Below are 72,089 nucleotides of genomic sequence, written 5' to 3' on the forward strand. Positions count from 1 at the left end.
GCCAACCTAAGATCCTCTCATGGCACACCAGTACCTGCAGCTCATGGGTTAAAAAATCATTGTACTAGAATGTTCTAGTTAAAGCCTGAGAATTCACTCATCTTCCCCCTTTCCTCATCACATAAATCCTATCAATTAGTCATCAAGCAATCAGCAATTCTTGCCTTCCTTATTTTTTTTTATGAATTTCCCGAACCACTGGTAATGACTCTGTAATCAAAAAAATCCTAAATAATAAAAATATATATTTTTAATGTCAAGTTGGACTGGTGCTCATATCATCTCCACACTCCTGGGAAGCTTACCACAGTCATTTAGTAAAATTGCATTTTGACAGCCTGACAGCTTTTGGCTTCTGCAAAAAGAGATTGGGGGCAGAGCCATGAATATTTAATCTGTTTTTCATTGAATTACCCAAAAAAGCAGGAATGGAAACTCCACCCACTGGCCAGTATTAGTTGCACAACTCAACCTTCTCACATTTTATGGTTGGGGTCACAAGGAAAATTCAAAGCAAAGCTGTGGGTCATTTATCTTTCTGTGTCATGTCAGAGTCCCCTTAGGGCTCGTGTGGTGACAACTTACCTTTCCATTTAGAGCTGCTGTGCTTCATGCCTTCTAGAAGCAAAGCAAGCTGAGCTGAGTTCTTGGAAAATGCTGGGTAGCTAGGGCATATCAAAGGGAATTTGGAATTGTTTATGTGGTTTGAAAATTCTTGGGGGCAAAACTGCCTTCCTGTTGCTTTTGGAAACTACAGTCCAGACTTGGAAAGGAGGTAAACAGCACGAACTCCTCACCATTTGGTTTGCTTCCCACTTATATTTAGCTAATTATTTTGTGCTGACAAGAGAGCATGCTTCTCCACAGTTCCTTTTTCTTCTTCTCCTCCTCCTCCTCATCCTTGTCATTCTCCTCCTTCCTTCCTTTCTTACTTTTTTTTCTTTTCTTTTCTTTTCTTTTGAGTCTTACAGCACCCTTGGGACACTTGGAAGACTGAAGACAAATCAGCTCACTCTCAGTTTAGACACAAATGGAGCTGGTGTTTTCTGCCATGTAAACCAGTGCAAGAACTTTCTCATCAGCTTCCTTCCACTGTCATGGGTAGATTCATTTGGTACGTGGATGGGATGAGCCATTGTCCAAGGCAAAACATTCCTGAAAATTGCTAGTGGCACTCAGTGGTCAGTAGTCAGGCCCAGTGCCCCACCCCCAAACCCCTACACGTATCAGTTACACCCTGTGGACACATGTCTCCTTTCCCTTGCCCTCAGCAGGCGCTTCGGCTATAACCCCTCCCAGAGCCCTCCCCCTGCTGTTTCTCTTTCATCTGCTTTCTTTGTTCCGAGAACGTGCTCCTGGACTGCAGTCTCTTCTCCTGTCCCTTTGTCCCTGTGGATTGATACCTCTTTCTAGTCCTTTTTTGTTTATGTTTTTGCCACTCAACTTTTTCCTCCTTCAGGAAAGAATTGGATTGATTAAGGTCTGCCCCCCAAAATATAAAATGTTGGAATGAATTTCTCCAAGAATCTTTTTGCTGAACTAATGCCCAGAACAGAATCTAAGCTCTGTATATAAAAGTTCAGACAGATAATGATTACAGAGCAGATAATGATGTTAGGAATTGGGTTAAATATGCTCTGTGATCTCCAAAAGGCATTTTTCTAAGTTGTGCTTTCAGATATTTGATGCTTGTATCTGACTCGTATGTATTCAGTTTCCAAGGGTGGGGACATGGTTACTGTGCAATAATCTAGCCCCTGACTGCCGCGCTCTGCCACCACCACCAAACCCCTACTCTAGCTACATTTCTCTCCATTTTTCTGTGAGGGGGAAGGATGCCTGCCAGTCTGAACTCCTGGCTCAGGCAGTTGAGTAGGAGAAGAGGTGGGTGGTTTCAGTAATTTATTTTTTGCATGCCTGATTTAAACCATTCCCTTCTCACCAAATGGGAGCTTTCAACTATCAGAGAAGACGTGCAGCCCCTTTTGTCTCTGTACCTCCAAGCTGCAAAGATGCTTTTCATCAGATTAAAAGATTAAGGCTCCTTCCAGAATTCTAAACCAGCTGGTTCTGAGAATTTTAAATGTGCCTGAAAAAAAGCATCTGTTCTTTCCATGTTACTTCTATCTTCCCTTTATACTAAACACCTATTCATTTATGTCTGCTGATAAGTAGAGAATCTGTAGTTTATAAGCTCAGAGAAGAACCTTATTCTGGGAATTAATTATTTTCCTAATTTCGTTGGCTCCATAAAGACTATAAAATAAGGTTTTTGATCCCTGTTCCCTTTCAGGCAGCCAGCCTGACATGCCCGATGTTGACTGCAGCCATCTTTCTCAGGACGGAACATGGCATTCACACAGGACCTTGGCTTATATACTTCTTAAGGCTTCGAGAGGATTTTCTGAATTGGTGTTTTGAAACTCCTAATGCCCCAATTACAGAGGTTCGCAATTTTCCCTGAGTTTCACAGCTCAGCTTGGTATAATCTGGATTGGGACAGTTCCAGGACAAGAGGTCAAAAAAAGTGCAGATTCATACATAATGTATGCAGGGCTTTAATAAGCGTCCTTTATACTGTAGCTTGCCTTCCTGGCTTCCCATAAAACTTCGCAAGCCATGGGCTCTATGACTATTATTTTTTTTTAAAGTGCAACAGAAGGAAATGTTCAGCCTCTCGCTAAGTTACACCAACATGAAAATGTCTTACAGATGCTTCACACACAAAATCTTTACTCTGTGGCAGTGATCCCCAATGAAACTTGACAAATTCAAGAAATATCCATTTATATTAAGATCAAGAAATTGCAACACTCACTTCTTATTTATATTATAAAATGAAGGTAAATTAATGCCCAGTGGAAAGGGAGTTAGAGCAACTACCTACTAATCCTAGAGATGTAATAGGCAAGAAGATAAAATTTAAAGAAAATAGACTATGAAAAGAAATTTTTAGTGATTTTGTTCAATTTTTAATTCATAGGAATAAAGCAATTCCAATAAGAATGGATATTTCCTATGAAAATATCTGCTTGGTGGTATGGCCCATGTTATTAATTATTTATCCCCAAACCATCCCCATTCATTCTTTCAGGAATGCTTGCAAATAAATCCTCTAGCATCATGTAAAGTTGAACTGGAACTTGATAGGAAGAACTACACTTCACCTGGAGCTCGTGAATATTATCTGGATACAACACTGGATGAGATTTTGACTTGTCTCCCTTTAGGTAGCAAACATATGCATTCTTTGTGGATATAGTTGTCCAGTTACTAACTAAACTTCCAGGAAAAGGGAAGTCAAAAGAGTCCACACCCTTAATGGTAAGATCTGACTGTTAGAAAATATTTTCTTGGTAAGAAGTGGGGCAGTACCCTGTTTCCCCGAAAATAAGGCAGTGTCTTATTTTAAGGTGTGCTCCCAAAGATGCGCTAGGTCTTATTTTCAGGGGATAAAATCTTTCCTGTAAGTAGGTCTTATTTTCGGAGGATGTCTTATTTTCCGGGAAACAGGGTAGTCATGCGTTTTTTAGCTACAAGTTACAATTCCTCAACTCAAATTATCTTCATTTTTGAAAATGGAGTAACTGAAAAGTCCACCAGAGTAGTTTAGAATAGCTGAATCCGGCAGTTCAAAGAACCTGGGAAGACTAGTTAATGTGTGTCCACATTTGTGGACTGGTCACTGTGGCTGGTGAGCATGGAGCATTCTGGTCACTAGTTCTAGGTCAAATACTCATTCCCAGAGCCTGGGAATGTGGGGGAAAGGAATCAGCTCCTCTGACTACAGAGGCTGAACAAAATTACTATGACATGAGAGTAGGGTAATTACTCAAATAAAGGACTGTGCTGGGTAGCTGAAAATGTCTCACTAACCCCAGATGTCCAGTCCACCCACAGGAGGAGGAAAAGGAAACAAAATAGTCCTAATTCAAATTCCAATTTACAAACAGGGAGAAGTAATATGTAGGAGTCCACATCACATCCCATTGTGAGCTAGTGAGGAGCCCCCCTGCAGTGCAGACTCCTGTCACCTGTGGCTGTGTCCCAGAAGGCTGCTGCCTGGCTCCACTTTGGGGAACCACACTAACCATTATAAAAGTTGACTTGGGGTACATTTGGAGCTTTAGAGGATTTTTAGTGTTGAGAAGGTACAGTCTCAGGGTCTTTCTGGTGGTAAAAACTCAATCAATAACTGGCCAGTCTGCAGTAAACAGAGCCAGAGATCTTCCTGCCTCCTGGGCTCTGAAAAAACACCCCATCCTCAGGAATAAATCTTGTTGTCCACCAACAGTCTAGGTCTTAAAGACTTCTCCATTTTGGCACTGCTCAGAGCGACAGAAAAAAGTAGGCTAGACGAGAGAAGGCACAGACTATCTGCGTGGAATACACGGCTGGGTTGTGTGGACTTCTCTGGATCCACCTGCGTCCCAGTCTCATCTCCTGCTATTTTCCCCACCTCCCTGCCTTGCTTCTATTTGTTTGCAGAAGAGAATTCAAATTTTCAGTCTTGCAAATGGCATGATTATATGACTCTCAGCTACTTTGGATTTCTGAGCATTGGCAGAAAGATCGTCTTTTAGCAACAAAATGTCCGAGGGAGGACATTTGTGGGTACAGGCCGCATCTTCATCACTGGGCCTGTCACTGCAGCAGGTGGAAGGAGCGCTGTGGCCACACTGGGCTGTGTTCCAGGAGAAATCACTCTCACCAGCAGCACAGGGACAGTGCTTCTTGGGTGCACCTCCCCTCCGACCTGTCATCCATCTACAAAGCCCAGCTATAAAATGACCACACTTTGCCTCGCGGGCATTCTACACCTCTGGCTTTCTTTTCCAAGATTCCCTTTCTTTGTCCACCTGCTGGGACATCTATGAAACCTGCTGAATACGGTTTTAGTGTGTAGTCCCTTCAAAGCTCATGTTGAAATTTGGTTGAAATTTGATCCCTGGTGTTGGGAGATAGTGCTCAGATCAATGGGGGCAGATCCCTCGTGATGGCTTGGTGGACCCCACACTGAAGGGTGAGTTCTCACTTAATTAGTAAACATAGAGCTCCTGTGCACGGGGGCCTGGCACTGCCCCCTGCCAGGTGACATGCCTGCTGCCTCTTCACCTTCTACCTTGAGGGGAAGCTCCCGGAACCCTTCACTGAAGCAGATAGCAGCGCCATGCTCCTCTCATCCAGCCTGCTGGACCATGAGCCAGGTAAACCTCTTATCTTTATAAACTACCAGTCTCGGGTATTCCTTTAGAGAAACACAAAATAGACTATCAGACCTGCTCAGCTCTCTGATCCCTGTGCAAACTGGGTCTGAGAGAGACATCACTTCCACAGGCACTCCTTGGCCAGAGAGGCAGAAGCCAGTGGGTGCTCCCTCCCTTCCTTCCACGGACAGACAGTCCTCTCAAGGCACAGTCTGCATCTCAGGGGGGCTCCTAGTCGGGTGGGAGCTTCTGCTCCTTCCTGTTTTACTTTTCATAGGGTCTCACTTTTCTTCTTTGAGATAGCTTTTCAAAATAAATTACCTGCATACAAACCTTGTGTTAAGACTCTGTTTTTGGCAGGATGGGGACTGAATAGGAGCATTATGGACTGAGACACATGAGGGTTGTGCCTGAGGACTCAGGGTGAGCGTGGGGACTAACCTGTACTGAAGCCTCACTCCTATCAGGCAGTTTGAAGTGTGCTATATGGTTTTTGTTTTGAAGTTGGTAAATGCCTTTATTTTATTTTTTTGTTCATTCAACACTTCATTTTTTAATTATTATTTCAGATTAATATGAGGGTACAAACGATGAGTTTACAATGTTCGCATTTGTGAGGTGAGGCCCCTGCTGCAGTTGTGCCCTTGGGAGGTGTGCTGTGTACCCCCACTTTGTGCCCATTCAGTAAGAGCACACCAATCCCCTCCCTTCCCTCCTCCTCCTTCCTCCAAACTTGAATTAAATTGAGTTTTTGTCTTTCGTGAGAGTGCATTATTTTGTCTACCAACTTCATATTAGTATGGAATACATTGGATACTTGCTTTTCCATTCTTGTGATACTTTACTAAAGACAGTGGTTTCCAACTCTATCCAGGTTGATACAAAAGATGTAAAGTCTCCATCTTTTCTGGCTGACTAATATTCCATGGTATACACACACCACAGTTTATTGAACATTTGCACTAGACTGTCACAGCTCAATTTACCAAGATGTGTTATATGTTTTGATTCACTCAGTCACCACAAGTCAATGAAATAGGTGCTTTTGTACCAACATGGTATGGAAAATGTAAGTAACTTGCACAGGCCCATGCAGCCATTAAGCAGAAGGGGTTGGATTTCATTGAACCCTACCGTGAGTGTCACCATCTGCACCTTTCATCACCACACTATCCGGAGCCTCAGATTCGACCTGTGGTCTAACTCCTCTTTAACATTTGTTTAGAAATATTTAAAAAGAAAAGTAAATACGTTTTCATTTTCTTCCTTATTAAAAAAAAGAAATATTTGAAAACATCTTTCAGACTGTTCATGACTTCTCTTCTTTAGGTTAAACTACAAATATGTATCAAGTACTAGATGCTAATTGCTGTGACAGGCACTGCTGACATAGTAATACAAAAAACAGACACTTCAGCCTCAAGAGACTCGCAGACAGGGCAGGAAAGGCGGGACACTACAGCTGTGTGACTGGCACGGTGGAGGTGAGGTCTACACGGTGCCAGGGAGACGCCTGGGAGCCACCACCACCCTAGACCAGTGGAGACAGGAATGCGACTGAGCCCTGAGGATAAATGCCAGAGGGGAGTCAGAGTGTCCTTGTGTGCACGGCAGGGACTCCCCAGTGTTGCTGGTATCTTTGCTAAAAGAGAGAGAGCAGAGAGACAGAGAGACAGGCAGAGAAAGAACTGCAGAACAAGGACCGGAGAGAAAAGGAGTTGGCTTTGAAATGAAACAAAGCTGCCAGGAGACCTGATGGACAGCTCCCAAACTCTCCTCATCCTGTGAGCGAGGTTTGTTTCCACTGTGCACATCCGCACAACTGTGAGTGTAGAATCCTAGATTTTTTTTGACAACAATTATAAATACCAGGTAGGTGCAGTGGCTCATGCCTATAATCCCAGCACTCTAGGAGGCCAAGGCAGGTAGATTGCTTGAGCTCAGGAATTCGAGACCAGCCTGAGCAAGAGCGAGACCCTGTCTCTAAAAACAGCCAGGCATTGTGGCAGGGCCTGTAGTCCCAGCTACTCAAGAGACGGAGGCAAAAGGATCACTTGAGTCCAAGAGTTTGAAGTTGTTGTGAACTATGACACCATGACACTCTATCCACGGTGACAGACTGAGACTCTGTCTCAAAAAAAAAAATTGTAAATCCTGTAATTCCAGCCATAGTGACACTAATTCTATCAACAAATAGATGCACTATTCTACTGGGCCTCATATTTTTGAAAATGTTAGCATCCCTTTTAATTAACATTGTACCGTTCCTCAGGTTTTGTGGAGTATTTTTGTTTTACTTTTTTTTTTGTTTGTTTCTTGTTTTTTTTTTTTTTTTGTCAGCATTCTCGTATTTATGACTCCCACTGAGCTGGGAATCAAGCAAAATTTTGTATTTCTTTTCATATTTTTCCCTTTCTTTTTTACTTAAATATAGAAGTACATTATGCCATATACATGCAATGTCCGTTTAGGAAATGTATTTTCTGAGGTGCATAAATTCATGAACTTGAGTTCCTTGCTTTAACTTGTCGAGATCTGTTTGATTTGGATGCCATTCCTGAACATTTTAGCTTTCCCTACAATTTTATGCCATTGATACAATGCTATAGTTTTCACAATTATGAGTATAAGCAATATTTCAAAAATGTAGAGGCACATACTGTCCTAAATTCAAAAAGCATTAGAAAGATCTCAGGAGAGGTAGGTCAATGAGCTTGCTATTAATTCCCAGAAAAATTCTAAAATAAATTATGCAATAGATGTTTTGATAACATGAGCAAAAGAAAGTGCTGATTGCCTGAAACAGCCTCAGTCTACTAGAAAAAAATATGCCAAACTAATCTAATTTCTCTTCTTCCTGGTGCTGCCAGACTCAGAGCAGGAAGGACTGCTGTAGACATATGCTATGTGAATTTCAGCAGGGAATTTAACAAATTCATCCCTTGCAGATGAGATGGAGAAGAATGGGCAAAATTACAGCAGAGTGAGGCATCCCAGCTCACAGTAGGTGATGTAGTTGAAAGAGTATGAACCAGAGCTTCTTGTCAAAATGGTGCTATAAGTTCCCTTTCCTGCTCAAACACAGTAAAGAAAGATAAAATGTGGAAACAAAGAAACATACCCTTGCTGAAAAACAAAATAACTTCTCTGCCCAGCAAAGAAAGAAGAGAAGCATGCGAGGCCAAATACAATACAAAGGCTGCAATTCCAAATACAAGCAGAGACAGCTGGGAGTTAGAGTCCCACAAGGTAAAGGGACACCAAATAGTCCATGCAGCCCTTACAAAGAACAAGCACCCATCCCCCTGCCTGAGATGGGGGGATATCCCAGCAGTGTTCTTCATAAGGGCTGGACTCACAGGTTCTCTTAAAAGAAAAAAAGAGAGAAGTCCGGCTCTAAACAAGCCCATAGCAATGACTCAGAGGAGGTGAGCAGACGCGCTGCGGCCCCTTCCTCCCGCCTGCATCCTGTCTTCATGGGATGGGCCCTCAATCCGCAGCCTTTGGACTTTCTCATCTCTGCCAAGGGTCACTGTAAAAACAAATGAAAAATATTAGTCTTGAATTCAAAGCAGAAGTCAGCTTCTTACGCCCCTGCACACACGTCACGCCTGTTCTCCCCAGCATGGAGTGGGCAAGGTACTTCAGGAAAACCTGCACGCCAACCGCAGGAAGAAATGGGGCTGCCCAGTGGGAATTTTTCTCCCACTGGCCTGTTCCAATGCCTATTGCCTTTTACAGCATTGCTTTTCTGGAGAACTCTTATCAGCCCATACTTTTCAAGGTGATTTCTCTTCTAAAAAGTGGTGTCTGAACATTGACATACGTGAGAAAAACTGGGTTAGTTTTAAGATATTCGTTCTTCTTCAACAATCCTTGGCCCAGATCAGTTGACACTGAAGGGTGACTATCCCATCTACACTGCAACCTGAAGGTCAGCAGAAACCTACCTGGACTCTGTGCTAAACAAAATTGAGTGGTAAGCTGGGAATTCTGTGACAACGTGGGTGCACACACAGCCCCAGTAAAACGTTCCAATGAATACCAACCAGTGCTATGATCATTTAATAAAAAACCTGAATGCTTCTTTATATGTTTCCCATGAGTGTGCAATTTCCACTTTGCTGCCATGAAAGGTAGCCATCTGCTGAGTGCCAGGGTGTGGCAAAGAGTAAACAGTGGCAACTTTACTTTGCAGTGGGAACTGGCCAGCAAAAGCTGACAGCACACGAAACACACCCAGCTCCTGCTTCCCTAAGCTGGAAAAGATGATCTCTGGCCTCTCTTTGTGAATCCTAGTTTCAGAGGGGCAAGAAAGAGATTCATGACCACCAGGAAGAGGAAAAGTAAGTGACCGAATGTGAGTGTGTGTGTGTGTGTGTGTGTAGGTGTGTATGTGTGTCTATGTGTGTGTGTATGTGTGTGAGACTGTATGTATGTGTGCATACACAAAATACTCCCTTTTCTCTCTTTTTCCTTCCTATTGCAACCCCTTTTTTTCTCTTTGTTCTTCAGTGAATCATCTTAAATATAGTAAAGCTTCTATGCAGCTTAATGGAGTAAACACTTCTGGGAGAAATAGTCCTTCTCCATTTCTCCAACATTTTTCTTAGGACACTTTTCCCAACTTATTGGTCCTTGTCTGAACACCTTACCCCCATGAATCAATGAGTCTTTTTTCTGTAATTTTGAATTTAGAAAGGTAGAAAATTCTACAAACCCTCCCCATAGGTAGAATTGTAAGATATCCAACTGGAAAATGTCATCCTGCTACTCCCCATGTGTACAAAACTAAGTTTTAGTGACATACAATGAAGTCACGGTGAGGAGAGAAGCCCAGGAAGGGGTTAGAGGGAAGGAGAGAGAGAGACAAAGATCTGACATCATACATGTCTCTGTTTCTAGTATTTCCTTGTTTTTATTGTGTGTGTGTTTGTTTCTGTTTGTTTGTTCGTTTCTAAGACAGAGTCTTGCTCTGTCGCCCTGCATAGAGCGCCGTAGTGTCACAGCTTACAGCAACCTCAAACTCTTGGGCTTAAGTGATTCTTTTGCCTTAGCCTCCCAATAGTATTTCCTTGTTAAGTGACATCCCTGCCCTTAACCATAATTTGGTTGTTAAACAATTTCTTTGATTTAATGAACAAAATTAATTCCCTTTAAAAAATTGGTTCAAGTTTTAGTACCGTCATTGTAGCCAAAAGGGCCAAATAACACAGTGTTAAAAGTCTTCCAGTACATGTCTTGTGTTTGTGATTAGAATATGCTAAGATGCAGCATTTGGACCCATCACAATGGGCTGATTGATACCCCACACAGATGACAGCACTCTCAACTGTGAAAAGATGCCATCCTTCAAAAGCTTCAAGTAAGACACCTTTCCTGGAGGAGATTATATCAGACCTCCTTTTATCTGCTCTTTCTTGCTCCAAATGGTCACACATCACCCAATCTAAGAAAATGTCTGTCTTGGCCTTATTCACTCAAAGCTGAAGAAGTACACAGCTGAATTAGCTAGAATTCGGATCCACAAATATCAGTCTGAGAGAACAAGAAGGCTTAGTAATGTCATCTGGAACAGTGATTCTCAGGCAGGGGCCTGGGAAGAGAGGTCACCATGAAAACGATATAAGAATCTCCAAACAGGGTAAGATGAGTATTCCTAATGTCCAAACGACTCTTTTCTCAAAATGAAGACTTAGTTCTGTCTACAGTTTACAATTTACTACTATGAGTCTATTTAGTCCTGGTGTCAAAAAATTCCTAACTAGATGTGGTTCTCGACGAGAGTCACTCAGACAGTATGAGGGCGCTCACCAGGATCAGCTCAACAGTGATTTTAGAACTGGGCAACACAATCAATTATGAACTATGTTTAAAACAAATTGTTACTAATAACAAGGAACTTAAATTTATAAATTGTTTATTTTATAAAATGTAGTGGACTCAAGGAAATCGCTTATATCACTTCCACTCATCTTCAGTCTTCTATGCTTTTCTGTGGAGAAGAAAAACATAAAGGTGTTACACCTACTGGGATGTAGAGAGACCTATAAACCTGCAAGTAAAAGAAAAATATATTTGGCTCCTAGATCCACTAATTAAAAATTAGATGACCTGGGAAAATTTCTTAATCTCCTTTTATTCTATTTTGCTCTTGAGGATGATAGCAGCATTCCCTCTGTCATAGGGCTGCTCTGAGAATTAAATGATAGCTTATTAAATATTTTAGCTGAGCCCTGGTAGATGTTCAGAATGTGAAAATTGAATCTAAATCTGATTTCTGCAAGGCCATCTATGAGAGGCAAAAACAGATTGTGGAGAATGTGTCACTCTGAGATTTCTGGGTTCTGGGTTCAAGTTCCTAATTCTATCATTTACTAATTCCAAATATTAGGCTCTTACTCCATAAACTGGAGACAAAGACATCTACCTTGCAAGTTCCTCTTGAAGATTAAATTTATTAGGAGCAAATGCAAGATGAATGCCTGTTCTATAGAATGTATTTAGTGATAACATTATCTCTATTATTATTATTAATTAGTGGGGAATCAGAAGGAAAACTACAGCTGAAAACTGTCTAAATGAAAATAATGGGAAAAAAATCCCACAATACAAAAAAAGATTTTCTAATTTTCTGCACCCTAAAAACCACCCAGAAAAGAATTCCTTCCAAACGTGAGTGAACATGAGGTGTTTTCTTTCCCTCCTCCCCGGAGATGGTAGGTAGCAGAAATGAAACCAGCGAACAGGCCCAACTCAAACAAAGATAGCTACAGGAATAATATTGGGAGAGACACAAGATTTGTTTTGGCAAATAGAAGCGATTTCTGATTGTTTTGGTTTTCTTCTCTCGGAGCCAGTCAGCATCTGGCTTAGAGAGCTACGGGGATGGTCACCAGATGTCCCACGGTTTTAAGGGCAGCACCAATTTGAAATATTGAGCCATGTTGCCCCCTTAAGAGCACTTGTGTGTAGGAGGCTATGGATCCTTATTTGAAGCTCCCAGAGTATGGTCATGATCACTACAGAAGTCTGTGTTTGTTAGGGTAAAAGCAGAGACCACAGAGACCCAAGTGCAGGCCATGAACTACAGAAAAATAAACATGGATTTTTTTTCACCTCTATATTATCACTCCCCTCACACTTAATGCCAAGTGCTGGTTTGGCACTTTCCTCTAAAGAAAGTAAATCACCTTTCCAGGGTGATTGTGACCAATGCAATCTGCCTTTGAATAGATTCAGACCATTCAGACCATTTTCAGGAGAGTTCAGCTCCAATCAGTCTGAGAACTCGGTGCTGAGAGCAGAGCAATGATGGCACCAGCAGTGCAGCTGGCTGGCCTCAGCACAGTGACAGCTTGGACACTGCATGTGCCCCAGCATGGCTGCGCATCACATGGGCATTGGCTCACCTAATGCTTGCAGCGACCCTCTAAGAGGACACCATCCTTCTCCCCTTTTCCTAACCTGGAAACACATTCAGAGGACTTAAGTAACTTGCTGACAGCCACATGGCTGGTGAGTGACAGAGCTAGAATTCAAGCCTGGTTGACCCCAAGACTTCTCAGTAGGTAGACTCATACATTTAAATGAAGGGAGTGCTTTTGAAACAGGAAGGTTGAGGGTCAGGCCTGAAATTTCTGGGGTGATCAAGTAGCTTAGCTGTGAGAGTACCCGGCAGGCTGCTGCTCACAAAAGACCAGTTCTCTCTAGGAGTTGATCTTCAAACTAGAAAAATCGGGGAATTTGTGATCCATTATGTGAAAGTCAATGTGTCTGGATGGGATTACTAGAGCTGTGCAAACCCAGGGGTGTTTGGGGCTTGGCTACACATTATGTTCTATTTTTCAAAGGTTCTGGAAGAGGCAAAACTCAAAACATAGTAATTATCCACTTTGGTTGCAAATCCACATGTATTTCTAGAGGAACTAACTAGCATGGACCTGTTTCTTATATTAGTGGGTGACCCTCACATAAATATCCATGGTCAGTGCAGGCCCATGGGACATGGTGAGAGTCAGAGGACCTAAACTCAGCCTTGTGAGACCAGAAGCAAAACATGTTTCGGAATCTCCAGCTACTACAATAGCCAGGGTTTTGCAGCTAATTAGAGCAAGACTTTGGGTAGGAAAAGGAATAAAATAAAATTTGAGTGCCCACTATGCAAACTACTCCTCTTGGTGCTAAGAACACTGTCCTCAGGGAATCTTCATGAGGAAGGTCATAAAGACCAGTGAACAGACAACTTCATTACAGTGAAAAGGACAGGGTTCCGTAGAAGCACAGAGACGGGGCATTTAAAGCCAGCCTTGAGTGATGGTCTGGTTATGTACTGCTATTTAACAAACTACTCCCACAATTTAGTGGTTTAAAGGCCAGGCACGGTGGCTCATGCCTGTAATCCTAGCACTCTAGGAGGCCGAGGTGGGAGGATAGCTTGAGCTCAGAAGTTCAAGACCAGTTTTAACAAGAGCTAGACCCCAACTCTACTAAAAATAGAAAAACTAGCCAGGAGTTGTGGTGGGCACCTGTAGTCCCAGCTACTTGAGAGGCTGAGACAAGAGGATTGCTTGAGCCTAGGATTTTGAGGTTGCTGTGATCTATGATGCCACAGCACTCTACCCAGAGCAACCAAGTGAGATGTTGTCTCAAAAAAATAAAAATAAAGATAAACCAAGTGGCTTAAAATAATAACCATTTATTTATATTTGTTAATTTGTGGGTCAGAAATTTTGGCAGGGATCAGCTAGGCTATTCTTTCTCACATGGTATTAACAAAGGTCGCTGAGTAATAACTCAGCTGGGAGATTGATTAGTCTGTAAGATCCAAAGTAGCTTCATCCTCTGTCTGTTTCTTTGCTGGAGTAAATGAACTATGTTGGTGAAAGCAGTGGTAAGTCTTTCAGGTCCAAGAGGAGGGCACCTGAGCCCGATGCCATGATAGGGTGAGACTTTTAAAAGAAGAGGAGATGAATGTATCTTACAAATATGAGACATTTCTAAAGTGTATAGTAACAGAGAAGACGGTGGCAGTTTTCAAACAAAACTACAAATTCATTAATACTTCTCCTATTTACAGGAGGTCCTCTTGGACTCTCCTTCATCTGTGGCCCTTCCATGATATGATCAGTCTTAAACCAGAGTCAAGAGGACTTGCTCATCTGGAAACAATGTCCTCTGCTAGACTATGCTTTGGATCCCTAGGATGCTAAGATTCCCTGCCCAGATGGGCCTGAGACCCCAGAGACCATGCACAACTGAGAGGTGACCAAAAGGCAACTGTTTTCGGGGGCCAGTGGATAGAAGATGGACGTGAGATCTGGGGTGTCTGCATGCAGGGGTGCAAGGTGCTCACAGTATGGACTACAGAGAAAGTGCACAGGGTGAGAATGTCAGGCCTCCCAGTACCACAGTGCTCTGACTTGGAACTCTAAGGAGTTCAAGAATGCTGTTTGAGCCAGGTCTTCCAGGCCCTTATGCAGTTGTATCTGTCAAGGCCTTCAGCTAGAGTATATTTTAAGAACAGTTTGATAGCTTGATTTATAACCTTACAAATATCATTTGGGCTCCATTTGGACTATTATCCTGGGAACTTCAAGAGGTCCGAAGACTATATACCACACTAAGGAGCTTGTATTATCTGCTGATGGCAGTGTGGAACTATTAAAAGACTTTATTCAACAAGTGAAAATGATTTACTGATGTCCTCCCCTCCCCTCCCCTCTGCCCTCTCCTCTCCTCTCTTCTCTCTCCCTGCATTTGCTTTTTTCACTCTTATCTTTCCTTCTGCTCTTTGCCTTTCTGGACCATTTTCACATCTCAGCTCAAATCTCCTTTTCCCAGAGAGTTCATTCCTGTCCCCTCAGTCTAAAGCAGATTCTTTTAAACAAGAGTCAGAGTGGATCTCACTTCATTGCATCACCTTCCATTACTTTCCTCATACCTAATACACTAACTGGAAATAATCCAGCTCATAGTATATGCATGTATGTGTTATAATCTTTCATCCCCATGAGAAAATAAGCTCCTTAAGGGCAGGGCTTTGCCCATAGCCCCGGCATCTAAACACCACCAGCACACAACAGACAACCACTAAGTATTTAGCAAATGAATCTGTGGATGAATGAATGAACAAATGAATGATCTTGACAGACTTGTAAGCTGTGATGTCAGGATGTGAGCACAGCACTGCCTGACTACAAAGTCCTTCCTTTTGCCCAGTCCTCTCATGCAGCCTCATGGAATCTCTTAATTGTGAGACCATCTCTATCTTGCTCACCACTGTATCCAGCTCCAGGTCAGTGCCTGGCACATGAAATGTGCTTACTGCATATTTATTGGGTGAATTAAATGTGAATTAACATGACTGTCTTAAAAAAGCCGTCTCATTACTTTATAGTCACGTGGTAGACAGGGATGCCTTGAACAGGGCACCAGGGGGCTATGACTACTGACGAAATACACAGAATTATAAGGAGACTAACTGTCCCAAAACTATCAAGCCACAATATAGGGAAATTCTTAACCAGGCAAATAATGACTTTAGCTCTAACTAATAATGTGGAAAAAGGATGGCAAGGAGGAGCTGTGGGATCAAGAAAGTGTTAGGGGTAGCACAGGCTGGCTGGTGGGGGGGTTGTTGAGTATGGTGGGTGAGTAAATGAAGTGGTCTTCAAGTTTCATATTGGGTGTGCAAGCTGGATGCAATTAAGTTGATGAACAGGATGAAAAAAGTAGGGTAGCAATTAGAACGTAATTAGGGAATTCAAGGGACTATCATTTTTGGATGGAAAGTCTAGAGCGGGGATCCTCAAACTGTGGCCCGTGGGCCACATGAGGCGGTGTGATTGTATTTGTTCCCATTTTGTTTTTTTACTTCAAAATAAGATATGTGCAGTGTGCATAGGCATTGTTCATAGTTCTGTTGTTTTTTTCCAAACTATAGTCCAGCCCGCCAATGGTCTGAGGGACAGTGAACTGGCCCCCTGTTTAAAAAGTTGAGGACACCTGGTCTAGAGCATATTTGTAAATGTATTAAGAGTCAGATGGAGTTAGAGAAGAAAGAGAGAGGAAACATGAATTGAATGAGAGGGCAAAGTCCACAGATGCTTTGAAGATGTTTAATAAGGGCTGGGCGTGTATAAGTGCACACATGGTATTTAACGCTGAACAGGACAAAGAGTTTTTAAAATAAGGTTGTCCATTGCTTGTCTTTTCCAGGCTACCAGGAGCACTCAAGCTGGCAGATGATATTATAGGATCCAAAGTTCAAAGACCAAGTCTACTCAAGGAGCTACTGTTCCCAATGTGTTTCTCACAAAGAGAAATTACTTGATCAGAAATAATTCAGTGTTCAAGAGAAAGTATAGCCTGGCTCTTTAAAATACACATATTTTTTCATTTTAATATACTTGGCCAATGTTAAAATTCCTGATCTATCTTAATCATACTAGGAAGTTAATCACCACACAACTTCTTCTATCCTTGAATTCCTTGCCTCTCTCAGACATCATTCTCCCAAGCCTGTATGTCTGGATTGTGAGCCAAACACACCAACGCATGCCTCCCATCAAGAAACCAGTTCCCATTTATTGCTGTCCATGATTGTGAGGTTCTGTGCCAGCAGGATGAAGGGGGAAGGGTTGGGGAAAGAGGCCTAAATGAGGCTCATTAGGAGACGTGTGGTCTTAGACAAGTCACTTAACCTGTCTGCATTTGGACTTCTTCCTCATAAAATGCTGCTCCTTGGTCGGTATGATTTATAAGTTGCCCCCAGATTGAGAAGATTATATATAGAAGCATACAAAGCACATTTGTCTAAGAATTTTCAATGTTGTGGGGGTATAAGGATAATATTGGGGTTTTGGGAAAAGAAACATGTAAGAAAGTAGGGCATGTGCATTTGGCCTAATATCTTTATTAAAACCTTTGAGAGCATCTTATAACACAGATGTTCCCAGTAAATAAAATGATCCACGAATGTTATGTATATACACAAACAGGCTGTCTCTTAATGGTAATCTCTTCATGAATCCTCTACTCTCGCCTTGTGACCAGCTGACTTACCCACTAGGATCTGGTGTCAATACCAGTTTCATAACACCTTTCTCCTGCCAAAGCCGGGATTACTGGCCCTTCTACATCATTCTCCATGTCATTATTTCTTCTATTTCTCCATCATGGTCCCTTTAATATTGCTGATAGCCTATTTATTGTCTGGGGTTCCCACTAACTCTAAGTTTCCGAAAGGCAGAAATTGTGGCATGTCCTTAGTATGTGGCTTGGTGCATAGCACAAGAAGGTGATTTTACACATATGCTCATCCTTCCGAATTGGTGGGGGATTAGTTTCAGGACCCCCTTCAGATACCAAAACCCATGGATGCTCAGGTCCCTGATATAAAATGGGACAGTATTAATATATAAAACCCACGCATCCTCCCATATACTTTAAATCTTCTCTAGATTACTTATAATACCGAATGCAATACAAATGCTATGTAAGGAGTTGTTCTACTGTATTGTTTAGGGAATAATGAAAAGAACCAGGTCTGTGTATGTTCCGTATAGGTGCAATTTTTAAAAATATTTTGGATCCATGGTTGGTTAAATTCTCAATGCAGAGTTCATGGACATGGAAGACTGGCTGTGTGTGTGTGTGTGAGAATATACACAGGTACAATCATGTGCTGCATAACATTTTGGTCAACAACTGACCACATACATGATGGTGGTTCTATAACACGATAATGGAACTGAAAAATTCCTAGTGCAGTGGTTCTCAACCTTCCTAATGCTGTGGCCCTCTAATACAGTTCCTGTGGGTCGTGACCCACAGGTTGAGAACCACTGTCCTAGTGGCTCATGGTGTTGCAGCTGTTGTAACATCATAGCACAATGTATAACTCACACGTTTGTGGTGACGCTGGTGTAACACGCCCACTGCAGTGATGCACTCCTCTGTCATGTAAAAGTCTAGCACATACAATCATGTAGAGCACATAATATTTGGTGAGGATAATAAGCGACTATGTTACTGGTTCTTGTATTTACTATAGAATACTTTTAATTATTTTAGAGTATATTCCTTCCACTTATATTAAAAAAAAAAAAGACAAGTTAACTGTAAAATGGCCTCAGGCAGGTCCTTTAGGAGGTGTTCAGGGGAGGCACTGTCCCCACTGGAGGTGGCAGTTCCATGTGTGTTACTGTCCCTGAAGACCTTCCAGTGAGACAGAGATATTGATGATCTTGACGCTGTGCAGGCCTAGCATAATGGGTATGCATGTTAGCTTTTAATTTAAAAAGCTCAAAAAGTAAAGACACCCCAAATTTAAATAGGAAAACATCTTATAGAATAAGGTTATAAAGAAAGAAATTCTTTTCGTATAGCTGTACAATGTGTGTTTTAAGCTAAGTGTTTTTACAAGAGTCAAAAGGTGTTTTAAAAATTAAGAGTTTAAAATAGCCAGGTGTTGTGGGGGGCACCTGTAGTCCCAGCTACTTTGGAAGCTGAGGTAAAAGAATCGCCTAAGCCCAGGAGGCAGAGGTTGCTAGTGATGCCATGGCACTTTACCGAGGATGATAAAGTAAGACTCTGTCTCTAAATTAAAAAAAAAAAAAGAAAGAAAGAAAATTAAAAGTTTATAAAGAAGTTAAAGTAAACCAATGTTAATTTGTTATCGACAACAGAAAACATACTTTCACGAGTTGAGTGTAGCCTAAGTGGACAGTATTTATAAAGCCCACAGCAGTGTTCTGCCGACTTCACATCACTCTGCTCTCACTCCTGGCTCACTCAGAGCAACTCCCTATGAGCTCCATTCATGGTAAGTGCCGATACAGGTGCACTAGTTCTTATTTTTATACCCTATTTTTACTGTGCCTTTTCTATGGTCAGATGACTGGATGCCCAAGTCCTCACTATTGTGTCGAAGTTGCCTACAGTGCTCAGTGTTCACACGCGGCACAGGCACAGGCCTGGGGGCAGCAGACCGCGCCGTGCAGCCCCTGCGTGCAGCGGTTCTGCCGTCCAGGTTTGTGTGAGCTCATCCTAGGGTATGCACACAGCAGCACAATTGCCTGACAGTAATGCCTCCTCAGAACGTGTCCCCACTGTTGAGCAGCATGTGACTATATATATACACACATATATAAATGAATCCATCTGAAATAAAAGCAGCGCAGTTTAGCACTGTACTGGATGGAATTCAAGTGCTCCAGGGCCAGAGCAGGGTGGGCAGAGACAGAGGCAGCCCCTCCAAGGCTGATCAGTGGCCCTTACTGGGCACGTGGCTGAGGCAGCTTGGAGCTGTACCACATGCCTTTCTGCTGAACTTTCACAAGAGATTAGCTCTTGCTTCTTGGAGAACTGAATAAGTGGAAAGAAAAGATGTTTGTCAGTAACACCAAAGAAAAGTCTGTTTGTTCTCAAGACACTGAGCGCGTTGTTCAACCCAGTGAGTTCATCCATGCATTTTCTTGGGTCCTGAAAGGGTCATAATGGCAGCAGGGTGACAAGCCACTTGGTTCAAGTCATGCCCATTCAGGCAGCCCCAGGGCAGCATTAACTTAAGCAGCTGCTTTCTTTCCTTTCCTGGGCTTAAAAAATAAATAAATAAAAAGACTCAAAAGAGAGTATGTGTGCATCTTGCTTGTTCGCTCCCTTGCCTTCATATTCTCATATCTCTGTCTCGTTCCCTCTCATCTCTCTTTCATCCCATCTCTCTCATCTTATCTATCTTTATCTCTCTCTCTCTCATCTCTGCTTTAGGGCAGAGATGACCTCTACCTTCCTCTTGCTCAATTCTAGCTTTTCTTCCTGATTTTGGCACGGGGGCCCAGGCATAGCGCCAACGGCAGTGACTAGGGGTTCAGCTTGAAAAGAGAAAGGCCTCTAGTCCCACCCTTGGAGCTCAGCAATCATGACACCACAGGAAAATGGGAGAGCAAGAGAGTTCCAAGAGTGCCAAATCTAACTGAGACACTCAGGAATCAGGAATTCTAATCCTCCATTCAATCCGACTGCCGCTAAGTGTCGGAATTTTGTAAGCACTTTAAGATGAGGGCCCAGTTATGGTGCGTTCTTATTCTGATAAGGCCCAACACAGTATGTGAGCAATTAGACAAGGAAAAAATTCTCCTTAATCAGTCTTGTGTACAAAGATTAAATGTTCAAGGATAAGTGTTGTCATATTATTTCTAAAATCTAAAACTGGAAACAATACTAAATACCTGTAATAGAGAATAGATTAGATACAGGGATGGATCTCGACTACAGCGAATCTATACAATCATTGAAAATCATGTAGTGGTCAATATTTAATAATATGGAAAGATTCTTAATATATTATGTAAAAACATAATATGTAGTGATTGAGTCCAAATTAGAGAAAATATGTAAGTACTTACAAAAAAAAATGTGGTTGAGGGTTTTTTCTCCATGATTTAACTGCTTTGTTTAAATTTCAACAATAAACATGTCTAACTTTTACAAACAGAAAAATAATAATACTTAACATTGATCAATCATTTCTGATTGCGGGGGCTCATACAAAAAGGAGAGAAGCATGGAGGATCGCTGTTGTCTAACTGCCTGGAAACCAAGTAAATCAAATAATCAGCAAGGAATTCCTAAGGGAAGCTGAGAGAATGGCAAAAAATGACTTGTACAGATTTGCATGACAAGAATACTGGGTTCATGCTCCCTCTGAGTCAGAACCTGTTTCTAAGAGATCATCTGGCATCAGTGTGTAATGCTCCCGTGTTAACAGAAGTCAATCGACTGTGCATTAAGTCCTATCTCCAGAAAAACTAAAAAGGCTCTATCATTTGTCAAGAAACTTCAGACATAGGAAGTGTACGGAAGGCATGGGCAACTGGTTTTATAATTAGATCATTAGATCCAGCATCAGAATCTTGGGCCTTGAAACCCCTTTTCCAGTCACTCTGTGCCTTCACAAGCTTACTATTCTCTGAGCTCCAACTGCCTCATCTGCCAAATGAAGACGATAATAACAACCTCAGCATGTGGTTATGAAAATGTATCCATTTAATTAAAAAGTGTTTCTGGAGCATCTACTTTATACTGTGCTAGACACTTAGGATACAATAGTATCAATCCCTGTCCTAACACAATCTACAGCTGAGTGGGCAGAGAAAGACCGGCAGAAAGTTAGAGAAGAGTGTGGAATCGCTGTGAGGGTGCAGGAGGCAGCTGTGGAAGCAGCACGCCAGAGTGGGACCTCACCCGGGGAAGTGCTGATACCTGTGATAAAACACAAAGGAGAAGCTGGCATCTCCCAGGCAAAGATGGGGAGAAGATAGCTCCAGGAGGACTGAACATGGGCTCTGGGGCCCAGAAGTAATAATGGAGAAATATGGTTCAATTTAATGGAAAGAAAGATGTGGCACAGGGATCATCCTTTTAGACATTTGGTGGCCAAGAAGCTTAGTATGAAGCAACAGTGACTTGTGATCACGGTGCTGTAGAAGTGTGATGCGCAGGAGTTCCAGATAGCACTATGCTGGGGTGATGGGACTACATGTGGATATTGGGTTCAGCTCTGCGTATCACACTTTTAGAGGGGCATAGAGAGCCTGAAACTGTTGACAGCACAAGACCGAAACCATCAGGAGTAATGATGGAAGCAATGAGGCTGTTTATGTGGAAGAGATGGGCATAGCAGACATGCTGACTACCTCCAAACACAAAAGCAGCAGCTACATGGAAGGAACCAGACTTACTCCCTGCAGCTTCAAAATGTAGAACCACAGAACGAACACGAATAGGGCAATTTCCAGCTCATTTAAAAGGATCTTTTTTTGTGGTTTTTGGCCAAGGCTGGGTTTGAACCCGCCACCTCTGGCATATGTGGCCGGTCCCCTACCCCTTTGAGCCACAGGCGCTGCCCTAAAAGGATCATTTTCTAGTAATGAAAGCTGCTCAGAGATGAGTAAATTCCTTTAGAAGGGATACGTTCCCTGTTATTGTGTCAACAGATATTGGACAATCTCCTAGCCAACAGTATCTTAGTATCTTAAATAATATTTTAGCATCTTAGGTGATACTTTACAAAAGATTCAAGCATCGAACAGATAATTAGGCCATACGAGTTTTCAGTTTGCCAGTTTGCTTCCTAATCAAAGATTCTATGTGTCTGGCATATTCAAAGAAAATAGCAATTACAATATCATTACTCTCACCATCAACAACAGCAAAATCAAAACCCATTCTTACTGTCTGGGTATTCAGTGCCAATACGGCAGTCACCTGACTCACACTATTGTGCACTAGAAGGGTAGCTGGTCTAATTTGAACTAATTTAATAATTCTTCACATAGATTACAAGTTGAAATAATATTTTGGCTATTTTAGATTAAATAAAATTCATTAAAATTAATTTCTCCTATTTTTCTTTTTTTTAATGTGGTTGCTTAGAAACTTTACAATTACTTATGTGGCTGGCCAAAATGCAGCCCATTATTTCCAGCTTGAGCTAAGTTAAGATCACTTCCCACATCACTAATTCTTGAGATAAAGCTTTCCTTAGGCATTCCCACACTCACCAGGGCAGGTTATGGGCTGCAGGAAAACCCAGACCAAGAAACCCAGTAGCCAGTGCCTTACCCCAAACCTGACAATAGCCCACAGCAGGGAACAAATTGTGCTGACCTCAGACACAAGCCAAATAGATCAAAAGGTTTTAATTTCCTCAAACGGGCAGTTGAACTGCAACCCAGGAATGTCATCAAATTGGAGTCGAACCTACCTACGTTTTTCCTAAACCTAGTGAGCAGCCTGCCACACTGAGCCAACATTGACTGGCCTTGGGTCCTTGCTAGTAACCAAGTACAAAATATTTACCAACTCTGTGTATTTTGGCTTTTGGCATCGAGACAACGTTTAGAGTGAAGTGAGTAAGGTCAGCACTCTTTTCTACTAGGCGAACATAAATGGGTGCTCTCTGCACGCAAGCAGGTGGGCCGCCGCCTCCACAGGCACCTGAACAGGTAGGCGGCCTTTTAAGACACGATCAGACCACGGCCTGAAGCTGAAGGAGTCAGCTTTGGAGTCAGAAGGACCTGGGTCAGAGTTGCTGCTCTCTGTGCTGCCCACAGTACAGCCCTGTGCACGTCACCTGATTCTCCTACAGCCTCAGCCTCTGTATGTGTAAAGTAGCAGACATAATACCACCTGCTTCATAATTTCCTACAGTTGTTGGGAAGATTGAATGATTATATATGTGTTTATTTATAGGGCACTCAGTAGTAGGTATCATTGTTATTTTCATCCTCGTCATCTTCCTTCCCCCCGGTTAGACGCTGAGCTCCTAGATGCAGGCTGCACCTCCATTCTGTCATCGTCCCATGCTGCGCCTTCACACAGTCATCACTCCGCACTACCAGTGAGGGCTGACTATGCCGGCACTGCCCTGGGTGCTGGAGATCTAGAAGGGACAAGACTTAACAGAGTCCCCGAGTTAGCAGACTTCAGATTCCGCTGGGAAGTCACACATGAACCCGTGTTCAAATGAACATATAATTTCAGTGATGGCAAGTGCTCAGAGGGAAGGCAGAGAAGGGTGTGGCAGCAGAGGACCGTGAGGGGTATGAAGCGTGGCTTCCTCATCAGAGAAGACATTAGGGTGGCTTCTCCCAGTGGGATCTGAGTGGAGTGAGGGAGTCAGCCTGGCAAAGGTCTGAAGAAAGCATGTTCCAGAAGAAGGAAGGAACAAGTCCATAGGAGCAAAGAGCTGAATGCTGTGAAGACCAGCACGGGCGAGCAGCCCGGCTGACCACGGCCGGGTGAGGGTGGAGACATGGTCAGACTCTGTGTCTGGAGGATGGAAATCATCGGTGACCTTGACCACAACATTTTTCACAGAGTTTGGAGATGCAGATATGACTGGAATGGGCTAACTGGAATATAGGAGGCGAAGACATAGAGACAGATATATAATATACTCTTTTGACGAACTTTGATATAGAGACAGAGAAATGGGTCAACAGCTAAAATGGGGACCCTGTGGATGATGGGATTCTGCAGAGAAGGAGAAATTGTCTATGCAGGAGAAAGAGGGGACACTTCAGGACAACTGTAGGGGAAAATCCTGGAGTGAATAGAAGTGAAGAGCCAGTTTATGGGGCCCGGGCCGGCTCCTCCCAGCAGCAGGAACCATGCCTGCATCTGATGGGAAGGTGGGCAGAGTCCGTGGGTTTGAGTGAAGACAGGGCAGTCAGTGTGGTGATGGCTGGGTGACAGGTCTCGTGGGCTCTGTTCTCTCAAGAAATGGAGGGAGGAGCAACCTGTAAGTTGCCACCTTACCTTCTGCACTGAAGGCAGAGCCTACGCAAATGTTCTCAGAAATCTTCATTGACTACCCAAAAGACTGTCAGCTACATGACCCACAGGAAGAAAAAATACCACTTCCCTTCCACTGTTTTTGCCACCTCTCCCAGGTCTTCTTATTTTCTCTGTACCTGCTAAGTTTTGCTCTCATTGGGGACATTTCAGCTCCGATCAACAAGCATTTATTAAATACTTACTGCATGACCTGCCTGTGCTCAGTATGGCCATATGGCATCAAATCTGTTGACATGGTCACTGTCCCAGGCAGGTCACCACTGTCTTGTCTGGCTGTTTGAAGGGGAAACAGTAGATTACAATCCTGAGGATAACTGCTTTGACAAGAGACCCAGTGAGAGTGCCCTAGCCATATGGAGTGTCAGAAGACTATTCTGGACCCTAATCTCCATCCCTCTCCAAGTTTCTCTGCCCTTGCCTTCTCCTGACATCTTAATTACCCTCCCCCACCCCACTGTAATGCCCTTGTCAGATCTCACCTCCCCCTATCAGAAGTGATCTTTCACCATTCTAACTTTTTAAAGGACACAGAATGGTGTCTCCTCCAGCAGCCAATGCCAAGTGCTTCCTTCAGTAGAGTGTCACTGGTATTGGCAATTTGATTCCAAGCCAGAACTGTGGATAAAGCAGAATTCAAAGTTCCCACTTGGGGATTCTTCTTGCAGCTGCCAAGATCAGGAGAGGGTTATGGTTTTGGGGTGGGGAGAGATGAGGGAAGGGCCTGGGATAGGACCCACACAGATGCCTCCCCTGTGGCTCTGCAGGGCTCTTTTGAGTGCTCATACTTCCATTTAAGATGCTTGGCCTGGAGCTGCTGTCCCGCAGGGCGGCTCTGGGCAAAGCAAACACACCAGCCGGCACATGCACTCAGGGGACACAGGGCGAAGGTTGTAGGGCTGTTTTGCAGGACTAACCATCAAATCACTTGGTTGTTGTTTCCAGCAAGTAAAACAACAGGCCGGAGACTTTGCAGAGAGTCCTGGAGCACAGGGAGCACCTTGAAAAGGGCACTCATTTGCGTTTTGCTCTAGCCATAGCAAGTATTTGTTACTCTCTCTTCTTGCTATAATAAAGAAAACACGCCTGGAAGTGTCCATGCACACCCACACAATGTCACTGACCGTGGCACCTGTGTTTCCTCCTGCTCCTACCCCTTGGAAGAAGGTCGTATTGCCTGAGCATGTTAGGGAAGATTTTCATTTCCTCCCTCCCTTTTTCTCACCTCCTCTGTCCTCTCCTACTCAATAAAAAAGAAAAATAAAAGCCTCAGAGGAAACCTACAGGCTTGAAAGGGTACGAATAAAAATAATACGGGAAAAAATTATTTCTGGCCCAGTTCATTTTGAGATTAGAATAAAGGTATAGATAGACATTTGGTGTGCTGACTCGACTCTCATAGATTTACTGGCATGATAGCCCAGGGCTGGGGGCCAAGGGTGATCTCAGGCAGCAATTTTTCTACCTACGCAAGAGCGGAGCTAAAAGCAGAGTGCGATCCAAATCACTTCACTGAACAGGCTGAGAGGGAGGGAGGCTGAGTGAGTCCTGCAAAGCTATTACTGCGTCTCATCACCACCCCCAAACTTCCCCCATCATCCAAGCACATAGGATAGGAGTTCACATCCCATTCCCAAGACATTTCAGACTAAAAAATACTTTAAATGTTGGAAAAGTGATGAAACTGTTCAATGACACATAGATAGGTATGTAAATTGTAAAGTCTCACTTCTCTCTTGTTCTGAAACAGCATATAATGACAGATTTTTTTCCTACCCAGATAAAGATTACAAACCACTACTGCTGGTTATAAAACGAACATTCAAGTAATCTGTGGTCCCTAACATTTCAGTCCTACTAAACACGTAAAAAGCCTCATTCAGGTGTCCTAATTCCCAACAAGGATGGAAAGGAGCAGATAACACTACCTTTCATACCACGGTCTCTGCACTGAAAGCTGACATGAAAGTGTGACTTTAGCACTCAGAAAAATAGGAACATAATATGAAAGTCACATCTTTTTTAATATTCTTTTTTTCCAAGGAGCTTTTGGTTGTCCTAAAATTCGTGAATTTGTCCCTCAAGCTTTGAGCACCCATCTTTCTGCAGCTCAAGTAAAAGGCTTTGATTTTTCTGAGACAGCTCTTGAGGGGCCTAGAAATGTTGAAGTTAGGAATTTAAGCCAGGTATCTGGAACATAAGAGGTGCTTGCTAAAGCATTATTGAACCAATGAGCGTACAAACACACGGAGTGCCCAGCTTGGATTGTTTAAGGTAACGATTACGCAGAGTCACCTGACGTTCACCATCCCGGAAATAGGGTACAAATTAAAAATAAAAATAATATAAAGGTAGGCATAAAAGCATCCATTCTTAGATGAGAGATCACTTCTAGTCCATAAAGAGCAACTCATAAATGTGTCCATGGCCTGCGGGGTGAAGCCCTGGCCATCCCACACCTCTCTTTGGGCAGCCTGATTCTGAGCATTGTTCTGATTTGGGATTCTCAGTTTTCTGGGAGACATCTGACGTCAAACTTTCTCAGAATTAAATCTCCAATAAACATCTCAGACCAAAAGCTTGGAGCCATTTGCTTCCCTTTCATGGTCCCATGTTCTTCTCAAGTGTCTATATAGTTTCTACTTTATCCATGGAGGCAGAGAGGTCTTGGGCTGGCTCTCTCTGTCCCAGGATGATGCCTTTCAGGAAGAAGCACAAGGACTAAGTTACCACCTCTGCCCCTAGGCCTGTCCAATCCCATAGAAGGATTTGCAGGCTGCTTGCCTTAGCTATTTCTTGGTCTATGCACTGTCCGTGATGAATGAGAAAGGTCCCAGGAAGCCACCTTAACAGGCTTTTAGAGTCCATCCCTTTTAGGTATGTAGAGCTTGTCTTGTGATCATCTACTCAGAGTTGGTCTAACCTTTGAAGAACCACCTTCCCTTGACATTAGATTATTGAAAAATCTGGCAGGGGACAGAGAATTAACAACTGCCAGCTTTCAACCATGAAAGCATCAGAAAGGGCTCTGCTACCATAGCAACCATCAGAATTGGACATGGAGTTCTTCTGAGGGCAGAAAAGGTAAAACAAGGAGCAGCTGGTGGGGAGAGCGCCTGAGTCGGTAGATGACCAGTGTATCTGGTCTCATGACTGTCTTATGGAACAACAGTTTTCTATTTTTCTGTCACTGTCTGTGCTCTGTGGAGTCTCCCTTTCTATTCCAAAATTTCCCAACTTGTTTTTTTTTTTTTTGTAGAGACAGAGTCTCACTTTATGCCCCTTGGTAGAGTGCCGTGGCATCACACAGCTCACAGCAACCTCCAGCTCCTGGGCTTAAGCGATTCTCTTGCCTCAGCCTCCCAAGTAGCTGGGACTACAGGTGCCCGCCACAGCGCCCGGCTATTTTTTTGTTGCAGTTTGGCCGGGGCCGGGTTTGAACCCGCCACCCTCGGCATATGGGGCCGGCGCCCTACTCACTAAGCCACAGGCGCCGCCCCCAACTTGTTTTTTTAAACAAAAAATCTTATCTAGTACATCTTAAAATTCCCAATTCACTATGTCTTCCCCATATCCTCTACATGAGCCCTGTCTTTTCCTAGTCCAGCTTTCCAGAAAGTGGGGGAAAGAATGGTCCGTGTCTGGTTTTAGAACAGCAGTTCTCAACCTGTGGGTCGTGACCCCTTTAGATTGTATTAAAGGTTCGCGGCATTAGGAAGGTTGAGAACCACTGTTATAGAATAACTTCCCTCATTTCTCTTTTCAATGCCTGATGTCTGTGATATTTGAGGCTGGTTGTTAGGGCAAGGGAGGTGGGCCTCATGGGGCAGGGGTGTTCCCTGCCTGAGGGACGGAATTTTTAGCTAGTTCTGACTATTTGGCCTACATCCTTTATGTGGCACAAACTTCCATGCTTACTTTCTGGGGGACACATGTCGGAGCTCCTCAGAGAGCTGGCAAGACCTTGCCAAAGTCTAGTTTTCTCATACATTTCAGATCTATCCATTGTTTTAACCAGGGAAGAGTTCTATAGAGGCAAAATCCAGCTCTGAATATGTCACCACTGTTGTGAACTGTGGACTGTAGTAGCTAAGGCAGCCAGCCCTAGAGTCCTAGTCTGAGGCCCATTTCAGCTCCACTACTCACCTAACTACTCTGAGCTTCAGTTTTCCCAGATATAAAGTGGGGGAAGTGATGTTTATCTGGTTATAAGGATAACGACCTTGGGCTCCATGAAGTTCTGCTGCCTGAGTTCAAATCCCAGATCCACTAGTGGGTTCCTGCATGCATAAGGTTAGGCGAATCTTACTTCTGAGACTCAGCTTTCTCATCTAAAAAATGAAAATGGTATTTTTAATTTTTTCATAGGGTAGAATTTAATTAATTTCATAGAATTAAATGAATAATGGTATGGAATAATCTAGAACAGTACGTGAGACAAAGCAAGCACTCAAAATATGTCAATTACTGTTAAATACACAAGGAAATGCACACTGAAGTTGGCATTGATCCTCTCCTTACCCCCTTGCTTGGTTTTAAACATTTACTTGGCCCTCACCAATGCTCTTTCCATCATGTTCATGCCTTTTGGGATTTGTCAGTTTCTTGTGGTCTTCCTGTGAACTCAGGAGCCTGCACGGGCACAGACAGTGCTCTTTCTGCTGTGGGAGCCAACCTCACCCACCCACAGCTGAGGTACCTTCCCTCAGAAACAGCTCACTGTGTATCCAGAAAATAGAGCTCCATGCACCCTGTGATCACACGGAAGGCTTCCCCTCAGCAGATTTCCTTCCTATCTCAGTGCGTAGGCCTACCAAGTCACTGGTATTTCTACCTTACCTTCCGTGTGGCATCAGGCACACATCTTAGGCCTACTGATTTGTCAGTAGCCAATCTTGTACTTTGAGGTTTTTTTCTAGTGTGTATATGAATTAATACCTCCTCACCCACATTCTTGCATTCAGACTTCCTTGAGACCAAGAGGCGTAATAGCCTCTCCATGGTCTGAACTACGCCTACCAATACAGCCTTATCTCCCTTGAGCACATTAAAAATAAATTACAGATAGCAGAGACATTACATTCACCATATCTCCAGGCCTTCACAAATGCTCTTCTTTCCTTTGCTGAGAAAATCCCTGTGCTGGGAACCTCCATCCCTGACATTCCTCGACTCCTGAGGAACCTGTGTTTATCTTCAGAAGTCGCCCTCCCTGGAACTGCTTCAGAGTGTTGCCCATCTGTTCCTCTCCCACTTAGGAAGGCCCTCCTCACTGACCCTCCCACATGTTGTGGTTGACACCTATTACTATTATGTTCGACTTATCTTTGTTTTCTCTTCTAGACTGTGAATTCCTTAGAGGCAGATATTTCACGTTACATGACTCTGTATGCCTACTCTAAAGTCTGCAGCAATATACTTGTATAGAATAGGAACTAAGCAAAAAATTAAACACTGAATAAATTTTCAAGATGGCTGCCTCGGGTTGTTCTATTACTTATAGCTCAAATGACAAAAAGTAAACAAAAATAAAAAAAGAAATTGATCTCCTCCATGTAAGTCATTATGTGCCCTGGATACACAGAGCAAACAAACTGAGTTCTCCAGCTATAGAGAGGATTCTGGAAAGGAGTACAAATCTAGACAGAAATTTCTATCTTAAACAATAAAAACTCCTACCAGATGCCATCCTAACCATCATCACCATCTAGCCTGTGACAAGTGCTTAAAATGACCAATCTGTACCAATCTCTTTTCCTACATTATATTCATGTCAAAATGGTATAATTTATTAAGAAAATAACAGAAACCACAGACGCTCAGACACACCTAAGCAGCACCAGAAATCTTTTTGAATGAATGAGGCACTAATATTTTTCATTTCCTACCCAAGGACCTCTACGAATAATGCCCCTATATTCTCATGCTCCCTTACAAGAGCCTTCCAATGAGGTGTCTTTCTTCTACCTCACACGTGTCCAATGCACACACTTAATTCTGCTATTGTTGGGATCCCCTCTCAAAAAATTTCCACCTTTCCCTCAAATGCAACTAAAACAACTTCAGAGAAAATGTACTTTTTATATACAACCCCGTGAAGTAAACATTTTCATGATTTCTGTTTTTATAGACGTAGAAACTGAGGTTCACAGAAGAAAAAAGTTTTTCAAGTTTAAACAACCAGTTAATAGAGAGATAATGTTGAACAGAATGGTAATTATGGGGATAAACTTTGGAATCTGATGACCCTGGATCTAATGCTACTTTTCTATTTATTAATTAAGTGACCTTGGGCAACTTAATTTGCTTTCTGGAGCTTTCATTTCTTTAGGTACAAAGATGGTCACGTAAGTAAAAGTTAATTAGTTGTCTATGTAAAGTATCTAGCAGAAGTATTAAAGAAGCACCTGAAAAAACAGTAGAGAAATAGTAGGTATAGGAAAATTCAAGTGGAATTTCTAGAGATTTAAAAAATATATAATATGCAAAATGAAATGTACTGGATGACAAGATTAACACAGATTAGATGCTGAAGAAGAAAAGTATAGTAAACTTGAAAACATAGCCATAAGAACAACATAAAGCAAAAAAAAAAAAAAGATAAATTAACAGACCATCAGTAAGCTGGGAGACAGCATCAAGCAATCATATAATACAATATGTACAGTTGTGATTCCAGAGAAAACGTACTTGAATACATAACAGTAACAAATAAATGTGCAGATGTGAGGAAAACTACAATTCCACACTTTTAAAAGGCCATCAAATTACAAATCAAATAAATGCAGAGAAAACCATATGAAGATACGTCATGGTCTAGTTGCTGAAAACCAGATGATGTGGTGCATAATGCAAGGGTACATGTTGGATCTATTAGTATAGAGTATAAATGTCTTAATACAATAATTAAGTAAACAAGGTGAGGTATATATTAACCAGTGTGATGTAAGTGTTCCTAATTCTATATGAAATCAGCACATTGTACCCCATAAGTGTATTAATGTATACATAATCTATGTGTTTATGATTTAATAAAAAAGAAAGAAAGAAAAGAAAAGAAAACCAGATGATGGAACAGGAAGCCTGAACTCCTAATCCTACCCAGCAGTGACAAGGAGCCCTGTCTCCCTTGAATGTTAATAGAAGTCAGGTGGAAAAGCTGGATTTTTATTTTCACCTGATGGCAATGAGGCAGCACCCTCCTCACCCCACCAGCAGAAGCTTGTTAAAACAGAAGATTGAAAAGTCTTATGATAAAACACCCCAAATGTCCAGATTTCAATTGAAAAATCACATCCTACCAAGAACCAGGAAAATTTCACCATGAAGGAAAAGAAAAACAATAGATTTTGATAACAAGGAGATAAAGATGTTGAAATTATTTGACAAGGATAAAATTCTTGAAATGCCAATTACAAACACAAGTTAAAAATGAAAAATAAAAACTTTCAGCAAAAGAGTGAGAGTAGTGATATAGGAGACATAAAGAAGAACAAAATGGAAATTTAAAACTGAAAAACAACTTAAATAAGAAGCTCTCAATGAATGAGATTGATAGTAGAATGGAAAGGACAGAGGAAAGAATCAATGAACTTGAAGGTAGACCAATAGAAATCACCAACAGAAATCACTAAGAAACAAACAAACAAAAAAAAACCCTGAAAACAAAAAGAAACAGACCCTCAAGAGTATGAGGAGATATAAAAAGTTCTAACCTTAGTATCTTTGAAGTCTCAGAAGAAGAAAATGTAAAGCTAAAAAAATAGTCAAGAAAATAATGGCTGAAAATTTCCGAAATTTGCAAAAAAAAAAAAAGGAAGGAAAGAAAGAACAGACCCCAAACCCACAGATTCAAGACGCTGAGTGAAATCCAAACAAAATAAAATCACAGGAATCATGTCAAGACACATCATAGTCAAACTTCTGAAAACTAAAGACAAAGAAAAGATCTTGAAAGCAACAAGAGAAAAATGACATATTGCCTGCAGGGAAAAAGCAATTAAAATGCCATTGAATTTCTCTTTGGAAATCATAAATTTGAGAAGAAAGTGGTACAACTTTTTTCAAGTGCTGAATGAAAAAAATATTTAAAGACAAAGTTCTATATCTAGAGAAAATATCCTTCAGAAATGAAGGATTAACCAAGGCATTCGGAGATGAGGGAATTCTAATAGAATTTATTGCAAGCAGACCTACCCTAAAAGAATGGCTGAAGAAAATTAACAAACATAACAGAAATTATAAAACAAGGAATCTGGGAACATCAGAAAAAAAGAAAGAATGGCATGACATGTGGTCTACGTAGAAAATCCCAGGTATCCACTAAAAATTCTGAACCTAAGAAGGGAGTTCAGCAAGAATGCAGGACAAAAGGTCAAAGTACCAAAAAGCAAAAAAAACCCAAAACAATTGTATTTCTATAAAGTAGCAATCGGTATGTAGAAACAAATCTAAAATACATTATCATGTAAAATTACTATAAATTAAATACTTAGGTGTGAATCTAACAAAACATGTACATGACTTGCATGTTCTAACTACGAAACACGGATGAAAGACCTAAATGAATGGAGAGCTAGTATTTGTTCATGGATTAGAAGATTCAGTATAATATAGATGTTAACTTTCACCACATTGGCATATATGTTTAATACAATTGCTATCAAAATCTCAGAGAATTTTCTTGTAGATTTGCAATTATTCTGAAGTTCATAGGAGAAGGCAAATGATCGATATTTGCTAAAATAATTTTGAAAAGAAGAATAAAATGCAGTGTAGGATAAAATGAGACTATATAAAGATAGACATGTAGAACAATGGGACAGAATAAAGAAAGCAGGACTAGCCCCACACAAACACGGCCAACTGGTTTTTGACAAAGGTACAGAAACAATTTGATGAATAATGGATAGTCTTTTCAACAGATGATGCTGGACCAACTAGATAGCCATAGGCAAGAAAAAAAAAATAATAAAGAACCTCAACATAGGCCTTATACTGTAAGCAAAAATTAGCTCAAAATGGATTACAGATTTACATGTAAATATAAAACTCTTAGAAAATAGCATAAGAGAAAACTTTCAGGACATTGAGTACGGTGAATAATTCCCAGATGTGACACCAAAAGCACAATCCATATAAGAAAAATTAAATATTGAACTTTACCAAAATTTAACTTTTTTTCCTAAAAACAACCCAGTTAGGAAAATGGAAAGACAGCTACAGAATGGGAGGAAATATTTACAAAGTTCTTATTTGGACAAATCTAGAGTCGGTAAAGGTGTTTAAAACTAAAAAGCAAGCAATACAATTACAAAATGAGCAAAAGACAGGAAGAGAAACTTCACTGCAGAGCATATACAAATGCTCAGTGAGCACTAATGCAAGCTCAATACCACTAACCAGCAGGAAATGAAAATGAGTGCCTCCGTGGGACGTCACACACACCTGCTAGGACGGCTAAGATAATGGCCAGGATGTAGAAAAGCTGCGTCTCCTCATGCATTGCTGGTGCAATCACCTCGGAAAACAGTTTTGCAGTTTTTGAAGAACTTAAACATATACTTAGGATGCAATGCAGCAACTCCTGGGCATTTTTATCTTATAGAACTGAAGACATATATATATATGCACAAAACTCTGCCCATGATTGTTCATAGCTTTATTTGTAACAGCCCCGAACTGTTCCTCTTTATATGAAGTGTTAAACGGTCGTACAGCCATACCATGGAATGCTGCTCATTAATAAAAAGAAATGGATTACTTGACACATGCAAAAGCTTGGATTCATCTTAAATTACTATGTTGAATAAAGAATATCAAGGCCCCTAGAATATGTGATTCATTTATATAACATTACTGAAGAGATAAAATTACAGAGATGGAAAGGAGATTAAGGGTTGCCCCAGGTAAGGGATGGTGGGGGGAGGGTTTGAGTGTGACTGTAAAGGGATAGCATTAGAGATGTCTTTGTAGTGATTGAATAATTCTATATCTTGATTGTGGTGGTGATTACATGAAATGCAATTTGAAAAAATGACAGAACTATACACAAACATTGTACTAATATGAAATTCCTGGTTTTGGTATTGTGCTATAGTTGTAGAAAATGTAACCTTTGGGGGAAACTGGATGAAGGGTATATGAAATGCCTCTGTACTATGATCACAACTTTCTGTAAATTTGTTATTATTTCAAAAAATAACCAAAATCGGTACATAATAATGGAGCCTTAAAACATATGAAGTACTTCACATATAAGCAATTGTTAACATTACATCATAGAAATGTTTATATTAACTAGACAAAAGAACCTGTAATAATCAAGAAGATTTGAACATTACCTTTACCAAATTAACATTTATAAAGCACTGCATCCAACAATAGCTAAATGCCCATACTTTTTAGGAGCACTTAGTACATTCACCAAGATAGGTCATATGTTGGGCCATAAAGTAATATGTCTCAATAAATTTAAAAGGATCAAGATAAAAGAGAATGGTTTTCTCTCTATGTGTTAGTCAGACTTCTTCAGAGAAACAGAACCAATAGGGGGCATATACGTGTGTGTATATACAGATTAAATGTACAGAGGGAGAGAGATTTTAAGGAATTGGCTCACACAATTGTGGATGTGGCAAGCCCCAAGTCTGCAGGGCAGGCCAGCAGGCTGGAGTGCCAGAGGAGGGCAGATGTGGCGGGTCAGCTTTGATGGCAGTCTGGAGACATGACCGGTCTTACTCAGGAGAAATGCAGTCTTTTGTCTTAAGGCTTGTAATGGACTGGATATGACTCATCCACATTATGGAGAGTAACAAGCTTTGCTCTCAGCCTGTTGATGTAAATGTTAATTGCACATAAAACATATCTTTACAGAAATGTCTAGACTGGTGTTTGACCAAAAATGGGTAGCCTGGTCTAGGCAAGTTGATGCATAAAAGTAGGCAATATAATCTGTAACAGAATTAACAAGAAAGCAGTAACGAACATGCATCTAGATAATTGGGAATTTTGGAAAATTAAACAACATAGTTCTGAATAATTCATACAGAAGAGACATTAGAAAATATTTTGATTTGAACAGTAATAAAAATAAAACATCAAAATTTTCAGTCTGTAGGTAAAGAGCACAGTGCAGAAGAAAACTTACAGCTTTCCATGCTTAAACATGAAAATCATATCTAAAATCAATGGACTAAAGTTTCTGACTTAGGAAGCTAGAAAAAGAAGAGCAAATAAACAGAAAGAAAGAAATATTAATGCTAAGAGTATAAATTAGGAAATAGAAAACAGACGTTATAGAAAATTAACAAAGTGAAGAGCTCTTCTTTAAAAAAATTGTCAAACACTTAAATAGATGTCCCCCAAAAGGAAAGAAAGCAAAAATAGCCAATCTTGAGAATGAGAATGTGATTATCACTACAGATCTGACAGACATTAGAAGAATAATAAAAGAATACTTCAGGGGGCGGTGCCTGTGGCTCAAAGGAGGAGGGTGCCGGCCCCATGTGCTGGAGGTGGCAGGTTCAAACCCAGTCCTGGCCAAAAACTGCAAAAAAAAAAAAAAAAAAAAGAATACTTCAAAAGATGACAACTTAGATGAAACAAATTTCTTTGAAATCACAATTTATCCAAACTGACACCAAAAAGAAAAAAAATCTGAATAGTCATATATCTATTAAAGAAATCACATTTATCACAAGCATTCCAAACTGAAATCTCTGGTTCCAGATAGATTCACTAGTAAATGTTAAAAATATATAAAGAATAAAACACCAACACTGCTCAAACTTTTTCAGGTAATAAAAGATAAGGAAACAAAATTATCATTCAAATTATTTTATGATGGCATGAAATAAAAGATAAGAAAACAAGGCGGCACCTGTAGCTCAAAGAAGTAGGGCAGCAGCCTCATATGCCGGAGGTGGTGGGTTCAAACCCAACCCCAGCCAAAAACTGCAAAAAAAGAAAGAAAGAAAAGATAAGAAAACATCTCTCAAATTATTTAACAAGGCCAGTATAACCCTAATTTTAAAAACTAAAAAATATATTACTCCCTAAAATTAAATTTTAAATCAAAATACATCATGAATCAAAATACAAACTGTTTTTCCTTTCTATAGATTCTGAAGATACAAGTGTAATTTTTTTACATGGATATAGTGCACAGTTCTGAAGTCAGGGCTAATAGAATAACCATCACTCAGATAGTATGCACTATCTGTCCCCATTAAGTAATTTTCCTCCCTCAGCCCTCTCACCCTCTTACCTTTCCAAGTCCCCAAAGTCCATTACTCCACACTATTTCCAGGTGTACACATTGTTTAGCTCCCACTTATAAATGGTAACATGCACTATTTGACTTTCTGTTTCTGAGTTGTTTCACTTAAGATGATGGCCTCCATTATCACGCTGCTGTAAAAGACATAATTTTCTGACTAGTATTCCATGGTCAACATATACCACATTTGACAAAAAATTAACAAAATATTAGCAAATCAAATCCAATAATAAACCAAGACTGGTTTAATATTCAAAAATAATTTATTCAGTGTAATTCACTAGCGTAACAGAATATAAGGCAAACCCCACACCATCTTTCAATAGCTGCTGAAAAGCAATTGAGAAAAATTCACCATCAATTCACAAAAGTAATTTTAAAAACTCTTACAAAACTGAGAGCAGGAGGGAATTTCCTCAAACTACCAAAGGGTATCTACAAAATACCTGTGATTTCATCATATATAAAATGGCCAACTAAGTGCTTTCCACCTAAAATTGGGAACAAGGAAAAGATACACTTTCACAATTTTTATTCAATATTGTACTGGCAATCCAAGCCATTGCAATAATAAAAGAAAAATAAATGAAAAGCATAAAGATAGGAAAGGAAGAACCAAGAGCTTCTGCAAAAACTACGAATATAGGAAATGACAAGCAATCTAAAAAACACTGAGGCTAATAAGTGAATTTAGCAAGTTTACAAATACAAGGTAAATACACCCCAATCAACTGTGTGTTTATACATTAGCAGCAAATAATTACAAAATAAAATTTTTTTAATGAATTTAATTTAGAGTACTATCAAAAATATAAAATATTTAGGAATAAATCTAACAAAGGACATCTAAGAAATTGCTAAGATATGTTAAAAAAATTTTAAATAAATCAAGAAACGTACCACATTGATGAAAGGACTCAATATTGCTTAGATATCAGTTCTCATAAATATGATATATAGGTTCAAGATAATTCCAATCAAAATATTTCAGTAAAAATTCTTTGTAGAAATTTGCATGTTGATCTAATTTAGTTGAAATTCAAAGAACCTAGAATAACCAAAGCAATTTTTTAAAGGGGGGAAAAGGTTAGAAGAATTAAATGATTTCAAGGTTTACTATGAAGCTCCAACCACCAAGAAAGTTTGGTGTTGGTATAGTGACAGACATTTGATTAATGAAACAGAGTGGAGAATCCAGAAATAGACAAACATACCTAAATTGGCTAATTGTCAACAAAACTGCAAGGTAGATCAATGGAGAAAGGATAGTCTTTGTAATGAATGTGCTAGAAAAACCATTTTCGATAGCCACACATATCCATAAGGAAAAAAGAAAACAAACAGAACTTCTGCCCTTTTCTCACATCATCTACAAATTAACTCATAATGAAAAGCAGACCTAAAAGTGAAAGTTTTAACTATTAAAATCCAAGAAGAAAACTAAAAGAAAATCTTTGTGATCTCAAAATATACAAAACTTTCTTAGCTAAGACACACACAACGAAAGTACGAAACATAAAAGAAAATACTGATAATTGACCTTCAGAAAAATTTAAAAGTTTTGCTTTAGAAATACACTAAAAAGATGTGGAGAAAATAATTTCCAAAACCATGGTGCATATTGCAAGGGTACATGTCGGGTCTATTAAGTGTAGAGTATAAATGTCTTACCACAATAATTAAGTAAATGAGGTGAGGGATATATTAACCAGTACAATGTAAGCACTCCAAATTGCATATGAAATCAGCACATTGTACCCTATAAATGCATTCATGTATACATGATCTACCTCTTTATGATTTAATAAAAAATTTGTTAAACCCTCTGTAATTCAATAATAATAAGACAAACAACTATCTAGTTGTTAAAGAGGCAAATGATTGGCATAGACACATCAAAGAAACTATCTGACTAGCAGATCAGCACAGTAAAACATGCAAACTAGATCCAAAATAATGCCTGGCTTCCAATCCTGGCCAGTCACTTAGTTCTAGTGTGACCCAGGTCTGCCCTCTTTGGCCTTTCAGGCCTTTTGGCCTCAATGTCCTCATAGAAAAAAATATCAGTAACAACAGAACATACTTGATAAGATGAGGGGTGGAAGTCTGAATGAAGAAATGCCTGCCACATGGTAAATTGGTTACACATGTAGTTATTGTTAATTGTTCAGACATCCCTGCCTGGAAATTTTGTCTAGGAGAATTTCTGACAATAGTATTTTTCCATAGCCACACATACTACACTTTCTAACCTCCTATCTCAGGAAAGAAAAAAGCAACGGATTGGGGTAGAGGGCGAGGGGCTTAGCCAGCTTGAGTTTTGACATGCTATTTTGAGCATTAAATGAAATAATCCTTATAAAGTGCTTAGCTATGTGTTTGGCATTCAGGCCACACTCAGTAAACATTAATTAGTGCAGCTTTTCTTCCAGATGCCTCGCATAGAACTGGGGCTATAAATTGTGCTGTAAAATCATTGCTGAATAAACATACAGAGATTTAACCTCAAACTTGTAAGTATGAAAGATTGCATCTCCAGCCCTCTTGCTGTAGGAGCCGGTAGGACCTCCAACTCACTACAAGCTTAAATATTTTTAGTTTCCTCCAAAGAGGAAGAAGAAGATAATATTAGCTTGTTGCAACCTCTTGGCTGAAAATTTTCCACAGGAGCTGAGGTTAGAGATTTAGTGGGAGTAACACTAAATGTTTTAAGCTTTCTTAGAACAATTACATTGATTACACACTGTCAGTGGAACATTCATTGGAAGGCTAACCCTGTGAGGTGCTGAGTGGTGATGAGTTTTCTGTGATCTGCCGAGAAGGTCTCACAAGGTTCTCTAGCCAGCAATTGGCATTTGAGAAAAAGTGCAGCGCAAGGTTAGGGGTGCTGTCTGCGGCTATAGAACCCAATGAAGCTAACAGGCCCACAAGGGGATTAAACCTGTGACCTGCTCATTAGCACAATGTCCTAGCCGACTGGGAAATAATGCAGACTCCTTGAGTGTTAGCAAATACTGACCTACTTAGATATGAGGGATAAAAGCACATATTTTCCCTCCAACATCAGCACAATCTGTCTCCGGGAATTGAAAGGACAGAGAAGGCCCTTTTACACGGTGTTTCTGGGTCAGTAACTCTCATCTCCTGCTCCTACAGTAATTACTGGATTGTGTTCCCCAATTATTTTCCCATCCAATCACTGCCTCTCTTCCTACCCACCCATGTTCCAACAAGTATGAGACAACGTGGCAGGCCATCTGAGGCTCCTGTGACATCAGCAGACTCTGTACAACTAGATCCCTCTGCCTGGAGCACTTGCACCACTCACCCCCGCCCCCCACCTCCCGCTGCCTTCCCCACATGCCCTTCTGCTCCTCACCTCCACTCACCTGGCTACTACAGGCTCTTCCTCCTGCCCCAGACAGATGTCCTGGAAGCAGTCAGAGACTCTGAACGCGGGGTTGCAGACACAGCCATGTGCACGCACAGCACGACCCATCATAGAACTTAGCCCACTGTACCCCCAGGGTCTATGTTGTCTCTCTCCTGCCCCCAACACTGTAAGTACCTTAAGGCAAGGCCTGTGCCTGGTGCACAGTTGAGTGCTATCTCCCGGGTGTCTGGCATAAAGTAGGGATTCAATAAATATTTGTTGAGTGAATGAATGATTGAAGGAAGTTCCAATTTCCTCTTATATATTAAACTCCCTAAGTTTTACTAAGTAATATCTGAAAAATATTAAATAGCTCTTATATCTAATCATCTTTAAAGGCACCCTCAAATCTCAGTACTTACTGAAGTAGCATGAGAAAGTGTGTTGGAATAATTTAGATCTGAATTTAATATCCCAGGTGATTATCAACTAACCACATTTCATGTTTCTGAATGAAGATGATATCTGCCTCGTAGAGTTACTGAGAAGGCAGAATAAGATAATATATGTGGAGTTCCTGATGCTCACAAAACAGTCTGTTCCTTCATTCAATTTTCTAATTAATGAGTTTTCTCCTGATGTTCTGTCTGCCCTACTCATTAGGCAATAAATACTGCATTTTAATACACACACACTCTTCCAAGTTAATTAGAAAAATGGAACGATATGTGTGTATATAAATATATTTGCTTTTTTATACTGTTTCAAGTAACTTGGAAAATATATGTCTATCTGTATATGTGAATGTGTGTGGGAGACATAAATACATTTGCTTTTTCATGCTTTTTCAATTAACGTGGAAAATGTCTGTATATGTGATATGTATATGTGTCCGTGTTCCCCAGCATATGTTTATTTATTAAACTTAGTAGATTTTGCAGGTTTTTCTGAGAGATTAAAAAACATAATGTGGAAAAGCACAAGTTGACTGGGGGTGGGGGTGGTAAAAGACATAATGTAGAAAAGCACAAGTTGACCGGGCGGTGGCTCATACCTGTGATCCCAGTGGTCTGGGAGGCCGAGGCAGGACAATCGTTTCAGCTCAGAGTTCAAAACCAGCTTAAGCAAGAGTGAGACCCTGTCACTACTAAAAGTAGAAAAACTTAGCCAGGCATTCTGGTGGGCTCCTGTAGTCCTGGCTACTTGGGAGTCCAGAATTTTGAGGTCACTGTGCCTAGATGAGGCCATGGCACTCTAGACTGGTCAACAGAGTGAGACTCTGTCTCAAAAAAAAAGGAAGAAATGGCTCAGTGCCCATAGCACAATGGTTATGGCACCAGCCACATACACCAAAGTTGGCGGGTTTGAACCCGACCCAGGCCAGCTAACCAACAATGACAACTGCAACAAAAAAATAGCCAGGTGTTGTGGCAGATGCCTATGGGCCCAGCGACTTGGGAGGCCGAGGCAAGAAAATCACTTAAGCCCAAGAGTTTGAGCTTGCTGTGAGCTGTGATGCTACAGCACTCTACCGAGGGGGATATAACAAGACTCTGTCTCAAAGAAAAAAAAAAAAAGGAAGGAAGGGAGGGGGAAGGCATAAGTCTCCTACACAGAGTAAGAAATCAATTCATGTTTTCATTTTCTTTTTCCTTCTTTTTTTCCTTCCTTTTTTCTTCCTTTTCTCCTTCCCTCCTTTCATCTTTCTCTTTTCTCTTAATAGAATTACCCAATAAATACTGCTCAAGGTATTATATAATTAAGTATATTCTAATTATATCCCAATTTGCCTGACACAGAGAGGACATCTGTCTTAGTCCAACTGGGCTGCTGTGACAAAATATTATAGGCTGGGTGGTTCATATCCAGTCTGAGATCAAAGTGCCAGCATGATTAAATTTGAGTCAGCTCTCTCTTTTGGATTTCAGAATGCCTACTGCTTGCTGTATCCTTGTATGGAGCAGGGAGCAAGGGGTCTTGTTCTGGTCCCTTTCATAAGAGCACTATGACTATATATATATATGTATACATATATATTCTTTTTTTTTTAAGTATTTTTGTCCATGATTCTTGGCTTATATCTCCCATAGTCCTTATTACAGTAAACAGAATCTCTCTTTCCCTGACTTTCTCCCACCCTCCTTTCACCTGCTCACAACAGAACTCTAATCTATTGGTGAGTCATAACACCCCCTATTCCAGAGAGGGCCCTGCCCCCTTCCCTGGAGGAAAGAATGCTATTCAGAGAAGCCAAGAAGAATCTGAATAACAGGACTTTCTTGGTTTAGATCATGCCCTTTTTGTCCAATCACATTTCTAATAGTTGTCAATCATGCCCATCCAATGAAGCCTCCACCAAAGGGCCACAAGGATGAGTTGCACTGAACTTCCTGATAGCTGGACACCTGGGGCTCCTGGAGGGAGGCACCCTAGGAAGGACATGGAGGCTCCACACCCTTTCCCCCATACCTTGCCCTACACATCTCTTTATCTGTATCCTTTAAAATATCTTTCATAATAAACTAGTAAACATGAGTGTTACCTGAGGTCTATAAACCTGTCTAGCAAATTAATTAAATCCACAGAGGACTTGTGAGAACTCCAGCTTGGAGCCTGCCAGTGGGAAGTTCTGGAAGCCCAGACTTTTGATTAGTATCTAATGGTGTGAGGCAGTCCTGGGGGCTGAGGCTCCTACCTGTAGGATATGATGCAATCTCCAGGCCAGTATCTGAAGGTGGGAGCAGTCCTGGGGGCTGAGGCCCTCACCTATGGGATATGATGCAATCTCCAGGCCAGTATCTGAAGGTGGGAGTAGTCCTGGGGGCTGAGGCCCCCACCTGTGGGATATGATGCAATCTCCAGGCCAGTATCTGAAGGTGGGAGCAGTCCTGGGGGCTGAGGCCCCCACCTGTGGGATATGATGCTATCCCCAGGCAGACAGCGTCAGACTTGAGCTCAAGGACACCCAGCTAGTGTCAACTGCATAATTGGTCACTTGCTTATTAGTGAGGAAAAATCCCCACATATTTTGGGGACATAGATGTCTTCTCTGTTGACTGTTGTGGTGGTGTGAGAGCAGAAGAAAAGCATAATTTGAGTTTTTCCTAAACAGCTATTAATCCCCTTCACGAGGGCTCTGCCCCATCACCTCCAGATCTCCCAGTCTCCAACTCCTAATGCCACTGCCTTGATAGTTAAGATTTCAACAGATGAATTCTGGTGTAACACGAACATTCAAACCATATTAATACTCAACAAATAACTCATCAAATGTTTATACAGCTTAGATAATAATGAAGCTTTATTTTCATTGGATCATAATTATGGATGTCCACTATATATTTAAAAACTCAAACAGCTTCTGGAATAATGCAAATTCTCCTATAGTCTTTAGTCAATAATATCCACAAATGATACTCTTTTTAAAAGAGATTTAGAGGGCTAGTTTCTGGCATTACCTTCTCAATGTATGTTGAGCAAGGGAAGTCTTCTTTACCAGATAAACCTTGTTTTGGAAATAATTTTTTGCATTATTTCAGATTAATATGTGGGTATGTATGATTAGCTACATTGTATGCACTTGTTAGGAAAAGTCTGAGTTGTATTTGAGTCCTTCACCAAGGAGGGGTGCCATATACCCCTATATTTTTATACAGCTTAGATAATAATGAAGGTTGGGTGGGAGTTTACTGAGCCCCTTCCTCCCTCCCCTCTTCTTGAATTCAATTGTTTTTCCTCTTATGTGGGCCTGTAGTTATTCATCTACTAGTTTCAATGGAAATAATATTTTTATAAGGACAATATTTTTTATCCAGAGAAGCAGCTTTGTTAGTAAGATACAGGGCATTGTTTGGGTAATCAGATAATATCAGTGGTCTCTTTAAGGAAGAGAGGAGTTTTGCTAAGAGTAATACTACATACTACCCTGATGACAATGCAGCTTATAAGAGGTACATTTAAGTTTGAGAAAGGTCCACATTGATGTTACTAACACTGATGGAAGCATTCAGATTCTTAAAAAATAGGTCACTCTTTATACAGAATAACTAAAGACTGAAAAAATTCACAAGCAAGAACACCTTGCCTTTTTTTTGGATGGGTGCATATAGTGTGAGCATATAACTAGAGAGGATTGTGACGTGGGGCTCAGAAGGAAGGGACGAAGCAGAGTGGTCAGACATTTCGACTTCATGGGTTCTTTCAAATTAATTGGCATTTTTATCAAACTCATACCTGCACATAATTGTAAAATGTAGAAAATATTCAAAGATATAATTAAAAAAAAAAAAACAGTAAGCCATGGCTATTCACCTATAAGAGGCAATCACTTTCAACTTTCCCAGCTTTTTTTTTTTTTAAGCTGGTATTTATTGGCCCTTACATCTCTAAGCAATTTGCTTAAATGCCTTAGATTTTACCCTCGCTGCTTTTCCTTTTAAAAGAAATGATATATTTCTGATAGAAAATACATGCAGAGGTTCAAAGTCCTGAGATCTTTTCACACCAATGCTTATGAGATATGTTGGATGTACTACAAATTATTATTGAACATTTAGGTTGTTTCCAATCTTCTGCTTTTACAAACAACATGGCAATCAATATGCTTAGGTACATATCATCACACAAACATTCAAATTGCCAATAGAATGCATTTCCAAAAGTATGTAGAACTTCTGTGTCAAATATTATGTGCAATTGATACTTGATAAATACTGTCAAATTGTCATCCACTAAAGTTACATCAATTATAGTCCCACTATAAATATTTCTTCTCAAGCATGTCCACATATTATCACATTTTTTGATGATGGTAAATTGTCAAAATGTTAACCTTAAGTTTAATTTGTATCTATCTTACCATCTGTAAAGTTTAGCACCTTTTCATATGCTTAGAAGTCATTTATAATTACTTTTCTATGAACTGTTACTTTATATACTTGGGTGGGTTTTGGGGAAGACTTTCTACTTTCCTTAAGTGTAACAGCAATTTACACATTAAGAAAGTACTACTTCGTATGAATTAAAGACTGAAATCCAAGACTTCACACTATAAAACAAAGAGTAAAAACATTGGGTTAATACTCCAGGACATTGGTCTGGGCGAAGATGTTTTGTGTAAGACCTCAAATGCACAGACAACCAAAACCAAAATAGACAATTGGTATCACGTCAAGCTAAAAACTTCTATACAGCAAAGAAAACAATCAACAAAGTGAAGAGACAACCAACAGAATGGGAGAAAATATTTGCAAACTATTCATCTGACAAAGCATTAATAACTAGAGTATATAAGGAGCTCAAACAACTCAATAGCAAAAACACAAGACAAAACAAACCCTCCCCCCAAATCCTCCAATTTAAAAATGGGCAAATATCTGAACAGACATTTCTCTAAAGAAAACATACAAATGGCCAATAGGAATATAAAAAACATTCAACAGCACTGATCATCAGATAAATGCAAATCAAAACTACAATCAGATATCATTTCACTCTAATTAAAATGGCTTGTATCAAAAAGACTGCAACAGCACACACTAATGAGGATCTGGAGAAAGGGGAACCCTAGTACACTGTTGGTAGACATGTAAATTAGTGCAACCATTATGGAGAACAGTGTGACAGCTCCTCATAAAACTAAAAATGGAACTACTATATGACCCAACAATTCTACTACTGGGTATATATCCAAAAGAAAGGTAATCTATATATCAAAAAGATGTCAGCACTCCTGTGTCTAATACAGCACTATTCACAATAGCCAAAAAAATAGAATCAACCTAAATCCCCATCAATGGACAAAGGAAATGTCACATATATACACAATGGAATATTAGTCAGCCAAAGAAAAAGAATGAAATCCTATTATTTGCAGCAACATGGATAGAAGTGGAAGCCATTATGTTAAGTGAAGTAAGCCAAGCATGGAAAGACGATTATTGCAATTTCTCACTCATGTGTGAGAGATAAAAAAGTGGATCTCATGAAGATAGATAATAGATGGACTGGGGGTTACCAGAGGCCAGGATCAGGAATGGGGAGGGGGAGATGGAGGGGAAAAAAGAATATAAATATGTTTATTACTACTGAACGCTACAATTAAAAATGATTAAGATGGTAAATTATATATTTTACCTCAAAAAAAGTTTAACAAGAAACACACACACTTTGTGATAAAATTATAATTTTTCTCTTTCAATTCTTAATGTTTTTATGCAAAAATATTTTCATGTAAATGAGTCATCCCTTTATTCTAATACTTCTAAATTTTGATTCAGCTGTTTGTCTACTAACCAATTTTGACATTGTTTATTGGCCATTTATTACAGTAGTTGAATATTTTGGTTTTTTAACCTCTGTGTCATTCCAGAAGATTTCTCCCCTCATCCCTCCTGATTCTCTATAAATAGTTATATCACAATTTTTAGCTGAATCCAGGCATCAGAATTTACACTATTGTAATGATATTTTCTGTTGGAAATATCTGTACTATACTTTCTTTCCCCAGTGCAGTGGTCCTCAACCTTTCTAATGCTGTGACTCTTTAATACAGTTCCTGTGGGTCACAACCCACAGTTTGAGAACTGCTGCACTAAGGACTTTTGAATGAGCTTTGATTTATTCATTTATTTATTTATTTTATTTTTATTAAATCATAGCTGTGTACATTAATGTGATCATGGGGCACCATACCCTACTTTCATAAACCGTTTGACAAATTTTCATCACACTGGTTAACATAGCCTTCCTGGCATTTGCTTAGTTATTGTCCTAATGCATTTACATTCCACATTTACTAAGTTTCACATATACCCTTGTAAGATGCACCACACGTGTAATCCCACCAATCTCCCTCCCTCTTCCCACCTCCCCACTCCCTCTCCTCCCTTTCCCCCTTTCCCATATTCATAAATTGTAACTAAGTTATAGCTTTCATGTGAAAGCCATAAATTAGTTTCATAGTAGGGCTGAGTACATTGGATACTTTTTCTTCCATTCTTGAAATACTTTACTAAGAAGAACATGTTCCAGCTCCATCCATGTAAACATGAAAGAGGTAAAGTCTCCATCTTTCTTTAAGGCTGCATAATAATGCATGGTGTACATATACCACAGTTTATTAATCCATTCCTGGATCAGTGGGCACTTGGGCCTTTTCCATGACTGAGCAAATATGAATAGGGCTGCAATAAACATTCTGGTACAAATATCTTTGTTATGATTTGTTTTTGGTCTTCTGGGTACATTCCTAGTAGAGAAATTATAGGATTGAATGGCAGATCTATTTTTAGATCTCTAAGTGTTCTCCAAACATCTTTCCAAGAGGAATGTATTAATTTGCATTCCCACCAGCAGTGTAGAAGTGTTCCCTTTTCTCCACATCCACGCCAACATCTCTGGTCTTGGGATTTTGTGATATAGGCTAATCTTACTGGAGTTAGATGACATCTCAAAGTAGTTTTGATTTGCATTTGTCTGATGATTAAAGACGATGAGCATTTTTTCATATGTCTGTAGGCTGTGCACCTGTCTTCTTCAGAGAAGTTTCTCTTCAAGTTCCTTGCCCAGCCTGTGATGGGATCACTTGTTCTTTTCTTGCTAATACGTTGAGTTCTCTGTGGATTCTGATTATTAAATCTTTGTCGGAGACATAACCTGCAAATATCTTCTCCCATTCTGAGGGCTGTCTGCTTGCTTTACTTACTGTGTTCTTGGCTGTGCAGAAGTGTTTTAGTTTGATCAGATCCCAGTAGTGTATTTTTGAAGCTGCTTCAATTGCCTGGGGGGTCCTCCTCATAAAATACTCATCCAGACCAATTTCTTCTACAATTTTTACAGTTTTGTGTCTTAAGTTTAAATCTTTAATCCAGTGAGGGTCTATCTTCATTAATGGTGAAAGATGTGGGTCCAGTTTCAGTCTTCTGCAGGTTGCCAGCCAGTTCACCCAGCACCATTTGTTAAATAGGGAATCATTTCCCCACTGAATGCTTTTAATTGCCTTGTCAAAGATTAAATAATGGTAAGTAGCTGGATTCATCTTTTGGTCTCTATTCTGTTCCAGACATCTATTTCTCCGTTTTTGTGCCAGTACCACGCTGTTTTGATCAGTATCAATTTGTAGTATAGTCTGAGGTCTGGTAGCATGATTCCTCCTGCTTTGTTTTTATTTCTGAGTAATGTCTTGGCTATTCGAGGTTTTTTTCTGATCCAATATAAAACGAAGTATTGTTTTTTCAAGATCTTTAAAGTATGACAGTGGAACTTTAATAGGGATTGTGTTAAAATTACATATTACTTTGGGTAGTATGGACATTTTAACAATGTTGATTCTTCCCAGCCATGAGCATGGTATGTTTTTTCATTTGTTAACATTTTCAGCTATTTCTTTTCTTCGAGTTTCATAGTTTTCTTTATAGAGATCTTTCACATCCTTTTTTAGATAAACTCCCAAATATTTCATTTTCTTTGGCACTACTGTGAATGGGATGGATTCCTTAACTGTTTTTTCAACTTGGCTATTCGTGGTATATATAAAGGCTACCAATTTATGAATGTTGATTTTGTAATCTGAGACACTGCTGTATTCCTTGATCACTTCTAAGAGTTTTGTAGTAGAATCCATGGTATTTTCCAGATATACAATCATATCATCTGCGAAGAGCAAAAGTTTGATCTCTTCTGACCCTATATGAATTCCCTTGATTGCCTTTTCTTCCCTAATTGCAGTGGCTAAAACTTCCATTACAATGTTAAAGAGCAGTGGAGACAATGGGCAGCCTTGTCTGGTTCCTGATTTGAGTGGAAATGATTCCAATTTAACTACATTCAATATGATATTGGCTGTGGGTTTACTATAGATGGCCTCTATCAGTTTAAGAAATGTCCCTTCTATACCAATTTTCTTAAGTGTTCTGATCAGGAAGGGATGCTATATATTAACAAAAGCTTTTTCTGCATCAATTGAGAGAATCATATGGTCTTTGTTTTTTAATTTGTTTATGTGCTGGATTATAGTTATAGATTTACAGATACTGAACCAGCCTTGAGACCCTGGGATAAAACCGACTTGGTCATGATGTATAATTTGTTTGATGTGTTGCTGGATTCTGTTTGTTAGGATCTTGTTGAATATTTTTGCATCTATATTCATTAGTGATATTGGTCTATAATTTTCTTTTCTTGTTGGGTCTTTTCCTGGTTTGGGGATCAGGGTGATGTTTGCTTCCTAGAATGTGTTGGGTAGTCTTCCTTCTTTTTCTACCTTTTGGAACAGGTTGAGTAATATAGGTACTAATTCCTCTTTAAAGGTTTGATAGAATTCTAACGTGAAGCCGTCTGGTCCCGGGCTTTTCTTTTTAGGGATGTTTTGTATGGTTGATGCTATTTCAGAACTTGATATGGGCCTGTTTAACATTTCCACTTGATTCTGGCTAAGTCTTGGAAGGTGACGTGCTTCCAAGTATTGGTCAGTTTTCTTCAGATTTTCATATTTCCGAGAATAAATTTTCTTGTAATATTCATTAAGGATTTTTTTGATTTCTGAGGAGTCTGTTGTTATTTCATCTTTGTCGTTTCTGATTGATAAGATTAGAGATTTTACTCTTTTTTTTCTGATTAGGTTGGCCAAAGGTTTATCTATTTTATCGACCTTTACAAAAGACCAAGTTTTTGATTTATTGATCTGTTGTATAATTCTTTTGTTTTCAATTTCATTTAATTCTGCTCTAATTTTGGTTATTTCTTTTCTTCTACTGGGTTTGGGATTGGAATGTTCTTCCTTTTCCAGTTGCTTGAGATGTCCCATTAAGTTGTTAACTTCCTCTCTTTCCGTTCTCTTGAGGAAGACTTGCAGTGCTATAAATCTCCCTCTTAGGACTGCCTTTGCGGTATCCCAGAGGTTCTGATAGTTCGTGTCTTCATTGTTGTTTTTGTCCAAAAATTTGGCAATTTCTTTCTTAATCTCATCTCTGACCCAGCTATCATTCAGCATAAGGTTATTTAACTTCCATGTTTTTGTATGAGTATGCAGATTCCTGTTACTCAGCTCAACTTTTTTTCCATGGTGGTCTGAGAAAATGCGAGGAATAATTTCTATTCCTTTAAATTTACTGAGGTTAGACTTGTGACCTAAGATGTGATTGATTTTGGAGTATGTTCTGTGGGCTGATAAGAAGTATGTGTATTCAGTTTTGTTGGGATGAAATGTTCTGTAGATGTCTGCTAAATCCAAAAGTTGGATGCTTAGGTTTAAATCTAAGATTTCTTTGCTCAGCTTCTTGCTGGAGGATTGATCCAACACTGCCAAAGGAGTGTTGAAATCTCCGACTATTATGGAGCTGGAAGAAATCAAGTTGCAAATGTCTGTTAGAGTTTCTCTTATAAATTGAGGTGCATTCTGGTTGGGTGCATAGATATCAAAAATTGAAATCTCATCATATTGAGTATTACCCTTAACAAATATGAAGTGACCATTCTAATCCTTTCTTACTTTTGTTGGTTTAAAGTCTATTTTATCTGCAAATAAAATTGCAGCACTGCTTTTTTTCTGATTACCATTTGCCTGAAATATGGACAACTACCCTTTCACCCTCAGTCTATATTTGTCTTTTAAGGTAAGATACGACTCTTGTGTGCAACAAATATCTGGCCTGAGTTTTTGTATCCAGTCAGCTAACCTATGCCTCTTTAGAGGACACTTTAAGCTGTTCACATTAATAGAGAATATTGATGAGTCTGGTGAAGTTTTGGATATCGAGTTTTTCAAAAGTCCAGTGGACATTTTTAATCCTTTCGCCAATGTGGAAGTTGGAGTTTGATCAAAAGTTTCTGAGTGAGTTTACTTTTGTAGTAGAGGATTGGGTTGGTCATTATGGAAGATAGGTCTGAGAATATCTGGAAGAGCTGGTTTGGTTATGGCAAATTTATTCAACATATGAATGTCATTAAAGTATTTCATTCCTCCATCATAAAGGAAACTTAGTTTAGCTGGATACAAGATCCAGGGTTGAAAGTTATTTTGCTTTAGGAGATTAAAAGTCTATGACCAGCCTCTTCTGGCTTGAAAAGTTTCAGCAGAGAGATCTGCAGTCATTCTAATATTCTTCCCTTTACAGGTAATGGCTTTCTTATGTCTGGCTGCTTTGAGAATTTTCTCCTTCATATTAACTTTAGTGAAGTTAATTATGATATGCCTGGGGGATGTCTTATTGGGATTGAGTCATGCTCAGTTTCTGAAACTATCTGCTATCAGAATTTCAGAATCTCTAGGCATGTCTGGAAAATTCTCTTTCATAATTTCATGGAGAAGGGTATCTGTGCCCAGCGAGGCCACTTCATCAGATTCAGGGATTCCAATGAGGTGGATATTAGCCTTCTTCGAATTATCCCAGAGTTATCTGAGAGAATGATCCATTTGATTTATTTATTGATTGTGTTATGTGTTGTTTACTTTTCTAAAAATTCATACTATAATTGTTTCTTTTTTTAAAAATGTTGAACCGCATCAGGTAATTCATCAGAAGCCTTTTTTCCTTAGATACATTATTCCCCAAACTACTACTTCAATTTTTGAAACTAGACTTATTTCCCTTGAACTGCTACAGTTGTCATTCTGGAATTTTTGATTTATTTTATTTATTTATTTTTTTGAGACAGAATCTAACTCTGTCACCCTGGGTAGAGTGTGATGCCATCATAATTCACAGCAACCCCAAACTCCTATGTTTGAGCAATCTTCTTGCCTCAGTCTCCCAAGTAGCTAGGAATATAGGCACACACCACAATGGCCAGCTATATTTTGGAATGTCTATTCTCTGTTTTTATTAATATCTTCTTTTATGAACCTCAATGGTTTTTCTTTTTATAGGTTTACTCTCTTATACTGCAGAAAATCCTCCAGAAAATTCTCTAGAAATAGTATGTAAAAAATAAGTTTTGCAGTCTTTGCAATAATCTAGACTACAATTATTTTTGCAGTCTAGATTGACAGTTTTGTTCTCTAAACTCTAGATTGACAGTTTGCCTCAGTACAAAATTCTGAGTGGGAATAATTTTAACTCAGTTTTTCAGTGTTTTTTTTTCTGTTATTTACTAGGATTATGTTGCTGTTGAGAAGACTAATTCCATTTTGATTACTGTATCATTACATGTCATCTTTTTCTTAATTAAATATAACTGTGTACATTGATGCATTTATGAGGTTCAGTGTATTGATTTGATATCCAGTGTGAAATGCTTACATTGAACTAAGTAACACATCCATCACAATTATACTCTTTTCTTAATAGTTTTGAAATGTACCATTGCATCATGCACATTAAGTGACGTCCCACCAAATACCCTCCCTCCTCCCACCTCACCCACCCCTCCCCTCTCTCTCCTCTTCTCTTCTACTTTCCAGACTATGGTAATGTTTGTTATGTTTTACCATTCATATGAATGTGTAGGTGACTATATATTTATTTCAAGGTAGTATTGAGTACATTGGATACTTTTTTTCCATTCTTGAGATACTATAGTATCATATCATCCGTGAAGAGTGAGATTTTGATCTCCTCTGACTCTATTTAGATACATTGATTGCCTTCTCTTGCCTGATTGTGATGACTAAGACTTCCATTACTATGTTGAATAGCAGTGAAGACAGTGGGCACCCTTACCGAGCTCCTGATCTAAGTGGAAATGTTTTCAATTTTACACCATTCAATATGATATTGGCTGTGGGTTTGCTGTAGATGGCCTCTATCAGTTTAAGAAATGACCCTTCTAATCTGATCATGAAAGGATTCTGGATGTTATCAAGAGCTTTTTCTGCATCAATTGAGAGAATCATACTGTCTTTGTTTTTTATTTTATTGATGTGATGTATTATATTTATATATTTGTGTATGTTGAACCAACCCTCTAACCCTGGAATAAAACAAATTTGATCATGGTGTATAATTGTTCTGATGTGTTGTTGATTTCTGTTGGCTAAGATCTTTTTGCAATGATATTCATTAATGATATTGGTCTATAATTTTCTTTCTTTGTTGGATTCTCTCCTTGTTTGGGGATCAGGGTGATATTTGCTTCATAGAATGTGTTGGGAACTATTCCTTCTTTTTCTATGTTTTGCAAAAGGTTGTATAATATATGTATTAGTTCCTCTTGAAAAGTTTGATTCTATGTGAAGCCATCTGGTCCTGGACTTTTCCCTTTTGGAAGATTTCTTATTATTGATGCTATTTCAGTGATTGACATAGGTCTATTCAAAATTTCTAATTCTTTCTGGTTGAGTCTAGGTGGCATGCTTCCAGGTATTGGTCCATTTCCTTCAGATTTTCATATTTCTGGGAATAGAGATTTTTGTGGTAATCATAGAGGATATTTCAAATTTCTGAGGTATCTGTTGTTATTTCTCCTTTATCATTTCTGATAGATGATATTAGAGATTTTACTTTTCTGTTTCTGGTTAGGTTGGCAAAAGGTTTATAAAGTTTGTTAATCTTTTCAAAAAACTAACTTTTTGTTTTGTTGATCTTCTGAATGATTTTTTTTTTTATTTCACTTAATTCTGCCCTAATTTTGGTTATTTCTCTTCTTCTGCTGTGTTTGGGGTTGGGATGTTCTTCTTTTTCAAGTTGCTTGAGATGATCCATTAAGTTGTTGACTTCCTCTCTTTGTTTGATGAAGATTTCTATTGCTATAAATTTTCCTCTTAGGACTGCCTTTGCAATATCCCACAGGTTTTGATAATTTGTGTCTTCATTATTATTTCATTCCAAAGCTTTGGTGATTTCCTTCTTAATCTCATCTTTGACCCAGCTATCATTCAGCATAAGATTATTTGGTTTCTGTGACTGTTTGAGTATGAAGATTCCTGTTACTGTTGAGTTCAACTTTTATTCCATGGTGGTCTGAGAAGATACAAAAAATAATTTCCTTTCTTTTTTAATTTTCTGAGGTTAGACTTGAGCCCTAGGATATGGTCAATTTTGGAGGATGATCCCTGGGCTGATGAGAAGATTGTATATTCAGTTTTATTAGGATGAAATGTTCTGAAGAAGTCTGGTAAGTCCATTTGTTCTGGAGTCAGGTTTAAGTCTAATATTGCTTTGTTTAGTTTCTTTTGGAGGATCTATCCAAAACTGTTGAAGGGCTGTTAAAATGCCCAACTACTATAGTGCAGGAAGATATCAAGTTGTTTATATCCATTGGGGTTTGCTTTAGAACTTAAGGAGCATTCTGTTAGGGCACATACATGTTAATTATCAAAATCTCTTCATGTTGGGTGTTTCCCTTGACAAATATGTAGTGACCATTCTTACCTTTCTTTATCTTTGTTGGTTTAAAGCCAAATGTATCTGCAAATAAAATTGCAACTGCTGCTTTATTCTGGTTTCCATTTGCCTGTATTACAGATGTCCATCCCTTCACCCTGGGTCTATTTTTATCCTTTTAGGTAAGATGAGGTTCTTGAATGCAGAAGATATGTGGTCTGACTTTATGCATCCAGTCATACAGTCTGTGCCTTTTTAGAGGACAATTTAAACCATTCACATTAATTGAGAGAATTGATAAACCTGGCTGTGTTTGGGGGTGTTATCTTTGGTGGTAGAGTATTGTGCTGATCATTGTGAAGGATGGGTCTGAGAATATCCTCGAGACCTGGTTTAGTTATAGCAAATTTCCTCAACATGTGTATGTCATTAAAGTATTTGATTTCTCCATCATAAATGAAACTCAGTTTAGCTGGATACAGGATTCTGGGCTGAAAGGTGTTTTGTTTTATGGGATTGAAGGTCAATGACCATCCTCTTCTGGCTTGAAATGTTTCAGCTGAGAGATCTGCAGTCATTCTGCTATTTTTCCCATTGTAGGTAATGCTTTTCTTACATCTGGCTGCTTGCAGAATTTTCTCCTTCATCTTAACTTTGGCTTAGTTAATCACAATGTTCTAGGAAATGCTTTATTTGGATTGAGTCTAGCTGGGGTTCTGAAACTGTCTACTATCTGAATTTCTGTATTTCTTGCCATGCTTGGGAAATTCTCTCCCATAATCTCTTGGAGTAGAGTATCTGTCCCTTTGGGACCATCTTCTTCTCCTTCAGGAATTCCTAAAGACAAATGTTAGATCTTTTGGAGTGATCCCACAACACTCTCAGGGAATGATCAATTTTTGCTCTCCATTTGTCTGCCTCATTGAGCATTTGGGCACATTCAAAAGCTTTATCTTCAGTTTCAAAGATCCTTTCTTCTGCCTGTTCAACTCCATTACTGAGGGATTCTACTGTATTTCAGAGCTCCTTGACTAACTTTTTCATTTACTTGATTTCTGCTGCCTCTTTTCTTATTATGTCCTTATCTTTTGTGACTTTGTCTTTGAATTCATTAATTTCTTGAGACAACTTTAGAACAACTCTTTGGATTTCAAATTCTAACTTTTCTTCCATTCTATTCATCTTATTTGCCATCCATATCCTGAATTTGATTTCTGATATTTCAGTTATTTGTCTATGCATTATGCATGACATCTTCACTTGTATCTCCTTTGTCATTCCTGAGGGGGGGGTTGATCTACTCTGATTATTCATGTTGCCAGAGTTCTTCTGTTGGTTTCACACCATGTTTATTTTCCACAGTTTGGTTATTAGAACTGGTAGGGTGAGATTGAATTGGGATTCCCAGGTAGTAGAGATAATCATCCCCTTACCAAAGCTCTATGCTTCGTAATTGTGGCATATCTCCTACAACCTTACCAAAGCCCCTTTCAGAGTTTTGGCCAGAGACTCCAAGGACCTACTTGGTGAGACAGTGCAAGCTAGCTATGTTTTCATATCTGCCAACCTCTACCCTATCCTAAGATGCCATGATATTAGGTTTAGATCTCAGTTGTGAAGAGGTACAGACAGCTGTGGTGCCCAGCCCCCATTCTACAGCTCTTTTCTGCTACAGAACTTCAAAGGTCAGCCTCAGAGTGTCCCCAGGTGGACATCCCCAGGCATGAGTTCCATTTAAATTGTCTAAGGCAGTGCAAACCCTGCTCAACAGAGAGGAATCCAAGGGTCTCCAACAGCACAATTGGAACCAGGGACCCACACCCCTGCCTGTCAGACTTAGTCCACACTGTTGTCCACTTCTCTGTTCATAGGCCCAGTTGGAGTCAGGGGACCACGCTCCACCTGCAGGTCTCAGTCCACACCCAGCAAGCCTCTGGAGTCAGGGGAACACACTCACACACACAGTTCTCAGTCCACTCCCAGAGACTTGCTGGTTCTGTCTTTTGGAGTCACGGGATCATGCCCTTGACCTCAGGTCTTGGTCCACACCTGGCAAGCCTCTGCTTGCAGGCCCTGCTGGGTCTGGGGACCAGCCCTGCCCACCGAACTCAGTCCACACTGGGAAACCACTCTCCTGTTGTGGATGCTGTCAGAGCCAGAGGTTTTGTACCCCTCCTCCCACCATACACAGCCTGAACTGAGGGTCAACAACACCACTGGCCAGGCAAAGTCATAACCATGGGAACATTCCTCCTCCCACTGAGTGTCACTTTCTTCCCACACCCTCTTTCTTCTCCACTAGTCACAGATTCCATCCTGATGGTTGGTGGTCCACGCTATGCCCAGATCTCTTAATAAAACACCAAATACTCTGCACTCTGTAGGGAGAAGAATTTCAGACCACCATGCGAGGGAGGAAGGGTGAACTGGGAATTTGGAATTGTGGGGGGAAATTTAATGTCTGGCAGAGTGGTATCTAGGTTCACAAGTGGGACACCTTACTGGAGAAAAAGACCTGGTGTTTAGCAGCTCTCTCCAGTGAGGTAAAATGAGAGGTCTTTTGTTCCCCGCTCACTCGCAGAGGGCCCAGGGCAGGCCTCCCCCTTGGGCTTTGTACCTGTAATTTTTTTTTTTATTGTTACATCATAGCTGTGTACATTAGTGCAATCAAGGGGTACAATATGCTGGTTTCATGTACAATCTGAAATATTCTTATCAAACTGTTCAATGTAGCCTTCGTGGCATTTTCTTAGTTATTGTATGTAGACATTTGTATTCTGCATTTAGTAAGTTTTGCCTGTACCCATTCTAAGATGCAGGTAGGTGTGGCCCCACCCATTACCCTCCCTCCACCCTAACTTCATCCCTACCTCACCCTTCCTTGGCCCTTTCTCCATAGTCTTGTGCTATAGTTGGGTTATAGCCTTCATGTAAAAGCTATAAATTAGCTTCATAGTAGGGCTGAGTACATTGGATACTTTTTCTTCCATTCCTGAGATACTTTGCTAAGAAGAATATGTTCCAGCTCCATCCATGTAAACATGAAAGAGGTAAAGTCTCCATCTTTCTTTAAGGCTGCATAATATTCCATGGTATACATGTACAACAATTTGGTAGTCCATTCGTGGGTTGATTGATACTTGAGCTTCTTCCATGACTTAGCAATTATGAATTGGGCTGCAATAAACATTCTGGTACAAATATCTTTGTTATATTGTGACTTTTGGTCTTCTGGATATAAACCTAGGAAAAGAATTATAGGATTGAATGGCAGGTCTATTTTTAGGTCTCTAAGTATTCTCCAAACATCCTTCCAGAAGGAATGTATTAGTGCGCATTCCCACCAGCACTGTAGAAGTGTGCCCTTTTCTCCACATCCACACCAACATTTCTGGTTTTGGGATTTTGTTATGTGGGCTACTCTTACTGGGGTTAGGTGGTATCTCAAAGTAGTGTTGATTTGCATTTCTCTGATGATTAAGGATGATGAGCTTTTTTCATGTGTCTGTAGATCATGTGTCTGTGTTCTTTAGAGAAGTTTCTCTTCAAGTCCCTTGCCCAGCCTGCGATGGGATCACTTGTTATTTCTTGCTAATACATTTGAGTTCTCTGTGAATTCTGGTTATTAGACCTTTATCGAAAGTATAACCTGCAAATATTTTCTCCCATTCTGAGGGCTGTCTGCTTGCTTTACTTACTTTGTTCTTGGCTGTGCAGAAGCTTTTAAGTTTAGGTCCCAGTAGTGTATTTTAGATACTGCTTCAATTGCCTGGGGAGTCCTCCTCATAAAATATTCACCTAGGCCAATTCCTTCAAGAGTTTTCCCTGCACTTTCTTCAAGTATTTTTATAGTTTCATGTCTTAAGTTTAAAGCTTTTATCCAGTGATAGTCTATCTTAGTTAATGATGAAAGGTGTGGGTCCAGATTCAATCTTTTACAGACTTCCAGCCAGTTTACCCAGCACCATTTGTTAAATAGGGAGTCTCTTTCCCACTGAATGTTTTTAATTGGCTTGTCAAAGATCAAATAAAGGTAAGTAGCTGGATTCATCTCTTGGTTCTCTATTCTGTTACAGACATCTACTTCTCTGCTTTTGTGCCAGTACCATGCTGTTTTGATCACAATCGATTTATAGTGCAGTCTCAGGTCTGGTAACGTGATTCCTCCTGCTTTGTTTTTATTGCTGAGTAATGTTTTGTCTATTCGAGGTTTTTTATGATTCCATATAAAACGAAGTATTATTTTTAAAACATCTTTAAAGTATGACAATGGAGCTTTAATAGGAATTGCATTAAAATTATATATTGCTTTGGGTAGTATAGACATTTTAACAATGCTGATTCTTCTCAGCCATGAGCATGGTATGTTTTTCCATTTGTTAACATCTTCAGCTATTTCTTTTGTTAGAGTTTCATAGTTCTCTTTGTAGAGATCTTTCACATCCTTTGTTAGGTATACTCCCAAATATTTCATCTTCTTTTGCACTACTGTGAAAGGAATAGAGTCCTTGACTGCTTTTTCAGCTTAGTTACTCTTGGTATATATAAAGGCTACAGATTTATGGGTGTTGATTTTGTAGCCTGAGACATTGCTTTATTCCTTGATCACTTCTAAAAGTTTTGTAATAGAATCCCTAGTGTTTTCCAGATAAATGATCATATCATCTGTGAAGAGTGAAAGTTTGATCTCTTCTGACCCTATGTGAATACCCTTGTTCACCTTTTCTTCCCTAATTGCAATGGCTAAAACTTCCATTACAATGTTAAAGAGCAATGGAGACAATGGGCAACCTTGCCTGGTTCCTGATCTAAGTGGAAATGATTTCAATTTAACTCCATTCAATATGATATTGGCTGTGGGTTTGCTGTAGATGGCCTCTATTAGTTTAAGAAATGTCCCTTCTATACCAATTTGCTTAAGTGTTCTGATCATGAAGGGATGCTGTATATTATCAAAAGCTTTTTCTGCATCAATTGAAAGAATCATATGGTCCTTATTTTTTAGTTTGTTTATGTGCTGAATTACATTTACAGATTTATGTATATTGAACCAGCCTTGAGAGCCTGGGATAAATCCCCATGTGGTCATGGTGTATAATTTTTTTGATGTGTTGTTGGATTCTGTTTGTTAGGATCTTATTGAGTATTTTAGCATCAATATTCATTAGTGATATTGGTCCATAATTTTCTTTTCTTCTTGGGTCTTTCCCTGGTTTGCATTCCACAAAGCAAAAAGGTGATGTTTGCTTTGTAGAATGTGTTAGGTAATATTTCTTCTTTTTCTGTATTTTAGAAGAGGTTTAGTAATATAGGTATTAGTTCTTCTTTAAAGGTTTGATAGAATTCTGATGTAAAGCCATCTGGTCCTGGGCTTTTCTTTTTAGGGAGATTTTGTATAGTTGATGCTATTTCAGAACTTGATATAGGCCTGTTCAACATTTCCACTTCATTCTGGCTAAGTCTTGATAGGTGGCATACTTCCAGGTATTGGTTGATTTCTTTCAGATTTTCACATTTCTGAGAGTAGAATTTCTTGTAGTATTCATTAAGGATTTTTTTAATTTCTGAGGGGTCTGTTGTTATTTCATCATTAGCGTTTCTGATTGATGAAATCAGAGATTTTAGTCTTTTTTCCTGGTTGGGTTGGCCAAAGTTATATCTATCTTATTGACCTTTTCAAAAAAACAACTTTTGGATTTATTGATCTGTTGTATAATTCAATTTTTTTTCAGTTTCGTTTAATTCTGCTCTGATTTTGGTTATTTCTTTTCTTCTGCTGGGTTTGGGGTTGGAGTGTTCTTCCTTCTCCAGTTGCTTGAGATGTCCCATTAAATTCTTAACTTCCTCTCTTTCCGTTTTCATGAGGAAGGCTTGTAGTGCTATAAATTTCCCTCTTAGGACTGCCTTTGCAGTATCCCAGAGGTTCTGATAATTCGTGTCTTGATTATAGTTTTGTCCCAAAAATTTGGTGATTTCCTTCTTAATCTCTTCTATGACCCATCTATTCTTCAGCATAAGGTTGTTTAGCTTCCATGTTTTTGTTGTTATTGAGTTGTTGGAACCTCTTGTTATCGAGTTCAACTTTTATTCCATGATCGTCTAAGAAGATGCAAGAAATAATTTCTATTTTTTTAAATTTGCTGAGGTTAGATTTGTGGCCTAGGATGTGGTCTATTTTGGAGTATGTTCCTTGGGCTGATGAGAAGAATGCAGTTTTGTTAGGATGAAATGTTCTATAGATGTCTGTTAAGTCCAGATGTTGAATGGCTAAGCTTAAATCTAAAATTTCTTTGCTCAGCTTCTTTTTGGAGGATCTATCCAGAACTGCTAAAGGGGTGTTAAAATCTCCAACTCCTATGCAACTGGAGGAGATCAAGTTGCTCATGTCTGTTAGAGTTTCTCTTATAAATTGAGGTACTTTCAGGTTGGGTGCATAAATATTAATAATTGAGATCTCATCATATAAATTTATTACCTTTAACAAATATGAAGTGTGCAGCCTTATCCTTCCTTATTTCGGTTGGTTTAAAGCCTATTGCATCTGCGAATAAGATAGTAATGCCTGCTTTTTTCTGCTTTCCATTTGCCTAGAGTATAGATGACCATCCCTTCACCTTGAGTCTATATTTGTTTTTTAATGTAAGATGTGATTCTTGTATGCAGCAGATATCTGGCTTGAGTTTTTGTATCTAGTCAGCCAACCTGTGCCTCTTTAGAGGACAATTTAAACCATTCACATTAATTGAAAATATTGATAAGCTTTTCAAGCGTCTGGTGGACATTTTTAATCCTTTTGAGACTGTGGAAGTTGGAATTTGATCAAAATTTTCAGGGTGGGTTTACTTTTGTGGTGGAGGATTACGCTGGTCTTTATGGAGGATAGGTCTGAGAATATCCTGGAGAACTGGTGTAGTTATGGCAAATTCTTCAACGTGTGAATGTCATTGAAGTATTTAATTTCTCTGTCATAAATGAAACTCAGTTTAGCTGGGTACAGGATCCTGGGTTGGAAGTTATTTTGTTTTAGGAGATTAAAAGTCGATGACTGTCCTCTTCTAGCTTGAAAGGTTTCAGCAGAGAGATCTGCAGTTATTCTAATATTCTTGCCCTTGTACGTGATGGTTTTCTTTCGTCTGGCTGCTTTCAGAATTTTCTCCTTCATATTAACTTTAGTGAAATTGATTATGATGTGTCTGGGGGATGTCTTACTTGGGTTGATTCGTGCTGGAGTTCTGAAACTGTCTGCTATCTGAATTTCAGAATCTCTTGGCATGTCTGGAAAGTTGTCCTTTATAATCTCGTGGAGAAATGACTCTGTGCCTTGTGAAATCACATCATCACTTTTGGGGATCCCTAGAAGACGATTATTGGTTTTCTTCGAATTGTCCCAGAGCAATCTGAGAGAGTGATCTGTTTTTGCTCTCCATTTCTCTTCCTCTTTGAGAGTTTGGGAGCATTCGAAAGCTTTGTCTTCAATGTCAGAAATCCTTTCTTCTGCTTGCTCCAGTCTGTTGCTGAGGGATTCTACTGTGTTCCTCAGATCTTTGAGGGCTGCAACTTCTTATCTCAATGTGTCAATATCTTTGGTCATTTGGTCTTTGAATTCGTTGAATTCTTGAGATATCTTTTGGGTTACTGCTTGGAATTCTAATTCAATTTTATTTGCTATCCAGATTCTGATTCTATTTCTGACATCTCAGCTATTTGTTTGTGCCTGGGATCTTGTGCTGTGTCTGCCCCATTTATCCTTGGGGGAATTGATCTAGTCTGATTATTCATATTGCCAGAGTTTTTCTGTTGATTTCGCCTCATGATTGTTTTTCGCTGTTGCCTCTGGCCATCCTCAGAGTTGGGGAGGTGTCTCTCCAAGATTAGACCCAGCAGGATCACTCTATTGTTTCTGGATCTTTGTAGGGAGTGACCCTGTGTAGTTCCTCTGGGGATGCCCTAGCTAGGGAGTTCTGGTTGTGGAAGCAGCTCCGGAGTGTGACACACCCGGATCCAGCAACAGGGTGGGAGGTGGTGCGCACAGTTCTGGGAGTGCCTGGCAACCAGTGAGTTTGGCACAGAGAGCCCAAGGCTCTAGCAGTCTCTGGCCAGGAGAAGGGCTCTGTGCAGAGGCAGGAAGGGCTCCGAAGGGCACACGGCTACCAGTGTCCCTGGCCAGACAAGCAGGCCATTGTGGAATCAGGGAGGGTGCAGGAGGGAGGGAGAACATGGTGTTGTGCCTTTCCCGTAGTTCCTTGTCAAGGCATGCACAGGCCCGGTGGGCACAGCTCTTATGGAGGTCCGGGCGGTGCCAAGCCCAGGAGTTTGAGGTTGCTATGAGCTGCGATGCCATGGCACTCTACCCAGGGCAACAGCCTGAGGCTCCAGTGTTTCAAAACCAATCTCACTCTGCCCCTGAGAGTTAAGGCTGTAAGGTAGCTCATTCCCTGCCTTTAGGCTGCTTAGTCACTAGGTTACTAGCTCCCGCCCGATCCTTGCTTTGCGACCCTGAGGGCAGAGCTTGCCAGGGTAGTTCTCTCACGATGGCTCCCTGCAGTCCACAGCCAAATACCATTAGCTCCGTCAGGCTCAGCGGCTCAGTCTGGGGCCCTAGACAATGCCCAAAGTTCTCTGCACTCCTGCTAAAGCTCTCCCCAAGGCAGTACAACTGAGTGCCAATTCCAAAACCACTGAAACAGTTCACAGGTAGGGCCTTTCTGGTTTGCAGTCTCACTGCTGCTTGTACTTACAGTTGCTGGCGGGATTAGGTTGATTGAGCACATGCAACCACTTGCCAGTTTTCCACTCTTTTTGTCCTCCTCTTGGGGTCCAGAAGTCCCTTGCTGACTCTCTGTATCCTCGACGGGATGATTATAGGCAGATCCCACCAGCCAGAGATGCCTGCAGTCTTATGTCCCCAGACTCACCATGCCCAGTTGCAAGGAAGCTGTTACTCAGCCACCATCTTGCTCCACCCCCCACCCCTGTAATTTGTTTTCTTGAATGCTCTTCCTTGGATTTACAGCTTGCCAAACTTCTTTCTTGGCTCAGCTCCCTTTGGCTTCATAGAGTCTGATTCTGTCCAGTTTTTCTTCCTCTGATCAGGAGCCTCTGCCGAGGGTTGCTACCAGTCAGCCATCTTCCCAGAATCCTCCTTTTTCTGAAGATTTTTAAGGTAATATTTTTATTTCCAGTGTTGTCATAATTCTAGAAAATGTGACTTGACTGAATTTTTTTTTCCTCACTCATAAGCATTCAATAGACCCTTTTCCCTGGAGATGTCAGTTTTTTTTTTTGTTTTGTTTTTGTTTTTTTGGTTTTTGGCCGGGGCTAGGTTTGAACCTGCCACCTCCGGCATATGGAACCGGCATCCTACTCCTTGAGCCACAGGTGCCGCCCGGAGATGTCAGTTTTTAGAAATTTTCTCACATTGTTTATTTGATAATATTCTTTCTATTTGCCTTGTTTCTCTCTCTGAAACTACTGATGATTGAAAACCCTTGTGATTGATTTTTTTTTAATTTTTTCTTACTTTATTACCATTTCTTTGTCTTTTATATTTGTTTCAGGAAAAATTCATCAATTTATTTTTGACCTTTACATTTACATTTTTAAACACATTTGTTTCTTTAGATTTTCTTATAATTTTTTACAGAGTAATTTCTATGTACACAATTCTATTTTCTGTGAATAGAAACAATTTTATTCCTTCCTTTCCTTCCTTTTTTGTTTCCCTCCTTTCTTCTTTCATTTCTTCACTTTATCATTTCTTCTATTCTCATTTTTTCCTTTTCCTTTTCTTTCTCTTCTTCTTTATTTATTTATTTTTTTCATTCTTTATTGCATCACCTAGGGCAGGAGTCCTCAAACTGTGGCCCGCAGGCCACATGAAGCAATGTGAATTGTATTTGTTCCCATTTTGTTTTTTACTTCAATATAAGATATGTACAGTGTGCATAGGAATTTGTTCACAGTTTTTTTTTGTTTAAACTATAGTCCAGCCCTCCAACGGTTGAGGGACAGTGAATTGGCCCCCTGTTGAAAAAATTTGAGGACGCCTGACCTAGGGCTTCTAATTCAATGTAAAACAGCAGCAGGAAAAGTAAACATCCATGCCTTCTTTTCTTGTTCTCAATCTTGTGAGAAATTATTCAGTTTTTCACCATTAGGTATGAAGTTATTTATATGTTTTTATAAATGCCATTTCTCATGTTGAGAAAGTTGTCTTCCAACTCTGATTTCTTAATACCTATTGTTATAAATTGGTTTTTAATTTTCTCAAATAGTTTGTGTGCAACTATTTAAGGAGTCATGAGTTCTCCTTTATTTCAAATTTGGTGAATTATACTGATTTTCAAATATTAAAATCATATTGCCTCTATAGAACAAACAGGTTCTATATAGGTCATGAACTATTATATACTTTGTGTATTTCAGTATTTAACTTGCTATTAATTTTAAGGATTTTGCACTTACATGCATAAAGGATATTAGTTTACAATTTTCCTTTCTTACAATCCCTCTGCTAGGTTTTATCAGAGTGTTTGCCTAACAAAATGAGTTGGAAGGCATCTATTAAGGGTTCTTTTCTCTTCTATTTTCTAAAAGAACTTGAGTAGAGTTCCTATGATTTTTTTCCTTAAACATCTGGCAAAATTCAGTTGTAAAGCTATCTAGGCCTCAAGTTTTCTTTGTGGATTTTTCTGAGAAAGAATTAAAATTGCTTAATGAAAATAGGGCTACTTATAGTTTATGTTTTATTTTATGTCAATTTGGCAGGTTATATTATGTTATTGATATGGCCATTTCATCTAGGTTATCAACTTTTAGCATTAAACTCTTTAGAATGATTCTTTAATTTCTTATTAATGTATGAATGATTCACAGTGATATACTTTTATTTATTCTTGCTCTTAATATTTTGCATTTTTTATCTTTTGTTAGTCCATCTTGCTAAGGGCTTATTAATCATATTCATTAAAAAAAACTTATTTGAGTCTTTCTTAATTTTCTCCATTGTTAAGGCCCTCTGTAGTCACGCTCTTTCAGAATGTTGCCACTCTGCCAGCCCTAGACTCCCTTCTAACACCTCAGGCCAGTAAGACTGCTGCTTTCTGCCAATCAATATTTTGTGAATCAGAGATTAACTTCAAATAAAAGCCCAAAACTCACAAATCTCGCCAAATACAGTTTCTATCTTTCAAGAGTGAGCTTGTCTCCAATTTATGCCTAATTTTTTTGGTCTATGAGACCTTCTCAAAGTAGTGTGTGGTGGGGCACCTATGTGCATCGTCTCTGTTTTACAATTGTTGAATATGAGACAGACAGTCTCACTAAATTATTCTGTCATTGCCATGGGCCAGACCTAATTCTCCTATTTGTTTTCAAGATCAAAATTTCTATCTGCAGTTATCTCATTTACCATTGTCTTTGCCATTGTGCCTTAATCCTTATTTTATTTCTTTTCTTACCATTTTAATAAGACTTTAGAGGGCAGTAGACATAAATGCAAGTTGTAATGCTTAATCCTCTGGGGATTCTATACATTTCAAAAATACATAAATAAATATAGAAATTTCATTGGGAATGGAAGTAATGAGATATGTTTTAGGGGCTCAATTTTTGGTTGTCTTTGGAAAACTATAGACTGAGGTAGTGAAGAACCAATGAAACTTGGTTTCACATTTCATATTTGTTGAGAAGTGAAATATGAAAAGTCTCAATAATTCCATAGGATGCGTGCAGTATAAGTGATCTATGCTTAGGATGAATCTTCATGCCTTGCTGAATATGTAGGGGCTATGACAGTTTTCCGTAGCTGGAAGGATCAAAATTCCACTCTTCTGAAAACTGTAGTTAGGGGAATCCAGGACCTGATAAACAAGTGAAAATGTGAAATTTTGTTACCACCCGGGCTCCCATCCTGTCTCTGTGCAATCTAGTCAAGTGGACAGTAGAAATCACTGTTTACTCTGCAAAATTTTTATTAATTGGAGAAAAGCATTTGTGTGTGACTAGTCTTGGTGTGGTGACTCTCATGTACTCTTCGGTTCTCTGTGGTATAAATATTCTTATTGTTTGATCCCCCTCCTTCCAGAAATAGTCTTTTCTTTTGTCTTGTCTTTCTGTGTTGTTCATAAAGAGGGGCACTGGATAAAGTTCCCTCTCATCTTGTTTTATGTCCTTGAGGGCTTGACTTGTCATCAAATGGGAGCACTTTCTCTTGGTTTTCACCAGCCAGGGGGCATGAAGCTAACAAATATCAACCTTTATGTTCCCCCACTTACATAGGGCCAGTTCAAAACCTGGAAAAGATCTCTAACAATGTGTTCAGATAGTCATATGTTTTGTAAAATTTGCAAAGCTAAGATAGTTTAATAAAAATTAGCTAAAATCATTCTCTAACCAGTCTCCTCTACTCTCTTTCACACTTTTTCTGTTACCAAAAAGTATTAAGAGTAGCTATGGGCATTTTCAGTACCCAGTAAGGGAGAATGTGAGTTAGTAAAATATTCAGTTCAGCACTTAAGTAAGTCATGTTCATTTCCCTGTACAGTTGTTTCTGGGTGTCACAAATTGCCTTTTAGCAACACTCTCAAACCCCACTGTACCAATTCATCTATCACAACCCAAAGATGCAAAATATATTCCAACATAAAATATCTTCCACAGTGCCTGGCATTAAAAATATATGCAGAGTAGAGAAGAAACAAGGTTGAAAATATATGTCAAATAGACTCATGTCTGTGGTATATTCTTCATGTCATCAGACATGAAAAATCACAAACAGAAGATCTGATTCTCATCAACAGCTGGTCAAAATGGAAACTCTCCTCCTTTCTGGACTATAGTTTTGTTTTATCATTTGTATGAATGTGTAGGTAATTGTATATTATAGTTTTCATAATAGTATTTTGTACATTGGAAACTTTTTCTTCCATTCTTGAGATACATTACTAAGAAGAATATATTCTAGCTCCATCCAGGTAAACATAAAAGATGTAAAGTACCCATATTTTTATGGCTGCATAGTATTCCATGGTATACATATACCATAATTTATTAATCCATTCATGGATTGATGGGCACTGGGGCTGCTTTCGTGACTTTGCAATTATGAATTGGGCTGAAATGAGCATTCTGGTACAAATCTCTTTGTTGTGAAATGTTTGATCATCTGAGTATATACTTAGTAGAGGAATTGCAGGATCAAATGGAAAGTCTACTTTTAGTTCCTTGAGTATTCTCCAAACTTCTTTCCAAAAAGGCCATATTAGCTTGCATTCCCACCAGCAGTGTAGAAGTATTCCATTCTCTCCACATCCATTCCAACATATAATGCAATGGTACATTTTAAAAGTATTAAGAGTAGAATATAAATATCTTAACCACAACCAATAAGTAAGTGAGGCAATGGTTATGTTAACAAGTTTGATGTAAGCTTTCCACATTGTATATCAAATCACGACATTGTACCAAATAAATGCATTGATGTACACAGTTATGATTTAATAAAAAAAAAATGGAAACTCACCTATTAGGAATATAATCAATAATATAATTTATAACTTTATAAATGCATGTTACTTTTTTTTCATTTTGATGAGACTTGGAAAAAATGTACAGAATTCTTGTGATTATCAAAATTCCCTTTAGACTACAGACCTAATATTGTCCTGTCTCTGAGAAGCTGTTACATATACCTTAAGAAGCCTTAGTCTCATGTACTTCCAGTATCCATTCCATTCTGAGATTTACTGTTGTCATTCCACCTTTGCCAATATCTAACTCTCTTATTTCCTTTCCTAACTCTTTTCTTAACTTAAGGAATCTACTGCAAGTCAAAGGCAGAACAATTGGCTTTTAGACCATAGAGTATTCTTCCCCAAACTATTGTTTATAGCATACAAACAAGTCCTTTCTTTCAACCTTTCAGTTTTCAAGCATAAAACTAAACAAATACTCAACAAAACTCTTTTTGAGTCAAAATCTAAGAATTAACTCCTTTGTTCTCTGGGGTTCTGTCAGAGCTTTCTTCCTACAAATGACCAAAATGGGGATTTCCCGATCACAATGGGTAGGGAAGGCAAAAAGGAGTCATCAGATAAAAATCTCTTCACTTAATAACCACAGATGTCCAAATATCTGAATGTTTAGAATTGTGTCAGTGGAACTTCCATAAGATTGATCAAATTGTTGATCTTTTAAATCAAGATGCTTAATAATCTCCATACATATATTCTGAGAGATATAAAGAAACTGGGCAAGTTATCAAACAAAACCCAGGAATCTAATAATTCTGGTATTAAGAGGGAAGTTGATTATAGTATATCAATTAACCAGGTGATCCTAAGAATTAATAAATTAGGCAGAATTTTGGGTAATTTCCTCTTGCTTTTTCTTGAATATACCTAAGTTCAAAATTTTTCAAGTGTGATTTCTGATGCCAGATTTATTTATTTTTATTTGTGTACATGTGTGTGTTTGATTGTAGAAATAATTTACATTGTAGTTTTAGAAATTACTAAAGAGAACAAGTAAGTACAAGTAACAAGTATAAGCCATTGGTAGCCACTTGTGTTTGCATGTCTATGTGAAATTAAAATTATACCCTAGAGAATGCAGTAAGATGGCTGATGAGAGGCAACTTTAGTGAGAGGCTCCTGACCAGAAGGAAAGATTCTGGACAGATTTGGCCTCTGAAACTGAAGGAAGGAAGCTGAGATAGGAAAGAAGATAGACAAGTACACATCATCTCAGCTGTGGCAACCTGCAACTCCAAGAAAGAGTGAACATATTCCAGGTACAAAGCCCAGCAACAGGAGGACAAGAGACCCCTCCCCAAAGTGGGAGGCTCGCTGAAAGCTCTCTGCAAGTGAGCAAGGGACAAAAGACCTCCCATTTTACTCCATGGGTGAGAGCCACAAAATACTGGATGTACTTCCCCATAGAGGTCCCACCTGTAAGCCTAGTCATCATCCTGCCCAGCATAAAACTGAACAGATACTCTCCCCGCAATACTGAACTTTCAGTACACGTTTCCCCCATTGCCTGGTCGTCAGAAGTTCTACCCCATGCAGAACCCAGAGTGTGTGGCCATTTCCTAAGAGAGCTGGACACTGCACAGATAGAAGTGTGGAAACAGTGACTTGAGTGGAGGCAGGGGGGTGCAGTAAAAGAAGGACATTGGAGCAAGAAACATGTGTGACAGTGTGCTACAAGAGGTGGCACTGACCCCCATTGGGAATTTCCAGGGCAGAGTCACTGACACCTGGTTTGGACATTAAAGAGGGGAGCCACTAGAGCCTGGTTTGGACTTTAAATAGTGGAGCCATGGGTGCCCAGTTTAGACTTTCAAGGGCTTACTGCCCATGCCAGGTTGGAACTTTCAAGGGCTCATAAACTGATTCCCAGTTCAGACTCCAAAGGCTGGAGGTGCTGATGCCTTTGACCTGACTGTGGCTAGTAACCTTTCCAGAATTTGTGGTCCACATGAGGGGAACAGGCTCCATAATCCCTGTGTATGCTGGTGGGAATTGTCTATGGCAGTGGTTCTCAACCTTCCTAATGCTGTGACCCTTTAGTACAGTTCTTCATGTTGTGGTGACCCTCACACATGAGGAGCGATGTCTTAGTCCCTAAGACCATCAGAAATATGTGTTTTTGTTGGTCTTAGGTGACCCCTGTGAAAGGGGAAAGGGTCGTTTGACCCCCAAAGGGGTCGCAACCCACATGTTGAGAACTGCTGGTCTATGGGTTTCCACTATCAGGATATTGGAGACCCTTTGAGCTCTCCCTATTCAGCAATGATTGAACTGTCCAGGTCAATCTATTTAGAACTCTAGACCTGGGCTGTCCACCTGGGGTCCCTTAGTGGTTGAGTGCTGCTTGTTTTAAAGTGGGAAAGGACTGAATCTCCTTCACCAGTTGTCACTGGTTGGGAGCAGGGCACCACAGATGCTTGTATCTCTCCCAGATGAGATTCCAGACTAATATCTCAACTCCTTAAGATTGAGTAAAGGTGGCTGATTTCAGGTCAGGACATCTTGATTTCTCTTACTAAGCAGGTCTTCAGAGTCTTAGGCTACACCTCTGAAAGGGACCTTTCCAAGACTGTAGGGGAAAACCCACAGTCACAAGCCCTAGTTCATTGGTTAAAGGCAGATTAAATCTACTTCCTGGGGCCCCTAATCCAATCTTACCCTACCAATTTAAATAGCCAAATAGCAGAAAATACTCATGGGGTGGAACCAGAGGAAGAACTATAGCAACATGAATAACTAGAGTACATCAACTCACCCAAGGAATGACAAAGGAAATAAAACAGAAGATACCATTCATAGACAAATGGATTTAAATATCAGAAATAGAATTCAGAATATGGATGCTAAGTAAGATCAATAGAATCGAAAAAAATTGGAAATAGGAATTCAAAGAGTAGTTCAAAAGTAATCTCAAGAAATCAATTAATTCAAAGACAAAATCTCCAAGGAAATGGACATAATGAGAAAAGAAATAGCCAGAGCTCAAGTAATGAGAAAATTATTTGAGAAGCTTCATAATACAGTAGAATCCCTCAGTAATAGAGCTGACCAGTCAGAAGGAGGGATCTCTGAAACTGAAGACAAAGCTTTTGAACGTTCAAAAATTTCTGAGTGAGTTTACTTTGGTGGTCTTGGTGGAGGATGGGTCTGAGAATATCCTGGAGAGCTGGTTTAGTTAGGGCAAATTTCCTCAACATGTATATGTCATTAAAGTATTTGATTTCTCCATCACAAATGAAACTCATTTGTGGATGGATACAGAATCCTGGGCTGAAATTTTTTTTTTGTTTTAAGAGACTGAAGGTTGATGACCATCCTTTTCTGGCTTGAAATGTTTCAGCTGAGAGATCTGCAGTCATTCTAATCTTTCTCCCATTGTAGGTAATGCTTTTCTTACATCTGGCTGCTTGCAGAATTTTCTCTTTCATCTTAACTTTGGCAAAGTTAATCACAATGTGTCTAGGAGATGCTTTATTTGGATTGAGTCTAGCTGGGGTTCTGAAACTGTCTGCTATCTGAATTTCTGTACCTGTTGCCATGCTTGGGAGATTCTCCTCCATTATATATTGGCCCCAGCTAAACTGCAACAAAAAAATAGCCAGGCATTGTGGCAGGCATCTGTAGTTTCAGCTACTCAAGAGGCTGAGGCAAGACAATCGCCTAAGCCCAGGAGTTGGAGGTTGCTGTGAGCTGTGATTCCACAGCACTCTACCAAGGGTGATAAAGTGAGACTCTGACTCAAAAAAAAAAAAAAAAAAAAAAGGAAGAAAGAGAAAAACAAGAAAATAGGCTTAGATGGGTCATTTCTTAAACTGATAGAGGCCATCTATAAGAAACCCACAGCCAATATCATACTGAACCAAGTAAAATTGAAAACATTTCCACTCAGATAAGGAACTGGGCAAGGATGCCCACTGTCTCTACTGCTATTCAACATAGTAATGAAAGTCTTAGCCATCACAATCAAGGAAGAGAATACAATTAAGGGTTTTCAAATGGGGTCAGAGGAGATCAAATTCTCTCTCTTCACTGATGATATGATCCTATACCTGGAAACCCCCAAGGACTCAACTA

The sequence above is a fragment of the Nycticebus coucang genome, chromosome 14 (assembly GCF_027406575.1).
Source record: "Nycticebus coucang isolate mNycCou1 chromosome 14, mNycCou1.pri, whole genome shotgun sequence".
Lineage (NCBI taxonomy): Eukaryota > Metazoa > Chordata > Mammalia > Primates > Lorisidae > Nycticebus > Nycticebus coucang.